The 72089-nt window shown below is 44.9% G+C and overlaps 1 protein-coding gene across 1 annotated transcript; it reads left to right on the top strand.

Annotated features, from left to right (window-relative positions):
- The first annotated feature begins 14481 nt into the window (after positions 1-14481).
- PCP4 (Purkinje cell protein 4) lies at positions 14482-70301 on the top strand. The gene is made up of 3 exons (XM_060009792.1): positions 14482-14592; positions 41007-41058; positions 69894-70301. Exons 1-3 carry the CDS (start codon positions 14584-14586, stop codon positions 70019-70021), a joined length of 189 nt encoding a protein of 62 aa, XP_059865775.1. The 5' UTR covers positions 14482-14583; the 3' UTR covers positions 70022-70301.
- The last annotated feature ends 1788 nt before the right edge of the window (positions 70302-72089 follow it).

Below are 72089 nucleotides of genomic sequence, written 5' to 3'. Positions count from 1 at the left end.
CCTGTGTCCTCACGAGGTCATCCCTCTGTGTGTGTCTGTGTCCTAATCTCCTCTTCTCATAAGGACTCCAGCCATATTAGATTAGGGTCCATCCATATGACTTCATTTCACCTTGATTACATCACTAAAAGCCCCATCTGCAAGTACAGTCACATGGGTGTTAGGACTTCAATGTACGAATTGGGGTTTGGGGCGGGGAATGGGGGCCACAATTCAGCCTGTAATGCCGGACAAGTGGCATGGCTCTGCAGAATCACTGATTTGAAAATTTGAGTACAGTTGTTGGAGAGTGAACTGGAGGAGTTCACCTGTGTAGGAAGGAAAGACAGGGAGAATAATTAAGGACGCAACAAAGCACGATTCTGAATGCTGTCACAGCTGCCGAGATGGGACAGCCCTCCCAGCAGGCCCCAACGTTGGCCTTCTGAGAAGGGGCTCTTTGAATACAAACACCCACTGACCTTTCCATCAAAGAGCACACTGCAGGGTGTGGCACGCTGGCTCTGGGAGCTGTCCAGGAGGTCCATCCCGGGGACCGACTTGGACATTTAATTGGGCTAAAAGGGACCGCAGGTGGTAAGATGACCTTTTCATCTATAAGCAGGGAGTGATTTAAAAATCTTTTTTATTTTAAAGATTTTTTTTGATGTGGACCACTTTTAAAGTCTTTATTGAATTTGTTACAATATTGCTTCTGTTTTATGTTTTGGTGTTTTGGCCATGAGGCATGTGGGATCTTAGCTCCCCGACTAGGGATCGAACCCTCAGCCCCTGCACTGGGAAGTGAAGTCTTAACCACCGGACCGTCAGGGAAGTCCCTAAACTGGGATTGATTTAAACCTTGAGAACAGTAGCAGCTTCAGGTAAGACTGTTGCACTTGAAATTAGAAGAAGAGACAAGAGAGAGGGTCCATAGAATCGTGGCAGAGGGGTTTGACCCGTATGTGTCCGTCTCCCATCTAATCCCCCTTTCTCTTCTGCTGGTGGAGCCTTTTGTAAATAAAGAGTGACCTTACCAAGGGTCAAGGTGGGGTGGAAGGTTGGGTAAGTAAACTCAAGTTGTTTTAGCTAAGACAGAGAGCTATGGGGTGGGTGGGAGAGAAGAGAAAGCTCAAAGATAACAAACTTGCAATGCCTTCCAGAAATAATAAAATATACACATATATCATCCAGAGTGGCCAGTTAAGGGTGACCTCTAGAGCAGGGGTCCCGAACCCCCGGGCTGCGGACCAGTACCAGTCCACGGCCTGTTAGGAACCGGGCCGCACAGCAGGAAGTGAGCAGCGAGTGAGCGAAGCTTCAGTGCCTCTCCCCACCGCTCGCATTACCGCCTGAACCATCCCTGCCCCGCGCTCCTCTCCCACCCCGCCACCAGTCCTTAGAAAAATTGTCTTCCACTAAACTGGCCCCTGGTACCAAAAGGGTTGGGGACCGTTGCTCTAGAGCACAGAAGGTGGGGAACCCACATGTTGGGCAGGGGCGAAGTAGCAGGGGCAGGACGGCAGCTGTGCGATATTTACTAAAACCTTGGAAGGCCATTACCGAATATTTCTATTAATCTATGTTTTTCTTTAAAAAAGCAGTAAAACACAGTCATGGAGGTTTACCACAAGTCAATCTCTTGCCAGCAATTAATTAATTAATTTACAGTAGGTCCTTGTTGGTTATTTATTTTAAATATAGCAGTGTGTACATGTCAAGCCCAAACTCCCTAATTATCCCTACCCACCTCACCTTCCACCATTCTCCCCTGGTAACCATAAGTTCATTCTCTAAGTCTGTGAGTCTGTTTCTGTTTTGTAAAAAAGTTCATTTGTATCATTCTTTTAGATTCTGCACATGTGATATCATATGATATTTTTCTTTCTCTGTCTGACTTACTTCACTTAGTATGATAATCTCCAGGTCCTCCCATGTTGCTGCATATGGTATTATTTCATTCTTTGTAATGGCCAGCAATTTTTTGAAATGTTTTAAAAAGTTGTCTTAATAGCATAGAGATTTTTGAAATATCCTCTTTTCTCCTTTTCAAAAGAGAAAATTCTTACACATTAGCTTTGGAAAGTGAATCTAATTTTATAGAAAAAAAAAGAGTTTTCTTTATATAGCAACATTCACACTCAGTGACCAATAGGATACTTATTTGTTGGAAAGTAGTGTTGGGAGCTGACGCCATGCTGGGCGGGGTCAGTGGAAGAGTGTACTGGGTGGGATGGTGTCATTCTCTTTCAAGAGACTTAAAATCAAGGAGAGACTAGATTTGTGTAAACAGCAAACACATGAATGAAGCATTGTGATAAAGAAATGTTTCTAGGAACGGTTTGTAGAATTAGGTTGCATTTGCACTTTTGTAGATACAACCAGGGTAGCCTCCCAGCTCTGGACCATGTGACATCCAGAGGTTGGCAGAGGGCTGGGATCTGGAGGAGGGATAAGAATTCAAGGCAGCAGGAAACAAGGTGGGGGATCAAAGACAGGAGCCCGCTGGGTCTGCCCATTAGGGTGGGGATGCTGAGACTTGGGGGTGGGGACCTATATTCCCCAAGGGACCAGTGTTGACTTCTGGTTGGGGAGCAGTAAAGGCAGAAGGGATGGGGAAAACCAGCCACTGATGCTGAGCTGACGAATCCTCCATCACGGGAGGATGGCCACATTCTCTGCCCTGAAGGCTTTCATGTTCAGGGATTAGGACGGCACTGCGGTTGCACATGGAGTTCACAAAAAGCCACAAAAGATGAAGTGGTAGAGAAGCAAAGGTGGAGAAATGAAAGAGGAGGTGGATATTTTTAAAACTCCCACATCTCCTGCCATTGTACGCAAGTGATGCATTGGGTCTGAAAGTCTGAGGAAAAGCCTTAGGTCATCAATATATAGTATCCCTCTAAGTAAGCCCAAAGGAAGATTTGAAAGACCGCCTGGTCCAAATTTGCACCTTCAGGCAGGATCATGCTTCCAAGAAGATGAAAATAATCTATCCATATTGTATAGTTTTTCATAAATTATAGAACCACATGTCTGTAGTTTAATTCAGCAGGGCTGAAGGATTCCCCCAGGTCTAATATAGGAAGCTGTAGATCTAATCCTCCTGAAGTTCCTTCAAAATTTATTTCCCAGCTCAATATATTTAGTGTATATATTTTTGCTTATGTTGGCAGATGTGAGGTTTTAATACTTCTATATTACCAGTGAAGGAAATGAGACACTGAGGAATGCAGAGGCGTGGCCAAGGTCATAGGGAAAATGATTGCTCCTGTCAAGGATTAAAGTTCTAAGCTTCTGGTTCCTGGCTTCATCTATCATGTAATATGGTGTTTGGCTGATCTGATGAGGGTCATAGGATAGGGTTGTGTTGAAGCTGTTTAAATAAGACTGGTCCATGTAAGAGTCAGCAATGTCTGTGCACATCCTAACAGGAGGTAAGGGGAGTGGGGGTAGGTGGCAAGACGGAGCCTGGGAAGTTTGGAAGGAGTGAGTAAGTGATGTGTGTGTGTGTGTGTGTGTGTGTGTGTGTGTGTGTGTGTGTGTGTCCTATCACTGCTTCAAGCAGTGATCCTCAAACATGACTGCGTATCAGAACGACATGGCAAGGTTTATTGTTTATTACCCTTGTCCTTGGGGAGTCCAAGAGGAGGACCTTTGCCATCCGTGGTCTCATGGCTGGTTGGGGCACCAGTGCCCCAAGTGCATGGATGGGGCTGGCTGAGATTTGTGGTCCAAGAGCCCACCTGGGCACGTGAGAGAGGAGCACTCTGTGGCAGGGTGCCCGTGGAACTGGCCGCGAGCATCGTGGAGACGTGTGGGGTGCACACGCAGATGCGTCCTGTGTCACCCGTGGGCACTGATTTCCCACGGGCAGCTTGCTTCGCCCTCTGTGGCCACACTCGGCATTGCCTTGTGTTTTCTTTTTTTTTTTTTTAACATCTTTATTGGAGTTTAACTGCTTTACAATGGTGTGTTAGTTTCTGCTTTGTAACAAAGTGAATCAGTTACACATAAACATATGTTCCCATATCTCTTCCCTCTTGCGTCACCCTCCCTCCCACCCTCCCTATTCCACCCCTCTAGGTGGTCACAAAGCACCAGGCTGATCTCCCTGTGCTATGCAGCTGCTTCCCACTAGCTATCTATTTTAGGTTTGGTAGTGTATATATGTCCATGCCACTCTCTCACTTTGTCCCAGCTTAAGCTTCCCCCTCCTCGTATCCTCAAGTCCATTCTCTAGTAGGTCTGTGCCTTTATTCTCGTCTTGATCTTAGGTTCTTCATGATCCATTTAAAAAAATTTTTTTTTAAGATTCCATATATATGGGTTAGCATACAGTATTTGTTTTCCTCTTTCTGACTTACTTCACTCTGTATGACAGACCCTAGGTCCATCCATCTCACTACAAATAACTCAATTTCACTTCTTTTATGGCTCAGTAATATTCCATTGTATATATGTGCCACATCTTCTTTATCCATTCATCTGTTAATGGACAATTTGGTTGCTTCCATGTCCTGGCTATTGTAAGTACAGCTGCAATGAAAAATTTTGTACATGAATCTTTTTGAATTATGGTTATCTCAGGGTATATGCCCAGTAGTGGGATTGCTGGGTCGTATGGTAGTTCTATTTGTAGCTTTTTAAAGAACCTCCATACTGTTCTCCATAGTGACTGTATCAATTTACATTCCCACCAACAGTGCAAGAGGGTTCCCTTTTCTCCATACCCTCTCCAGCATTTATTGTTTGTAGATTGTTTGATGATGCCCATTCTGACCGGTGTGAGATGATATCTCATTGTAGTTTTGACTTGCATTTCTCTAATGATTAATGATGTTTAGCATTCTTTCATGTGTTTGTTGGCAATCTGTATATCTTCTTTGGAGAAATGTCTATTGAGGTCTTCTGCCCATTTTTGGATTGGGTTGTTTGTTTTTTAGTTATTGAGCTGCATGAGCAGCTTGTAAATCTTGGAGATTAATCCTTTGTCAGTTGCTTCATTTGCAAATATTTTCTCCCATTCTGAGGGTTGTCTTTTCATCTTGTTTATAGTTTCCTTTGCCGTGCAAAAGCTTTGAAGTTTCATTAGGTGCCATTTGTTTATTTTTGTTTTTATTTCCATTTCTCTAGGAGGTGGGTCAAAAAGGATCTTGCTGTGATTTATGTCTTAGAGTGTTCTGCTTATGTTTACTTCTAAGAGTTTGATAGTGTCTGGCCTTACATTTAGGTCTTTAATCCATTTTCAGTTTATTTTTATGTATGGTGTTAGGGAGTGTTCTAATTTCATTCTTTTACATGTAGCTGTCTAGTTTTCCCAGCACCACTTATTGAAGAGGCTGTTTGTTCCCCACTGTATATTCTTGCCTCCTTTATCAAAGATAAGGTGACCATATGTGCGTGGGTTTATCTCTGGGCTTTTTATCCTGTTCCATTGGTCTATATTTCTGTTTTTGTCAGAACCATACTGTCTTGATTACTGTAGCTTTGTAGTATAGTCTGAAGTCAGGGAGCCTAATTCCTCCAGCTCCATTTTTCTTGCTCAAGATTGATTTGGTTATTTGGGGTCCTTTGTGTTTCCATACAGATTGTGAAATTTTTGGTCTAGTTCTGTGAAAAATGCCAGTGGTAGTTTGATAGAGATTGCATTGAATCTGTAGATTGCTTTGGGTAGTATAGTCATTTTCACAATGTTGATTCTTCCAATCCAAGAACATGGTAGATCTCTCCATCTATTTGTATCATCTTTAATTTCTTTCATCAGTGTCTTATAATTTTCTGCATACAGGCCTTTTGTCTCCTTAGGTAGGTTTATTCCTAGATATTTTATTCTTTTTGTTGCAATGGTAAATGGGAGTGTTTTCTTAATGGGAGTGTTTTCACTTTCAGATTTTTCATCATTAGTGTATAGGAATGCAAGAGGTTTCTATGCATTAATTTTGTATCCTGCTACTTTACCAAAGTCATTGATTAGCTCTAGTAGCTTTCTGGTAGCATCTTTAGGATTCTCTATGTAGAGTAGCATGTCATCTGCAAACAGTGAGAGATTTACTTCTTCTTTTCCGATTTGGATTCCTTTTATTTCCTTTTCTTCTCTAATTGCTGTGGTTAATACTTCCAAAACTATGTTGAATAATCGTGCTGACAGTGGGCAACCTTGTCTTGTTCCTGATCTTAGTGGAAGTGTTTTCAGTTTTTCACCATTGAGAATGATGTTGCCTGTGGGTTTGTCATTTATGGCCTTTATTATGTTGAGGAAAGTTCCCTCTATGCCTACTTTCTGGAGAGCTTTTATCATAAATGGATGTTGAATTTTGTCAAAAGCTTTCTCTGCATCTATTGAGATCATATGGTTTTTCTCCTTCAATTTGTTAATATGGTGTGTCACATTGATTGATTTACGTATACTGAAGAATCCTTGCATCCCTGGGATAAACCCCACTTGATCATGGTGTATGATCCTTTTAATGTGCTGTTGGAGTCTGTTTGCTAGTATTTTGTTGAAGATTTTTGTATTTATGTTCATCAGTGATATTGGCCTGTAGTTTTCTTTCTTTGTGACATCCTTGTCTGGTTGTGGTATCAGGGTGATGGTGGTCTCGTAAATGACTTTGGGAGTGTTCCTCCCTCTGCTCTAGTTTGGAAGAGTTTGAGAAGCATAGGTGTTAGCTCTTCTCTAAATGTTTGATAGAATTCGCCTGTGAAGCCATCTGGTCCTGGGTTTTTGTTTGTTGGAAGATTTTTAATCACACTTTCAATTTCGGTGCTGGTGATTGGTCTGTTCATATTTTCTATTTCTTCCTGGTTCAGTCTTAGAGAGTTGTGCTTTTCTAAGAATTTGTCCATTTCTTCCGGGTTGTCCATTTTATTGGCATATAGTTGCTTGTAGTAATCTCTCATGATCCTTTGTATTTCTGCAGTGTCAGTTGTTACTTCTCCATTTCTAATTCTATTGATTTGAGTCTTCTCCTTTTTTTTCTTGATGAGTCTGGCTAATCAATTTTGTTTCTCTTCTCAAAGTACCAACTTTTAGTTTTATTGATCTTTGCTATTGTTTCCTTCATTTCTTTTTCATTTATTTCTGACCTGATCTTTGTGATTTCTTTCCTTCTGCTAACTTTGGGGTTTTTTGGCTCTTGTTTCCCTAATTGCTTTAGGTGTAATGTTAGGTTGTTTACTTGAGATGTTTCTTGTTTCTTAAAGTAGGATTGTATTGCTATAAACTTCCTCCTTAGAACTGCTTTTGCTGCATCCTATAGGTTTTGGGTCATTGTGTTTTCATTGTCATTTTTTCTAGGTATATTTTGATTTCCTCTTTGATTTCTTCAGTGATCTCTTGGGTATTAAGTAGTGTATTGTTTAGCCTCCATGTGTTTGTAATTTTACAGATCTTTTCCTGTAATTGATATCTAGTCTCATAGCGTTGTGGTTGGAAAAGTTACTTGATACAATTTCAATTTTCTTAAATTTACCAAGGCTTGATTTGTGACTCAAGATATGATCTATCCTGGAGAATGTTCCATGAGCACTTGAGAAGAATGTGTATTCTGTTGTTTTTGGATGGAATGTCCTATAAATATCAATTAAGTCCATCTTGTTTAATGTATCATTTAAAGCTTATGTTTCCTTATTTATTTTCATTTTGGATGTCTGTCCATTGGTGAAAGTGGTGTGTTAAAGTCCCCTACTATAAGGGTGTTACTGTCGATTTCCCCTTTTATGGCTGTTAGTATTTGCCTTATGTATTGAGGTGCTCCTATGTTGGGTGCATAAATATGTACAATAGTTATATCTTCTTCTTGGATTGATCCCTTGATCATTATGTATTGTCTTTCTTTGTCTCTTGTAATAGACTTTGTTTTAAAGTCTATTTATTCTGATATGAGAATTGCTACTCCAGCTTTCTTTTGATTTCTACTTTCATGGAATATCTTTTTCCATTCCCTCACTTTCAGTCTATATGTGTCCCTAGGTCTGAAGTGGGTCTCTTTTAGACAGCATATATATGGGTGTTGTTTTTGTATCCATTCAGCCAGTCTGTCTTTTGGTTGGAGGATTTAATCCACTTACATTTAAGGTAATTATCGATATGTATGTTCTTATTCCCATTTTGTTAATTGTTTTGGGTTTGTTATTGTAGGTCTTTTCCTTCTCTGTGTTTCCTGCCTAGAGAAGTTCCTGTAGCATTTGTCGTAAAGCTGGTTTGGTGGTGCTGAATTCTCTTAGCTTTTGCTTGTCTGTAAAGATTTTAATTTCTCCATCAATTCCGAATGAGATCCTTGCTGGGTAGAGTAATCTTGGTAGTAGGTTTTTCCCTTTCATCACTTTAAATATGTCTTGCCACTCCCTTCTGACTTGCAGAGTTTCTGCTGAAAGATCAGCTGTTAACCTTATGGGGATTCCCTTGTGTGTTATTTGTTGTTTTTCCCTTGCTGCTTTTAATATTTATCCTTTGTATTTAATTTTTGATAGTTTGATGAATATGTGTCTTGGCTTGTTTTCCTTGGATTTATCCTGTATGGGACTCTGTGTACTTCCTGGACTTGATTAACTATTTCCTTTCCCATATTAGGGAAGTTTTCAACTCTAATCTCTTCAAATATTTTCTCAGTCCCTTTATTTTTCTCTTCTTCTTCTGGGAAACCTATAATTCGAATGTTGGTACGTTAAATGTTGTCCCAGAATTCTCTGAGACTGTGCTCAATCCTTTTCATTCTTTTTTCTTTATTCTGCTCTGCAGTAGTTATTACCACTATTTTATCTTCCATGTCACTTATCCGTTCTTCTGCCTCAGTTATTCTGCTATTGATTCCTTCTAGGGAATTTTTATTTTCATTCATTGTGTTGTTCATCACTGTTTGTTTGCTCTTTAGTTCTTCTAGGTCCTTGTTAAACGTTTCTTGTGTTTTCTCCATTCTATTTCCAAGATTTTGGATCATCTTTACTATCCTTTTCTGAATTCTTTTTCAGGTAGACTGCCTATTTCCTCTTCATTTGGTAGGTCTGGTGGGTTTTTGCGTTGCTCCTTCATCTGCTGTGTGTGTCTCTGTCTTCTCATTTTGCTTAACTTACTGTGTTTGGGGTCTCCTTTTCTCAGGCTGCAGGTTCGTAGTTCCTGTTGTTTTTGGTGTCTGTCCCCAGTGGCTAAGGTTGGTTGAGTGTGTTGTGTAGGCTTCCTGGTGGAGGGGACTAGTGCCTGTGTTCTGGTGGATGAGGCTGTATCTTGTCTGTCTGGTGGACAGGTCCATGTCTGGTGGTGTGTTTTGGGGTGTCTGTGGCCTTATTATGATTTTAGGCAGCCTCTCTGCTAATGGGTGGGGTTGTGTCCTGTCTTGCTAGTTGTTTGGCATAGGGTGTCCTGCACTGTAGCTTGTTGGTCGTTGAGTGGAGCTGGGTCTTGGTGTTGAGATGGAGATCTCTGGGAAATATTTGCTGTTTGATATTACTTGGAGCTGGGAGGTCTCTTGTGGGCCTGTGTTCTTAACTTGGCTCTCCCACCTCAGAGGCACACCCATGATGCCTGACTGGAGCACCCAGAACCTGTCATCCACATGGCTCAGAATAAAAGGGAGGAAAAAAAAGAAGGAACGAAAGAAGAAGACAACATAAAATAAAATAAAATAAAGTAAAATAAAATAAAGTTATTAAAATAAAAAGTATTAAAAAATATTTTTTTAAATAGTAAAAAAAAAAAAAAAAAAAAAACAAGAGAGCCACCAAACCAAAAAACAAATCCATCAATAACAAGATAACAAGCACTAAAAACTATACTAAAAAAACAAACAAACATCAAAAAAACTGGACGGACAGAACACTAGGACAAATGGTAGAAGCAAAGCTATACAGACAAAATCACACACAGAAGCATACACATACAAACTCACAAAAAGGGGAAAAGGGGAAAAAATTATATATCGTTGCTCCCAAAGTCCACCTCCTCAATTTGGGACGATTCGTTGTCTATTCAGGTATTCCACAGATGCAGGTACATCAAGTTGATTGTGGAGATTTAATTCGCTGCTCCTGAGGCTGCTGGGAGAGATTTCCCTTCTCTGTTCGCACAGCTCCCGGCGTTCAGCTTTGGATTTGGCCCCGCCTCTGCATGTAGGTCGCCTGAGGGTGTCTGTTCACGCCCAGACGGGATGGGGTTAAAGGAGCAGCTGATTCAGGGGCTCTGACTCACTCAGGCCGGGGGTAGGGAGGGGTCCCGAGTGCGCGGCGAGCCTGCGGCTGCAGAGGCCGGCATGATGTTGCACCAGCCTGAGGCACACCGTGTGTTCTCTTGGGGAAATTGTCCCTGGATCCCGGGACCTTGGCAGTGGCGGGCTGCACAGGCTCCGGTAGGGGAGGTGTGGATAGTGAGCTGTGCTCGCACACAGGCTTCTTGGTGGCGGCGGCAGCAGCCTTAGCATCTCGTGCCCGTCTCTGGGGTCCACGCTGATAGCCACAGCTCGTGCCCATGTCTGGAGCTCATTTAGGCGGTGCTCTGAATCCCCTCTCCTCGCGCACCCCGAAACAATGGTCTCTTGCCTCTTCAGCAGGTCCAGACTTTTCCCCGGACTCCCTCCCAGCCAGCCGTGGCGTACTAGCCCCCTTCAGGCTGTGTTCACACAGCAACCCCAGTCCTCTCCCTGGGATCCAACCGAAGCCCGAGCCTCAGCTCCCAGCCCCCGCCCGCCCCGCGGGTGAGCAGACAAGCCTCTTGGGCTGGTGAGTGCCGGTCAGCACCGATCCTCTGTGCGGGAATCTCTCTGCTTTGCCCTCCGCACCCCTGTGGCTGCGCTCTCCTCCGCGGTTCCAAAGCTCCCCGCCTCTGCCACCCACAGTCTCCGCCCGCGAAGGGGCTCCTAGTGTGTGGAAACCTTTCATCCTTCACAGCTCCCTCCCACTGGTGCAGATCCCATCCCTATTCTTTCGTCTCTGTTTTTTCTTTTTTCTTTTGCCCTACCCAGGTACGTGGGGAGTTTCTTGCCTTTTGGGAGGTCTGAGGTCTTCTGCCAGCGTTCAGTAGGTGTTCTGTAGGAGTTGTTCCACGTGTAGATATATTTCTGGTGTATCTGTGGGGAGGAAGGTGATCTCCATATCTTACTCTTCGGCCATCTTGAAGCTGTCTCTGCCTTGTGTTTTCTAAAACAGACACAACCTCACAACTTATTAACAAGAGATAACTGCTTTACTAAAGATGCCCTGGGGAATGAATAGTGTTAAACTGTGGGGGACATGGCAAACACTGATGAAATCCCCTTTAAGGTCCTTCTAGCCTTTCCCCAAAGGTCCTCTCCAAGTGCTTGCTAGGTTTTCTATATGTTTGCTTGAGTCACCATAACAAAGCACTGCAGGATGGGAGGCTTAACCAATAGAAAGTTACTTTCTCTCAGTCCTGGGGGCTGGAAATCCAGTATCAAGGTGTTGGCAGGGTTGGTTTCTCCTGAGGCCTTTCTCCTTGTCTTGTAGGCCATCTTCTCTCTGTGTCTCCACATCTTCCCTCTGTAATGGGACTGTGTCCAAATTTCCTCTTCTTATAAGACACCAGTCCTATTGGACTTGGGACTACCCATATGACCTCATTTTACCTTAATTACCTCTTTTAAGACCCTATCTCCAAATACAGTCACATTTGGAGTTATGATGGGTTCGAACCTTGATACATGAATTTTGTGGGGGACACAATTCAGCCTATATCATCATCCATCCATAACCTTTATACCCCCCCTCCCAGTTTGTCCCAATCAATTGCACGCTCTACTCAGTAAAGCCACAGCCCACACTCTGTACACCACCAATCCTGGCCCCTCCCCTTGGGAACCCCCGCTAAAGTATACTTACTGATCCCTAAATCTGAAGCTGTTGCAATTCTGTACGTGTGTCTGTGGGAGGAGAAAATCCGTGTCTGCACCAGAGCCAGGGCAGCAGAGCACAGGCTGGTCCTTGGTGCCCCTCCTCTTGTGCCCTCTGCCCTAGCACAGCCTGCAAAACCATGGGATGCCGCCAAGGTTGCCGCTGGGAGAGCTCCCCCGCTCCCTCCAGCCACCGGGTGCTCAGAATTCCCAGCCACACAGGCTCCCCTTCGGAGGGTGTGGTTCTGCTTCTCAAGGGCAGGATGGAGCCCTGCTCTCCCTCCTCTGGTCTGTGGTGCATTTGCGGGTAGCACTGCAGTCCCATTTCTCCACCTTGACCTTCCGCTTCCCAACTCCACTTTCTAATCCGCTGGGGAGTCCTAAAAGCATCCCACCTGGGCCCTCCCACGTGTGAAATTGGGAACAGGGGGCGGGAGGAAGGAGGGTGAGAATTTAAGGAGCACGCTGTCAGGATGTGCCAGCAGGCAGATGCTTTGATAGCTTGCAAATGATTTGTGTGGTTAGGATATGTGCATGTATGCATAATTTATATATTAAGTCCATTTCTGTTGCTCTGTGAAATAGGATTTATTATAATGAATGCACCAATCTTCCCATTGAAAGGGGCCTTTCTACAGACACAATTCCTACCTAAAGCGGCTATAAATTAAGAAGATGGGTTCCCACAAGCCATAGGGGACTCGTGTTTCTTGCTGCTTCGTGGTCCTGCTCACGTGTGCTCACAGGGCACAGATGAGGGCTCGGACCCAGCGCTTCTGCCTCAGCCTCCTCGGGCAGCCTGTGCTCACAGGTTTTGAAGTTTCCATCCGGTGCTCGTGCTGTTGATTGTATTTACCTGTTCTGGTTCCATCTTGAAATGTACATTCTGGTTCGAACACTCCCCAAAGAACCACATTCAAGCCTCTTCTTTGATGGCGTCCAGAGGGGTTCTGTTCTCTCCTTTCACTGTGCTTTTATTCTTTGGTATGAAGCTCATCAACCCCCTCCTGGGAACTGGGGAGCTGCCAGCAGGGCCAGGACCAGGCTGGCACAATTCCGGCACCCAGGGCACACAATTTAAGGAGGCGCTGATTCTCGGGTTTGAGCAAGTGCAGCGTCAGTATGTGCATGGACCTGAGAGTGAGTGCCTCCTTAAATCTTGCACCTGCCCTGCGGTCACCACTTCTTACTTTCTCCTCCAAACTCAGGAAGTAGCTTCTGTGGATCCAACAGGTCGGGTTTCAAACAGTAGGTCACCCAAATATTCCCAGGTCCCACCAGGGCATCTGCGTCCCAGGGTGGCTGCGAGGCAGAGATGGTGGGACTCCACCCCGGAGCAGTCACCGTGGGCCATTCCCAGGCAGTAAGGACAATCAGGAAAATACAGGGAATGGGGAGAGAATTAAGATTTGCCATGATTGTTGGGGTACAGAACTGGGGGTGCCCACTGGCAACAGAAAGCCTGGACAAGGAGGGCATGGAGGTGGCCTGAAAACCCCCTGGGGCGTGAAGTGAGGGAGGAAGGAGCCTTGGAGGAGGAAGTTGAAGGGAGATGCTGCTGAGGTGATGGAGGTGATGGAAGCCAATGCAGGAGAGTCAGAGATAGGGCTGTGACTAGCATTGATTCCAAGAGCAGCTGCTGATTGAATGTCTGTGTTCTGGGTGAAAGGTGAGGCCCGTGGGGCATCTGAGGATCATATAGCTGTACCCAGGTCCTCATTTATTTATCTATATGAGCTATTCCATAGTAACCACTTGGGTATGTTTGTATTTCCGGTAGGTCCTCGGCACGTGAGAAGTTACTGTTATCCTTCGGAGGATCTGCCATGAGAAGGCATCGTTGTTACCACTCTGAGGCTCCTGTGCTTGAATCTGGCCCAGCTGAAGCCGGCAAGTTTCAGGAAGGACCAAGGAGACAGGCAGTCACACGCCTCTCAGTTCTGTGCATCAGCCACATTCTCATCTGTGACGTCTGCCTTGTGAAAATCAAGGGCCCACTCGGATGCTTCTCAGGGTCTTAGGAGTCCAGACCTGGGCAAAAGGATCTTCACAGCCAGGTTGGACGGGCAGATTCCAGGGTCAAAGCCATTTTCCTCCTGGCTCTTGTGAGGCTATGACACCCAATAGGCAAAGCTGGGGGAGCTGCTCTCCTCTGAGGTCCCAGCGTGACTCTCCAGGTCCATGACCCCACTAGGGGATGAGTTTCTGGGGTGCAAGCAGGCTGGCAGGTTTCGGGCTGGAGGAGGAGTGGGGCATGTTCAACTCTGAAGGCTGAGACTGTGCTACGAGGATGAGGAAATGGCAGCTCCTGAGAAAACCAGGAGGGGTGTGGAACGGCCGGCACCGGCATTTTCAGAACTGGTCTTCCTTTGAAAAAAAAATCCCTTCTGTTCACCGACATTGAAAGTGCATTTTCCACATGTCTAAATCCTGTACCCCTTGAAATTATGTTCAATGGCAAACCTGTGATGATTCGTGTGCCTCTGACTTTGACTATTTTGTCATCTGTGGTTTCCTTCCCTCCCTGGCAGGACTTGGAGATGTGACCGAGCCCGCCTTCTTCCTTTGCTCCACTAGGTGGCCCTGGGAGCCCTCAGATATCTGCCAGGCGTTCAGACAGGTGAATGAATCTCATTGGTTCACGGGAGGCATGATGCCACTGGGCAGCCCTTTTTAAGAGAAAAGCCAGGACCGGGGAGCTGCGACCCCTGAGCAGTGCTCTCCGTGTGGCTGGTAGAGATATCGGAGCTGCTGTTACAGCATCATGAGTGAGGTGAGTGGGGCTTTGACTCCTGGAGGGAAACCTGGGGGTGAGAAGGGGCTCAGTTAGGCTCAGAAAATGTAGAACACTTCGACCCTGGACCCATTTGCTTGGGAGACTGACTCTGTTCATATGTGGGTTTGCATGGCAAGTGCAGACATTGGTTAAGTTTGCAACTTTTAAAAATTCACCTTAGGTAGAGAAAGGGATTCATTGTTTTGCTTGTGATTTAATTGTGACTTTGGAAAGTGCTTTGGGGTCTAGACCTCAGGAGAGAAAGCTGAGTGTTTTTAGTCCCTTGCGAAGATTTGCACTCTTGCAGCGTGTGTGTCTTCACGTGTTTTCCTTGGTGGGTACCTGTCAGAATGTGAGCAGGCAGGCCAGCTGGCGAAAGTCAGCCTCAGAAGAGAAGTGAGGGAAGGATTGCATTGCACGGCCATGTGGAAGCATTGCCTGTACAAACTACATCTGCAGTTAATCAGAGTAAAACCAGTAGAGAAATGCAAATTGTATGAACCACAAAAAATCTGCGCGTATGGGCGTGTGGGTCTAAGACGGGAGAAACTCTGGCTCCAATCTTCAATTGAAAGTCACTGCTCTGTATCTGTGTTTATCCAGAAGAGTTTGTTGGGGCAAACTGACAGCTCATTGTATTTTTTAAAAGATCCTATTCTCTGTCTTTCTTTTCAAAAAGGCAGTTTTGGGGTTGTACACCAACACCTTCTAATTCCACTTGGTAGCTGAGATAAATCCACTTTCATATCGTTTTGGCCGGCACTTAAATCATTATTTTAAAAAATCTTTTATTTTGCCTTTTTTTTTTTTGACAGATGGGTGATCCTCTTTTTTTTTGAAATCTACAGTAAAATTAACAACTTCAGAAATAAAATGCCTCTTCCCTGCTTTCATCTCTCTGATGGGTGACTTTTGATATAAACATGACATGAAGACGGAGCAGGCAAAGCGTTATAAAATTTAGGAACAGGGTTTGGGTTGGAGCCAAGGAATCGGGCAAGAAAGAGTGCGAGCGTGGATGGAGGATGGGGAGGCAGAAACCTTCCAGCAGCAGCAAACCTTCCACCACAGCAGCTCCTGTTTGCCCAGTGTCCCCAGTACCAAGCATCCAGTAACCTTATTTGAACTTCCCCACAAGCCTGTGAAGTAGGTGCTATTATGATTCCCAATTGATGGATGAGGAAACTGAGGTTCAGAGAAGTTCAAGGTCAGCTGGCTCAAAGCCACCAGCTAGTGAAGGGCAGATCCAGGACGTGGGTGGGTCTTGATGTCCAAATTGCGTATGGAATTTTCTGATCCGTAGGAACAATGCATGCCAGAGAAAGCGAAAGAGGTGGAGAGTGGGGAGCTGAGGCCAGGAAGCTGGGGCTCTGAAACAGAGACAGGGCAATGAGAGCCAGGCCTTCTTTTCCTGAACGCTCAGGTGAGGGGCTTTCTGTAGACTGGACAGAGATTTCAGTATATTCTCTGTTTGCATCGGCTCACCATACTTGCAAGTAGAAGGGATGGCTGTGTGGGGTAGGTTTTTTTATACAACTTAATAGTTTCAGATAGAAGAAGGGCTTAGAAGCCTGTGTAGCCCAGGGGCCTCCCCCTCTTCGATCAAGTTAGCTAAAGGGGACTCTTCGGGAGTGGGGATCCCCCCGTTGGCTCTCCCCTCTGGCTGTCACCCATCTTCAGCAGAGGCTCCTTGTCCCATGCCACACTCATGAGCTTTCGAGAATGCCTCAGCTTGGCAGTGTCACTTAACTGTGGGTCCCCAGGGAGACAGCAAACCTCCCAGAGCTCACCCATCATGAGGATCACAACCTCGTTTCTGCTGAACATGTAATTAGGGCAGCTCTGCAGCCGCAGCCCCGCCCCCCAGCATTCCGTCAGAGGCCTTTGCGGGCTCTTCCAAGAACTCTGCCCTCTTCCTTAAATGTTGATAAAATCCCACAACATGAACATCTCACACCTTTGCCCCCCTTTGCTTCCCTTCCAGCTCCCTCCGCCTTTCTCCCTCCTGCACCCATCCCCCCCCCCCCCACGTCACGTGCAGCCCCCGTGACCAGGTCTGCAGCTCATCTCCAAGTTTCTGGGAGCGTGCCCCTCGGAGGGCGGGAATTTGTCCCTTGACTCAAACTTAAATCTGCTTAAAACATTTAATAAAGTTGAACAGAAGCTCCTTTTCCGGGTAGAGGACGGGATCTCTCCCCCCTTCCCCCTAAGCTTTTCTTTAGTTGGATGACTTCCATGTGGCTTCTAATTTTAATAATTCTCAGGCGGGGATGGATTTCAGATGATCATTTACTTACCCCAGAGGGCCAAAGCAATGGATTTTGTCAGACTTTCCCCTGACCTCAGGATTTATTTGGGTCTGATGGGCACAGAGTTGCTGCTCCAGCTGTCAGGGTATAGTGCCCGCTGCAGAAATTCCCTAGCTCACAGCTGGGCTGGGAGGAGAGGTCCCGAAAGGGCCACAGGCTCCCTGGGGTGAGCTCTCTCTTTGAGTTCTTGCAGCCTTTGGTGGGGGGACTGAGCCTGGAGCTGGTTTTAAACTGGGTGACTTTACGACCACACATCTTTTTCCCCTTTGACAACGCTTTTTAGGGGTAAGTGGCATGTGATTGAAAAGAGCAGCTCAAGTATAGCAAGGAAAGTAAAGTCCAAATCTAGGGTAACGTGAGAGAGTGGAGGTGGTTTGCAGGGGTGTCTAATTGGCATTTCAGTATTAAAGTGTGTCAGATGCGCCTGGAACAATCTATGAAATGAGCTGGAAGACAATTTAGCCGGGATCAGGATACAGGCTTCGGTACGTTCACTGGATCAAAAATCCTAAACACCAAGATTGAAGTTTACAAAATGTGTTCTCACCTCTTCCCTGCCCAAGAAAGAGAAAGGCTCCTTTTTTTTAGTGACCTAATAATACCATTTGAAAAAAAGTTCCACCAACAATGACAATCAGTTCCATCTTCTCATTCAGGTGTCTGTTTTTAAGTTGCTTTTTAAAAGAACTTATTTAGGAGAGCCAGGAGCAAGATATTAATGCATAAAGGCACACATTTGGAGAGTTGATTTAAAAAATGACACACACCATCGCCCTGTTTGTGAGAGGATGGGGGAGTTCCCGGTTGCATAATGCATCCGTTGACAGCTGTGAATTAGACTTGAGACTCCTTTGGGAAAGTGTTCTCCTGACGCTTCCCTGTTGCTGTCCACAGTCTCTTTTCTTGCATCGGCTTGGATGGGATGTTGCAATTTGGTGCCAGATTTCTGGGCCTTTCTCGCATCCAGGCATTGGCCACGACAAAAGGACCACACCTGTCAAGGCATGGTTTGAACACACCGAGGAATTTTGTGGGTCAAATCTTTAGACCCACATGTGTATCCTTAGCACAGAATCAGAAGCAAGAAGAAAGCAGTGAACAGTGTTGCTCTGGACAGAGATTGCAAGGGAAAGCTATGCCCACTTATATTGGGGGGCGGGGGATGGAAAAGTCTTGATTTTTTTCCCGGAAGTAGCCATTGGTTTAAAAATCACATATGACACTGGTTTAGGGCTCATCTACTCAGCTCTCAGGGTAACCCTTTGGTGAGAGAAATAGTAAGATGAAACAGGCCTAAAATGAAAATTAGTATAGTTGTGTGCTTCCTATGATGTAATAGTGAACTGAAACAGATGCTGACGGGTGAGTAATAGGTTTGCAAGGAACAGTATAATTTCGACCAGTTAAGCACGGATTCTGAGGGTAACTGTGCACAGTGTAGATTTTGCAACTGGCCCCAAAGGCTTAGCAAGAGAAGGTCAAATGAAAATGCAATTCCTTATGTAATTTTAACCTCATTTGGGGATATGCCTGAGAGGAGATATAGGAAGATCCAGCAAAATCCATATGGTTTTGCTGGATCACACATCGATAGATGCTCTCTCTACTCTAATTGGGAACAATAGGTCTAGAAAGACACCAATTGCAACTTGGGTTCGAGTTTCAACATTTCCTAAGTGGGAAGAGGCCACAGTGAAGCAAGAAAATGTGTTTGCTGGGCTGGTGATGGTAATGGATTATTATAAGATTGATTTCCCCCATCCTGCATTTCATTAACGAATGCTGTGGGATTAAGTCTCACCGTTTTTCTCTTTTGAATTCTAAGACTGACAGAATGCAAGATGTATTTTTTTTAGAGAGAAAAATTGAATAAATGACTCACAATTGATTTTGTTAGGGGTTTAGTAGAATAGTGTGATCAAGATGAAGGGGAAACATGAGCTTTTGTAATGGGAAGTGCCTTGAATTTATGATGAACACATTCTCTGCATTATTTTTTAAAATTCTAATTTCCGCTCTCAGTGCTTTATCAGAGGTGTTGTCATAGGTGGAAAGAATTCACAATTTGTTTGGGGTCTTTCTGTTCTTGGTCCACGGGGCACACTGAACTATTTGAACACCTGAATGATATCATGAACCCAAGCCTGGGGCTTTCCATTAATTTAGAATGACTTTCCAGAAAGGGCTTCATAGTGGGGGAAAAGAAAGATTTTATGGGATGCATATGCACAGGTATATATTATATTTGATTGATATTTTTATGAAACACTGCAGTAAAGATCATGCTGTTAAAGTACCACAGACTGAGTGACTTATAAACAATAGAAATTTATCGCTCACGGTTCTGGAGGCTGGCCGTCTGAGACCAGGGTGTCAGCATCCTTGGGTGAAGGATCTCTTCCGGGTTGCAGACTTCCCACTGTATCCTCACCTGGTGGAAGGGGTGAAGGAGCCTTCTGGGGTCTCTTTTATAAAGGCACTAATCCCATCCATGAGGGCTCCACCCTCATGACTTAATCACCTCCCAAAGACCCCACCTCCTAATGCCATCACCTTTGGGTGTTAGGATTTCAGCATGTGAATTTTGGGGGACACAAACATCCAGACCATAGCAAGTATTATGGGTTACATTTTATTTATTAGAATTATCCTACCTAGACTTTGAACTTCCTGAGTCATCCACAGACCTGGCTCCTGGTGTGGCACTTTGTAATGTTCAGTAGATTAATCTACGGGATGAATCAGTAGATTTCAGGTTGTGGATTTATCAGTGACCAACAGACCAGCACCCTCTTCTCTAAATGTTGAGATTTGTGGTCCAGGTGAGTTTGGAGAGAAAAAAATTCTCTCTTTTGTTGTTTATGGGTTTGAAACCTGTGTTTGCCATTTAAATCCTTTTAAATTGGAAATGGGTGCATTGTTATACATGCAAAATAAATACCTTCCCGGCAGGCAAAGAAAATGAGAAAAACTTAGAAGAATCTCAATAGAAAGAACTCTTGACATTTGGGAAAATGTCAAGGAAAATAGGGAGCTGAGGGAGGGATGGAGAATTCTAATATCCTTCAGTTTGGGGTTATTCTACATTGAGATTATTTTGATTCAGACAAGTTCTGTGAAATTCAAACAAAAAGGGGTGGTAATCTGAGGGGCAGAGCCCGTGACTACCTTGAAAAATGGCTGATGTATTGAAATGGAAAACCAATTTGACTGGGATTAGAGGCGAATAAGAAATAGTCCAAACGGATCTTTAGTACGTTAGCTCCATATGCCCAATCGTTCAGCCAAACTGTGAATCTGGAGTATTGTTGCAGGCGCAATATATCTAGCATACAGGAGGCAAGTTGCATATTTAAATATTTTAATTAATACTTAAAAATGAAGCACCAATGTTAGTACTAATTAAAACAAATATTTTAATTATAGGTGCATATTTAAATATTTCAAATTAATTTATATTTGAAATAGGAATACAGGACAATTCATATACTAAAAGACATCAATTCATATTTGTCCTCCTGGGAAGTAGGACATTGAATTGTGCATCCAGGCTGCTGTGCAGTCTCGTGGGGTCTGTCTCCACTCTTTTATTGTCCCCAGGCACAAACTACTTACCGTTCTTCCAGTCTTTGGAATGAACTGAGGTATAAATAAGGAATGGGGAAACATTTTCCATTCGATTTGGTACAGGTGCCCTTTGGGTACAGATAGGAGAATGTTCTATAGCTCATTGCTTTGTGTCATAGGCCAAGCAAGCTTGCCACATCTGGCAACGGCCCAAACCCATAAATCCAACATCCATTTCTGGGCTGTTTTACATGAACCATTCAGTATAAGTTACATATTCCAGGCATCAATCTGCTTGAATATTGTTTGTGCTTTGCAAATAGCCCTAAATTTATGCTTCAGAATCTCACTAAATGACTTCTTGTTCCATATCTGAAAGGGAAACGCTTGGCCATATTTATAACATTGCCAGTGGAAAAATCAAGCACCCACTAAATGCCATTATTTTATATTTTACTCTTAATCTGCCACTTTTTAAATAAAAGGAAGACAAATTAGAATCATAAAGCAAGAAGGTAATCATCCACACATTGAAAATGCTCCTGCAGGACATCTAAAGGGAAGAAGCCCCAAAGTGTGAACTGCCCCACTCAAAGAGGGCAATTTTCATATCATGATGGAGCTATAAGGAAGAACAGGGAGTCCTTTGCTCTGGGAGGTTTCAGCCTCCAGTTTGAGGACACTGGTGGATTTCCTAAGACTGAAATATCTCAAGTCATCCATATTGCAGTCCTTCACCAAATGGTCTGGAATGTCTTTTGAATGTTAGGTTTCAAATACTTGCTTATGGAGATTTGATAACTGAGTTTCTTTCTGGATTGACGTGAGATTACACTTTGCTGGCTATTATAATCCAAAACTGTTGTGGAGTGGCACGGTGAAAGAAATGGTCATCTGTCCCCATAACACTGCACCCGTATCGTGGCCAAGGTTCTAACAAAGTGACTAGTTATTTTAATTTTATACGATGCATGAGAAGAGGACCCCAGAGACTGACAATACTCATTAACATTGGTCTTAACCAAACAAGAGAGTAAAAATATAGCAAGGAAATACGTTCTTTCTTTTTCCCAAGATCTTTTTGAAATTTTTTTTTTTAGCCAATACACTTTTCTGTCAGTCATATGGTTAAATTCCAATATTTAAAAACTAATTACACTTGTTTTAAAGATTAAGATTCCTTTTTTTTTTTCGGTACGCGGGCCTCTCACTGTTGTGGCCTCTCCCGTTGCGGAGCACAGTCTCCGGACGCGCAGGCTCAGCGGCCATGGCTCACGGGCCCAGCTGCTCTGCGGCACGTGGGATCTTCCCGGACCGGGGCACGAACCCATGTCCCCTGCATCGGCAGGCGGACTCTCAACCACTGTGCCGCCAGGGAAGCTCTAAGATTCTTACATAAATAATTTCCTTATTAAGTATTATCCACTGTTTCCTTAGGGGTTGTTAGAAAAATATCACTTTATTTTCTTGAGCCTGGCAAAATGGATAATTGTACCTAGGCTTTTCTTTTCCACATTTCTGCATGCTTGTTTGATGTGCAGAAGAATCCCTGAGGCCGTGAAGTGGTCAAATTCTGAGCCTGAGAGCATCCACTGTGATGGTCTCCTCATTTGGGAGGGTTGAGAGGTCATCAGTAGACACAGGTGTTGACACAAACCTGCCCACGTTCAAGGTGGCAGAGTGTGTTGAACCCTCTATAAAGATCCTCTCTCTTCATGAGTCTCAAAGAGCTGTAGATGGAGATGCAACAAGCACAACTTCAAACTATTATACCATGGGAACACATCCCTGAAACAATTCAAGGTGGTTTGAAATGATTCTGGTCTCTCCCTAGTGAAACCATCGCTATCCTGCCCCTTGCTTTCTTTGACTTTTTCACCATTAGCTGTGGTAATTCTAATAATAAACATCCACAAGTACTTAAAAACTAGCATTCAAAGCTTATCAGCTTTTGGGGAACCATTTCCTCAGTCGTCCTGCAGATCCGTGACAGAGCAATGGAATGGTGTACACAGTGACCGTGGGTATCAATTCTCAAGAAGAGTGTACGCTCTCAGGGAAACAATTGGGGCATGCGTGCACAATAATTTTTTATTAACTTATTTTAAAATTATTTATTCATGCTAATGTGCTCATCTCTTAAGTGCAGTTATGAAACATACCAAAAATAAGCATTGAAAAGAATGACAGAATGATGAAATAAGCTATACTTTAGATATCTTGCTAATTGTGATGGCTTTATTAATCTTAGTCAAAATTTCAAGGCACCGTATATACTTGTGAGAGATAATTGTTGATGGAAAACGTGGAAATCTATAGTTCAAATAGTCTTGGTAACTGCACTTCTTTTTTTTTTAAAAAAATTATTTATTTATTTTATTTTGTTTATTTTTGGCTGTGTTGGGTCTTTGTTGCTGTGCGCGGTCTTTCTCTAGTTGCGACGAGCATGGGCTACTCTTCATTGTGGTGCACGGACTTCTCATTGCTGTGGCTTCTCGTTGTGGAGCACGTGCTCTAGTAGATGTGGCACATGGGCTCATTAGTTGTGGCTCATGGGCTCTAGAGCACAGGCTCAGTAGTTGTGGCACACAGGCTTAGTTGCTCTGCGGCATGTGGGATCTTCCTGGACCAGGGCTCAAACCCTTGTCTCCTGCATTGGCAGGCGGATTCTTAACCACTGCGCCACCAGGGAAGCCCTGCGCTTCTTTTTGAGCTGAATTTGTTGAGTGTGATTTTTAAGCCTGTATTGGCACTTGTGAAGATATTCTAATAGGAGAAGTGTTAGGTAGCATTTCCATTGTTTCCCTGTTGCTTTTGCTGGAAGTATTAATATCTGTGAAAATTTTATGCAGGAATTTTTTTATTCCTGTAAAAAACAGAAAATTTACCATCTTTCTCATTTTTAAGTGTGTAATTCAATCGTATGGTTTATTTACTTCGTTGTGAAACAGATCTCCAGAATTTTTCATCTTGTAAAACTGAAATTCTACCCATTAAACAACTCCCTGTTCTCCTTCCTCTATCCTCTGTTAACCACCTTTCTATTTTCTGTCTCTATGAATTTGACTACTTTAAGTACCTCATATAAGTGGAATTATACAATATTTGTCTTTTTTTTTTTTGTAACGGGCTTGTATTACTTAGCTTCACGTCCTCAAGGTTCATCCATGTTGTAGCATGTGACTATGCAGGAATTTTTTAAAGCCACTTACCTACTGTGGTGCGATTAGGTTGGTTAAATGTAGGTGTATAAATATAAATCCTCTTACCGGAGCACAAGGAACTGCAGTGCAGCATGTGGTGATATTCCAAGAGCAACTTAAGAGTGAGGGAGTCATAGAAATCAAAGTCATGGTTACCAAAGGGGAAAGTGGTGGGAGGAGGATTAATGGATACATACCACTATATATAAAAGAGATAAGCAACAAGGTCCAACTGTATAGCACAGGGAACTATATTCAGTATCTTGTAAAAACCTATAATGGAAAAGAATCTGAAATAGTATATATATATATATATTATATATAATATGTATATATAAAACTGAATCATTTTGCTGTACACCTGAAACTAACACAACATTGTAAATCACTATACTTCAATTAAAAAAAAAAGGGAAAAAAAGAGGGAGGGTGTTCTGGACAATCCTCAGTCGTAGGATTTCCACTGTTTCCCACCCACCAAATGATGATGTCGATATCAATCCAGATAATAGCTACTGGTAACATCTAATTTCTTTCTTACTGATCTTAGATCCTAAATTGATATACATAGACTTTCTGAAATTCTCTTCACCACGCATAGTTGTAAGAGTTGAGCACCTTGCAGCCCCTGAGGTGCCATCCATTCTGCAGTCTGTGTCAGTGGTGCCCTCTGGAGTTGTGCAGTGCACAACCTGTGCAGCTGAACGTGGTGGCCCTGCACCTTCCTGGGGCGCAGCTGGCCTGCTTAAAGACCATTGACCCAGAGAAAGAAGGTTGTTTCTACCGTCCTGCTTAGAATTAAAGGAGGCCCTATTGTCATTTCATTCCAGGTAGTCATTTAAAATAGGGAACTGAGTGCCCCAAGGCTAATCCTGTTCAAAATCACAGAGATTCTTGAGCAAAAGTCAGGCTAGGTTTCACTTACACATTTCCTATCCTATTAAATTTCTCATTTTCTGACATATCCTGGATACAGCCCAATTTCTTTTATACCTGTCCCAATTCCATTTAGGACTTGGACATGAAACATATTAAAACTAATATTGTCCTGGATTATTTTTTTCCGAGTAAAAAAAGAACAACCACAGAAATCTTGACAAAGTTATTCTTTCCTTCACCAGGGCTTCCACTTTGTTTCTAGAGGTTTACGTATCCAAGCCGACCCCCTCACCCTCCCACCCCAATCACACATGAAGTTGGTAAATGTCAGTATTGCTACTCTTGTACAATATCTCGTAAAGATCTCTGTTCACAAAGTTTCCTTCTGCATCGTCCAGCAGAGTTTCCTTGACTTTGAGTTTACACCAGTGGCCTTCATTCCTTGCCTTACCCTCCTTGGCTCTGTTTGAAAGTGCAAGACCATTCTAAACCCCCAAAATCAAACTCTTAGAAAATGTTTGCTCAGGCAACAGAGTCCTTTTCTATGGCAAAACCATTGCACGTACAGGCAGACCTTGGAGATATTTTGGGTTCAGTTCCAGACCAATGGAACTGAAATAAAGTGAATATCTCAATAAAGGGACTCACGCAAATGTTTTTGTTTCCCAGTGCATACGAAATTTACATTTACACTGCACTGTAGTCTATTATTAAGTGTGCAGTAGCATTATGTCTAAGAAAAAGTACCTACCTTAATTAAAAATGCTGTATTGCTGAAAAGATGCTATCATCTGAGCCTTCAGCGAGTCATACTCATTTTGCACAGTCACATCAAAGATGACTGATCAGAGATCACCATAACAAATATAATAATGAAAAAGTTTGAAACATTGTGAGAATTACCAAAATGTGACAGAGACACAAAGTGAGTAAATGCTTTTGGAAAAATGGCGCCAATAGACTTGCTTGACACACTGTTGCCACAAACCTTCAATTTGTAAAAAATGCAATATTTGCAAAGTGCAGTAAAACGAGATATGCCTGTTATTGGTATTTACTTACCCTCTCAAATTTGTTTGCCTTCTAGATTATGAACATTTAAAAGACAGAGACTGTGTCTTTGACACTCTTTCATCTCCCCAGCACATACCATTCAACCCACATTGATGGAGAATCCATTATATGTTGGACATTGTGCTGGGTGAATGGACCCCTCCCCTCAAAGAGCTTATAGGCTACTGGGGGAGACAGAGTTCACATAAAATTAACTGGACGACAGGGTCCATACAGGGTACGGGGCTACTCATTGTATAGACCAAGTGCCAGGGAAGCATTGGTTAACATCATTGTGCAGACCTGGAAAGGGGAAGAAGGATGTGACCTGCAAAACCTTCCCAAAGAGTCAATGCTTACAAAAGTAGGGGCTCAGTACATGTTGGCTGAAGAATAACCACCATAACTAATGGTTAATCTTAAAAGTCATATATGTTAGAACCTCATGCGAATTTAGCAATCTTCAGGTCCAATGAATGGATACACATCTATTAGGATACTATTCAGTTATCCCTTGGTATCCTAGGGGGATTGGTTGGTTCCAGGACCACCCTGCCCACGGATGGATACCAATCCAAAGATGCTCAAGTCCCTTATATAAGATGGCATCATATTTGCATATAACCTACACACATCCTCCCATATACTTTAAATCATCTCCAGATTACTTATAATGCCTAATACAATGTAAATTATCTCAATAGTTGTAAATACAATGTAAGTGCTAAGTAAATAGTTGCTAGCATGCAGCAAATTCAAGTTTTGCTTTTTGGAACTTTCTGGAATTTTTAAAAAATATTTTAAATCTGCGGTTGGTTGAATCTCAGATTCAGAACTGTCGGATACGGAGGGCTGACAGTAGTTGATTTCTAACTCCTGCTTAGTGATGTAAATTGCTTTAAACATGCTGGACATTTTCTTCATCCTTATTAATGAATAGTTGGGTTCTACTGACTTGTCATATCTTTCTTTAAAAGTGTTAAGTGAAAATAAATCTGTTCAGTACTTTGGAAGCAGATTACATGAGGACAGTCAATACGATTTTTGGAATTGTGCATATTGTGTTATTTTAAAAGTTCCATATTCTGATTGTGAGAAATGCCTAAGTGAATTTAGATATGCCTGTAATCTATCTTCTGTGAGGGTATTAACGTTTGTCCATGGCAGAATATCATTGCACGCTTTGTATCTCAGAGCCCCGGGGGGCTTCTTACTTATTATTATTATTTTCTTGTCTTTGGAGTTCGTTCAGGGCGTGGGCTCATCCCTGTATTTATAGCTCAGTTCTCACATATGCATAAGTCCTGTTCAAAATACCGAGATAATACAGTGTCACATCACAAATATTATTTCTGGCAATGTTCTCTACCTCCAAAATGTGGGCCATTTTACTTCCTCTTGATGTCTTCTTAAAATAGATGTAGCCATTTGTCAATCTGTACTTCCACCAAATACCTCTTGCAAGTTCACTGTTATTTTTTCATCTAGATTTTGTCTTTCCCAACTTCAGAGCAGATTCAGTTCATTTGCGGGGCACTGTTTTGTGAATTTCCACATCACCCTTTTTATGCTGAGTTCTTGCTGAGAGCCAGATTTGACTGAAATGCATGCAAGAGCTTCCCCACGGTTGAATTTTGGATGAGGATTTGGAATTCTCACCTGACACAAATATATATGCCGTGTGATATAACTGTAGGGTCACAAGCAGGGGCCTCAGGGGACCTTGCTCTGCTCCTGTGTCCCTTCAGTATTACAACAAGGAAGCAGGACAGGGGCTGAGGAGTAGAGCAGATTCCCATCAGAAACGAGGCCACTTAAAAACAAGCCACAGCTCTGTCATCTTTTGCTCCAGTCCACCTCTACCATAAACCTCTTTCCAGGTGACAGGAGCTCAGAGCTGGGCAGTCTAAGTGAGCCTGTCACTGGGTGGTGGGGAGAAGACCAGTGACATGATTTGGGGGGACAGTGAAAAATAGAAATGTGGTGCTCCATGTTGAACATGATGAAGAATTTCGAGAACGTGATGCCAAGTGTGGGCCCTTTAAGTGAGAGACCCTGTAGGGGACTGCAAGTGTCACAGGGCCACAGGACTGGCCCCGTGAGGTGGGGGAAGGGAGGTGTGGAAATGGGGGCTGCCGATTGCCTTTTAGTGAAAAAAACAAAACTAAAAATAGAACTACCATATGACCCAGCAACCCACTACTGGGCATATACCCTGAGAAAACCATAATTCGAAAAGAGTCATGTACCAAAATGTTCATTGCAGCTCTATTTACAATAGCCAGGACATGGAAGCAACCTAAGTGTCCATCGACAGATGAATGGATAAAGAAGATGTGGCACATATATACAATGGAATATTACTCAGCCATAAAAGGAAATGCAACTGAGTCATTTGCAGTGAGGTGGATGGGCCTAGAGTCTGTCAAATAGAGTGAAGTTAAGTCAGAAAGAGAAAAACAAATACCGTATGCTAACACATATATATGGAATCTAAGAAAAAAAAAAGTTCTGAAGAACCTAGGGGCAGGACAGGAATAAAGACACAGACGTAGAGAATGGACTCGAGGACATGGGGAGGGGGAAGCTGGGATGAAGTGAGAGAGTGGCATGGACTTACAAATACTACCAAATGTAAAATAGATAGCTAGTGGGAAGCACCCGCATAGCACAGGGAGATCAGCTCAGTGCTTTGTGACCACCTAGAGGGGTGGGATAGGGAGGGTGGGAGGGAGACGCAGGAAGGAGGATATACGGGGATATATGTATATGCATAGCTGATTCACTTTGTTACAAAGCAGAAACTAACACACCATTGTAAAGCAATTATACTCCAATAAAGATGTTAAAAAAAAACAAAACAGAGAGACAGAGTGCTGCAACGTAATTCCATTATCTCTTGGCCATGCTTGGAGCTTTTTATATATGGTTTTCCCCTCTCCAAGGGGAGGCTTCCGGAATGGCCCACGCCTGACCATGGAAGCAAGGTGACTTGAGGGTCTTAGCTACAAATCAGATGCAGCTTTCATGCCAGCTTGGAGGAAGCCCACCCAGGGACATGCTTGAACAAGGAATCGATGATGCTGTCTGACCCCGCGGGACTGTCATGAGGTTGGAGCCATAAAACGGATTCAAAAACACTTGGAAAGCATATATTTTTTAAAGACCATATAAATGGTAAGCTATAACCTCAATGTGAAAAATTCCCCTGAGTCGGATTCCAAACGTCTTTACTGAGTGAGGTTGCTGGCTCTGAGGGGAACGTTTCGTCCTGAGACTTTTCCTGCACTTAAGCCTTCCGTCCTCACCCTTTTCTCCTTGTGTGTGTGATGTCAGGGGACACAGAGGGCAGGTGTGTTATGCTTGTCCAATTAAGGGAACATTTTTGGGCTTGGGAAGTACAAAGCTCTAACCATAGTAAGAACCAGGTGGGCGGGTATGAGACAGGTTGGTGGCGTGAGCTCCCTTCATTTTTAACAGCCCCGTCCCTGGAAGGCAACCTTCAACTAAATTACAGCTGGGTTTTGTTTTCCAGCAAATTAAATTGTTCTGGATTTCGGAGGGATTTGAAAATAAAATTTGGAGCAATATTGCTTGTGAAGAAGGCAGAGACGTTAGACTGAGCTGGTCAGTGCTTCTGGGTGGGTGGGGCCTGTGTATGTTTTGTTTTAAGTGGAGAGAGTGCTAGAATCTTCACCTCCCCAGGGGGCAGCTGATTCAATGGCCCATGTAGCTTTTTCTTTTGTTCATTTTATTTATTTTTTTTTGAAGCATATTTGATTTACAGTGTTGTGTTAGTTTCAGGTGTACAGCAAAGTGAGTCATTTATACAGACATATATATATATATATATATATTCTTTTTCAGATTCTTTTCCCTTATAGGTTATTACAAAATATAGAGTTCCCTGTGCTCTACGGAAGGTCCTTGTTGTTTATCTGTTTTATATATAGTATAGCTTTTCTGCTGTCTTCTAATTTCTAATTCACTTCTTGAGCTGTGACAGCTGATTTAGGACAAAGCCTTCCCCTCTCTTCCAAAAGTATAAAACCTCAGACTTCTACCATGTTCTGAAGCTATTTTTGTTTTACTTGAGTGGGGAAAAAATCCCTGGCTGCTTCTTTATTACCGAAAAAGAAAGACACTAGCTTCTGAAGCCTGGGACAGCCCCCTTTCGGAGAAGCCCATGGAGTAGCGAAAGGGGCTGAGTCAACGTCTGCGCTCCGTCACAACAAGTCAACGTACAGGGACCGAGCTTTGGCTTTTTCTTAGGAGGAGTGTCCAGGCAAGAGTTTATGAAGCTAGTTAAACGTGTGAAAATAAATCGGGACACCCAGACAGAGTGAATTACGGAGAGAGAGCTGTCTGCAGGGTCCTGGAGCCCTGTTCTAGCATCTTACAGATCCTTGGGGCTTCCAAAGATGGCCCAGGCAGGTTGAGTTGACTGTGGCTGTATATGGACCCCCACGTCCTTTTATTCAAGCTCAGACTTGGGGAGAGTCTGCCGATTGCGTGAGAGGCACACACGATGTAAGGGGGTCACTAGGTCCTTCCAGAGTCCTTCCACCTTCCTTCTCTGGTCATCGTCTACCCTCCTCCTGCATCTTCTCTTTCTAGAAAGAAAATAAATCAGTGATTTATACCAAACACACAAATGCATCCACAGCAGAAACAGAGGCCCAGGGAACTTCAAGTGAAAGTAACAACAACTAACAGGCAGAGGCTGCATAGTTTATGAAAAAAAATGAACATGCAGACCAATAGTCTGTCTTTGGATTCTCATCATAGCCATGTGAAATACGTGCTTAATTTAATCGTATTTATTTTAATTCTCCACGAAGAAGAAACTGAGCAGGTCAAGAAGCAGCTGAATGAAATCACTTGTTCAGGGTCCTTCAGCCACATTTGAGAGCTGGGTTTCCTCTTTCCTCAAACTGCTGAGCCCCGTATGCCTCCGTTCCCTTAACTTACTGCAAGTTGAATACGATGGAAAAGAAGGAGGCATTTGTTTTCCAAGTCTCTTTTACCATTACTTGGCAGTCTGACTTTTTTCCAGGGACCACATCTAGGTAATGTGACTATTTTTATCTCATTGAATTCTCACAACCTGATGAGGTCGGTGTATTGTTACGCCCATTTTATAGAAGCAGAAACTGAGGCTCAGAGAAGTTAAGTGTTGTGAGCAGGGTCACACAGCTGCTAAGTGACAGGGCTGGAGAGCCTGGACAGCCTGATTCCAGGGCTCTCTTTCTTTTCTTTTTTTTAAAGTCAGGTTTATTAAGGTATATTTTATATGTAGTAAAATTACCCTTTTTAAAGTTGTACAGTGGATGAGTTTTGACATGTTTACAGTCTTACACTTGCGATATAGACTATCAGACTATATAGACTATCAGACTCCCAGAAGTTCTTTTGTTTCCCTTTGGAGTCAGTCCCCTGGCTCTACTCTTAGCCCCAGAACCCAGGTTCTTCAGTATCACACCTTAAATAAAAGTAAGCCCAACTGGTTATGCAAGGTGTTTACAGTGTCTAGAGAATAGCACGATCACATAGTTGAAAATAATTTAAATCGTATATTGCAACAATTTCCAAATGGTGCTTTACAGTTGAGAGCTGATGTATTAGAAATGTAAAAAAAAATGACCAGGGAGGGGTGACAATCGGGTCCTTGTCAATCACTCCAGGGTCTCACAGAGCAGACAGGGTATGCTGTGAAGTAGGGGGTGCTCAGCTTCTGCACAGCAGCCTCAGCGCAGTCTCCGTTTGGGTGTCTGTCCTGGTCCTTAAACTGACGCTCAGCATCGCTACCTGATCCCACTCGTGGGGCCTGGCTCTGGCCAGGCTCCTGTGACCACGCAGAAACCAGCGAGGAGCTTCCAGCCAGCAGGGCCCCTCTGCCGTCGCTCTGCCCTGCATCACTGTCTGCACCCGTGTGGCTGCAGACAAGGACGTCCGTGATGCAGCTGGGAAAGCCCTGGCTCTGGGCTGATTCTGGGTCATGCCGTGTGGTTTAAAGAGAACACTTACCTTCTTTCGAGCCCGAGACAGCATCCTGCCTCCGTGCACTTCGGGGTTCAGGAGGGAATTCAGCCCCCTCCCACAGAATGGCACACCCATGGAGAGCAGGCACCCAAAGTGATGTGGAAGGAGGACGCCCCTGTGCTCTCTGGGACCAGGGTCCAGGGCATGCGGGGCAAGGCCAGTGCAGAGCTTTCTTCTATGTGCATCTGGAGTTCAGCCCAAGTGGAGGACTCTGTTCTCTGATGTGCTGCTTATTTGCATTATTCGTTTGCCAGGACTGCTGTAACAAATCCCACAGACCAGCTGCCTTAAACCGTAGAAGTATATTCTCTCTTGGTCCTGGAGGCCACGAGTCCGAGCTCAAGGTATCAGCAGGGTTGGTTTTTGCTGAGGGCTGTGAAGGAGAATCTGCTCTGGGTTTCTGTCCTTGGCTTGTAGATGACATCTTCTCCCTTTGTCTCATCATACTGTCCTCCCTCTATGCATGTCTGTGTCCAAATTTCCCCTTTTTATAAGGACACCAGCCTATTGGATTAAGGCCTGTCTTAATGACCTCACTTTAACTTGATCACCTCTGTAAGGACCCGATCTCCCAATCAAGCCACTTTCTGAGGTTCTGGGGGTTAGGGCTCCAATTCTGGGGACACACAATTCAACAAATAACACTGCAAATGTGGTGGTGCCTTCCACCCAATTTCAAAGACCATTTGGAACCTTCCATGCCTTTCATTTTCAAGGAGAATTGACAGCAACACATGTCATCGTGACTCTTTGTTGAGCTAAGTTGAATAAATGAAGCAAAGTGATTTTATTGGCATATTTGAGGTACGTGGATTTGAAAAGTTAGAGGTATTTACTGCAAATGAATTTAATAGGACATGAACTCATCCCACGATGAACTCATAGAACTCATCATCGCATCTATGAAATTAGAGGATCCCATACAGAAGCCGTTACATAGCAACTATTCTTTAAATTGCAACCTTTACCTGTTGTGAAATTGTATGTGTGGTATATGACATTTTTATAAAACGGAGGCTATATTTATGTATGTCCACACAGAAAAAAATGGGAAGCAAATACTCTGGAATATTTCAAGGAAGATTACCTAGATTAACTCTGAATAGTTGGATTATAAGTAGTTTTTTGCTTTCCTCCTTGTGTGTTTATTTTCCAAAATTTTCTTTTCTTGGAAAAGAAGATGGGCACAGAGGAGATTTTTAAGGGTAGAAAATACTAATTTAAAATATATGGCTATAGGATAAAGTATAAAGCAAATTTCAATAAGGCAAACCACCAATCCCTAAAAATGAGGGATCTTTTTACCATAAAGGTCAGGATGAAAATGCTAGAAGCTGAATACAGTATTTAAGGCGGAATTATTTGTCTTTCAGAGGTGAAAGCAGGGGGCGGAAGAATTAGGAGGAATAATGAAGGTTAATGCGTTTGTCATGCAAGATCCTGTCATTTTCTTTTTAACCAACCTTTTGACTTTCTTTGAAACCCTGCAGCTGAAGTTCTCTTCTGAAATTGGTTTCTACACCTTTAGGGATTAAATTAGTGGATTTTTTGAATACTCAGTTTTTGGAATGTTACCAGGAGAAATATAGATGATTTTAAAATACTGGTGGCCAGAAATTAAATCAATTCTGTCCTTATCACAAAATGCTGGCAGAAAAGACTCTTCTGCTCTTCAGACAGATGCAGGGCCCTTGATTTGGAAGGGGCCTTTCATGGTGTGCCTTTGGAGTCACTGAGAAGCCACTGGTTTAATGACTGTGGTGGCTCTGAGCACCGTCAGCTACCTGCTGGCTGACCCAGCTGTTTATCTTATTTCACTGCACGATCGCTGTGATTTCCCATCTCTGTCCATTTAAAATCTGATATTTCATCTAAGACACTCACGATCTTTCGTCAATAAAACATTATATGTAATGCCGTAGAAACACGCCTTAATATAATACCATAGGAACATGCCTTTTTTGTTTCTTTATAAACACAGTGATCAAAAAACACCTCAGAAGGGTGGGCTGAGATCTTTGGGGCTGGTTCTGCATCTTGTCGTCTCTCCTGTGAAGGATATTGACCCTGGTAAGAATATGCAGTATCTGAGCCGTCACGGTCCCTGTGTCCCTTCTACGCCAGACATGCAGAGAGGTGTTTTTCCTCTTATTTATGACCCATCTGAGGCTCTGCTTGTCACGATGCTGCTATTTCAGGGGCTCCAGGATCCCTGAACCCATTAGCAGTCTGAATATCAGGATGCAACAGCACAAAAGGAAAACAGTGCCACACAGAAAAATAACTTCAGAGGAAATGCATCATCGGGGGATAGACGGTGTGAAGTAGCACTTGCTAAACAAGAGCTTCCAAGCCACCCTGAGGATGGGATGGACTTTTCTTTCCCTCTTTTGCCAAATCTCTGCAACTCCTTGGTAGACAGAGTCCAGCAGAGGCCAGATGTTGGGGACAGAGGGGAAAAGGTTAAAAGATGCCTTGAAACATGTATTTTCCTTTCCCTTGATACAGAGATGCCATCCACTTGATATTGCCCAATAAATAGTGCCTCTACTGGAAAACTCCTTCACTGATGGACAGATGGGGAGAGCACACTTGCTGCATGTCAGGTCCCTACCTGTGACAGCAGAAGCCAGAGGTTAGCATCTTTCCTTCTCAGGAGGGAACAGAGACTCGATAAGGGATTTCCCCAGCCATGCCCAGCTGGTGGGGTCGCTGGGACTCATGGTCCTCCACAAGATGTGGAACCCCCCTTGCCCTCACCCACCCCAGTGTGAGTTGGGGACCCTTTTCCGTGCCCCTGATCTTGGTCATCTTTGGTCAAGCTCTCACCCACCATATGAGATGGTTGGTTTAGTCTCTGTCCCTCTAGGTTGTGAGCCAAGCAAAGTCAGAGGACGTTCCCTTCTCCTGGGGACCCTCAGGGCCCGGCCCAGTGCCTGCCTCATAGAAGGAAAAGTAAATTGTTAGTCCAGGAGCGCGTCACCCCCGGGTTGCTTCCGGGCCTCTGTCTGACGCTAAATCCGTGACCTTCACTGCCCATGGTTTTGTGCATTGGTGAATGTACCTAATTTTGATAATCTGCTTTTGAAAAGAATCTTTCATTTCTTAGCCTGGGAGACACCAGAGTCCTCTAACTGGGGAATTTTCCTAATGCAGCCCCAGTGACAGGCTGACCCCAGGACTCTGAGAAGCCCATTCACTTCCCTCCCCTGATGGCTGGATAACAGGACTGAGAAGAAATGCCTCTGTGAGCCAAAGGCTTCTGTGGGTCCCTCTGTCCTTTGTCCCCTGTGGACCTGGCTCCATGAGGGTTGTCGTCTTTTCTCCAGTGTTGTCAAAGCAAATGCATGCCTAGGGAGAGCTCGTTCCAGAATTTTGTGCCACAATGGGCGAGTTGCTTGGGAAGATGGAGGAAGAAGGGGTGGAGACTTGGGGGGACCCTGGGGACCCTGGGGATGAACGGGGACCCTTACTGCTTCAGAAGGCACTTCGTTCCCCAACTCTAAGGGGCCTTTGGAACTGGTCACCCTCTAGTCACATTGCACCAAATTAAGCACCCAGCCAAGTTCTAGAGTGAAGACAGGTTTATCCACTTAATAGGTATAGATTCAGAAAATATTCTTGGACTGTCCGTTGTGCCCCAAATTTCACCTGCTGGAATTCATTTCATATTTCATTCTTTCCAACCTTCTAGAATGAAAAATAAATATCTTTTCATGGGAACTTGTGTCTTATCCTAAAGATGAAAACAATATATACTGGCTGAATGATTTCCCAAGTAGACATAATCTGTCCAGGGTTCTGAGTTTGCATTAATGAGGAAGCAGGTTTTTGTGATTCCGTGTCCTGTGCGACATATGACTGGCATACCCAGTTTTATGGGTATCAATGGCAAAGTATGAAAGATGAGACCCTCCATGGCAGTATTCTAGAAATCGTATAATAAAAACCCACAGGGCTTCCCTGGTGGCGCAGCGGTTGAGAGTCCGCCTGCCGATGCAGGGGACGCGGGTTCATGCCCCGGTCTGGGAAGATCCCACATGCCGCAGAGCGGCTGGGCCCGTGAGCCATGGCCGCTGAGCCTGCGCGTCCGGAGCCTGTGCTCCGCAACGGGAGAGGCCACAACAGTGAGAGGCCCGCGTACCGCAAAAAAACCCCCAAAAAACAAAACCCACAGAATGACAGCACAGATTCATGACTCACAGTCACAGCCCGTGAGAAAGCTGCGGATGAAAAGTTTCTAACGTCGTATTAGAACAATTTTCTAAATCCTTGAAATGACTTGACTTCTTGAATCTTTTACTTGCTTTGGGGAAACATGTGGCCAGTCCATGGTAGCGCTGCACAGGAGCCTGAGGGAATTTCAGTGGTACGAGCTACCCGTCTTTGTGTACAATGTTGCTATTTTCTTTATGACTCTTTGCAGTACTTTTGACTTTCTAAAATATTGCATTAAGATATTATTTGCCTTTTTTCAGCTTTATTGAAGTATAATGGACAAATGAAATTGTAACATACTGAAAGTGTACAACCGGATAATTTGACATATATGTATGTTATGAAAGGATTCCCACCATCGAGTTAATTTCCACATCCATCACCTCACATATTTACCTTTCTGTTTTTTCTTGGTGAGAGCTCTTAAGTTTCACACTCTTGGCAAATTTCAATTTTATAACAGAGTGCTATCAACGACAGTCAGCATGGTATGCATTGGACACTCAGACCTTCCTCATAACTCGGTTTGTACCGTTTTACCCGCGTCTCCTGTTTCCCCCGCCCAGCCCCTGGCAGCCACCATCCTTCTCTCAGCTCCTATGACCCCCAACCCCAGATTGCACATATAAGTGACCCCAGACAGCGTTTGTCCTGATTAATGGGTTTCTCGGGGCCCTCTTAAATTCTGTGCCCAAGGCGAATGCCTCTCTCTCCTAACCCACTGGTGATTACTCCAAGAACTCAGGTTTTGTGATGGATTTCACAAGGAAGAGTAGAGGACTGAGAGGTGACAGCATATGGAGGCTTGGGATGGACACGCAGCAGGCTTGTGTTTGAGACTGTCTGTGATGGGCAGGACGCCAGCATGCTTCCTATTCAAGCCGGCATCGTTGAGACAAGTATTCCTGATGTGTGCACGGCCTCTACGTGTAGCACCAAAGGGGTCAGACACACTGTAATGTCCACTCTGAGCTCAAAGTATAGGAGGAAATAGATCTGAAGCCGCCTACGTGCCAGAAAATAGGCATGGCCTCTTCCACTAGCGAAGCATCTAATATGAAAGGACCGTCCGTGACTTTGCAACTTGGTGGAAAAGAGCCACCCAGCCAAATTGATATGTGAGTGAGGCACCTCTCTCGTGTCACTTGAGGCCCCTGTGGGTGGCCGGCTGGCGTGGGCTCCGCAGACTTCAGGCAGGTCTGAAGTGACAACGTGTCACCTCCTGCCCACACCGTGCGTCCCCACCTCCTTCCCCAGGGTGTCCTCCTTTTTCCCGAGCAGATGCCAGGTTGGAGACGCGGCCCAGACTAGAAGCATCAGGAATTAAGTTCTGTGGCGCATGTCTTGGGTCAGTGCAAGATGGGAGCTGGTGGATCCCGGGACACAGTTCAAGCATTGCCGGAGGGCGCAGGCTCGGGGTCTGGGTGCGCCTGGCGGCGCCAGAGGGATGACGAGTCCTCGCGTGGGCTGTCTGGGCCCCACTCCCCCACTCCCGCCTCATTGCTGGCACCTCCCTCCCCAGCTGAGCTGTAGCACTAACGGCTCTTGCCTCAGGCTCTGCTCTCTGAGAAACCAAACTGACCAAACTAAGACATGTTCCTTGTTATTTTCCTGTAGCCTTTGGTGCAAGGGGGCTGTCAGGAAAAATGACTTCAAAAGTCATACTTGTCATGATTTAAAAGCATGATTTAAAATCATACTTTTTTTTTTTTTTTTTTCGGTACGCGGGCCTCTCACTGTTGTGGCCTCTCCTGTTGCAGAGCACAGGCTCCGGACGCGCAGGCTCAGCGGCCATGGCTCACGGGCCCAGCCGCTCCGCGGCATGTGGGATCTTCCCGGACCGGGGCACGAACCCGTGTCCCTTGCATCGGCAGGCGGACTCTCAACCACTGCGCCACCAGGGAAGCCCTGGGCTCCTTTTAATTGGGGTTTTTATTAGACTCTGTAATGCTATCCTTGTATTAGTTAACATCACCGAGGAAGGAAACCTCCCTCCCGAGACCCGTGGGAGTTGCCAGGTGAGGGTTTAAGGGCTGAGGACCCAGAGAAGACCTCTCCCGGCCGTTGTTCTGCCTTAATCCCTCACATCACCTCACAACCGCTCTGCAGACACCCTAGCATCATGCAAGCCTCCAGCTTGTGCTGCAGAAGAAGGCGACTCTGATGCTGTGTGTCATGTTAACTTCTTGGGCCGTGTCCTTAGATGGGGACCTAGCATTTCCTGATGGTGAAATGGGCGCGAGATAGAAGGAGGGGGTTTTAATGGTGATGCATTTTCTCTTAAGTTATTTTTCTCTGTGGTGCTGTCTTCTTTCCCTCCATGTGGAAATCTCCCCACCTGCTGGGGTGGGGCCTCAGGAGGATATTGGGGGAGGCACAGGCTCAGTGGTTCCCAGGGCAACTCTGGAGCCAGTGCTTCTGGGTTGGAGCTCAGGCTTTGCCACCTCCCTGCTGTGTGACCTTGAGCAAGTCCTCTGTGCCGGGGGATACGATGCGTAGGGTGATGCTGATGAGGACAGCGGTGCTACCTACCTGGTTAGGGATGCCGTCAGAATTCACTGATGCCCAGGACCACTTGGGGCATGTCTGACTTTAGCACCTCGGCATCCAGCCTGACTCAGACCCTCTCCAGGTACAGATTCAAGGGAATTTCAGCCACCTCACCTGGTGATAAAAAAAAATCACGTGATCACGTGTGTCGACTGCTGTAGACCCCAGGAACGGGAAAGCTATTGGATGTTCCCCCACTGCTCTCAGCCTTGCCTTAAAAATGTCTCCAGGTCTCAAAGAATTCTGAAATGAGGTGCTTTCAAAGACTACTTTTTTTTTGTCAGGATCATTTTCTGATCCGAGACACCATCTCCTTATGACATCTATCAGCTTCATTTTACCTTCATCATATACGACCTGACCCAAAACCCCTATCTTAGAAATCCTTAAAAATGAACCCCTCTTCTCCCCTGTGCACACTTCATCTTGGTGTTCTTTAGGTTTCTAAAAGGTGATCTTTTATGGAACGACGTATTCACAACATTTGAAAAATGTCAGTGTTTAAGGTATTTAAAGACAGTGGAGCTGGGTGTGCACCTATTTTGTACTTCTATGCCATTGAATTTGACTTTATTCAACTCTAAAACCCTGTCCTTTTATTCCGTGGAATTCACTTTGTTTTCTGAGTCGTCTATGAATTATGTGAGGAAGGCTGGAGGGGTTAAACCCTGGAGCGGTTCAGCCCCCAGGGGTGGCTGCTGTGCCTCTAGCTTGATCTTTCACGATGGTGATCAGATTTCCATAGAGCAGCGAACTTACCAGCTTGTGTTTAAAAAGAGGAGACAGAATAAGTACAGGCAAGAAGAAAGTGGCACTTTTACTTGCAAATCGACTGTATTTAAGAAAGGTGTAATTTGGTTTAAATCAAGATGATGTGTATTACAGGTTGAGATTTTAGATAATGATGCCATGACGTGGGGAGCTCAATAGAGTTTATTGACGATCAGTTGATGCTTGGCCAGATGCAGCCTTCTTCCTCCGCGGGAACATGGGCTGGTCTGGATTCTGAAAATTCAAGAACTTTCAAGTGAGATATGAAGAAAGAACCCACACTTATCTAGCCTTTCCTTCCACTTCCTGCTAGAGAAAGGTGGTTTTTCTTCGCAGGACGAGGCAGAGCACCCCCGTGACCCCGTGAACTCCCCCGTGGGTGGGAGTTTGAGCTTCTTGTTGACTGAGATGGGGTGTGTGTGTGGCGCGCGCGCGCGCGTGTGTGTGTGCACACGCGTGCGCGGCATGTGTGTGGTGGGGTTGGAAATAAACGGGAGGCTTGGCTTTGCCTCTCTCTCGAGTTATCAAATGTACCAGGTAATAAGCGTACACAGGGGTGGTTAATTTTGTTCACATAAGTCTATATCATTCATTCACCCTGTTTATTTACACTAATCAGAACTTGAAAGCAAGATTTTCCCAGATGATCCGGCTTTTGTTAATCAAGTGTTGGCCAAGGACCTGGGAATTTCTCATGACAACCCTGAGCAGTATTGGGAACTGATGATTTTTTTTTTAATATTGTTTTTAGGCTGAAGTCTTGGACCCAAATATAAATTTTAAGGGCACACTTATCCCTGGTGGAAGTCATCTATATTGATTTTCTCCTTGGTCAGCGCCTTGCCTCTCTTTCCATGATCCCATCAGATAGTTACATAACGATGACAATTCCTGAAACACACTGACCTTGGCAAGGAAGTCCAGTCTCCAGTGGTAACTTCCATCCAATTAGCTACATGACCTTGGACAAATCAGGCTCCCTGCCTGGCCTCATTTTCTTCACCTGAAATTTAGAGACTTTACAATCACTTTATTTTTTTTCAACTCGAAGCATATTTTCTGATAATGACCAGAAAATTGGATTAATGAAATACTTCTCTCTCTAAGGACTAGAACAATTCCAAACATCATGTTAATTAAAGACAGTCGCTGGGTAAGCCTCAAGGAAACATGCTTATACGTTTGCATATACAATACAGTGCACATAGCTCCCCAGACCGCATATCCAGAGAATCATGCCCAAAGGTTCAAGACTAACCATAATATATTCATACTTTTGGTCGACCTGGTAAAATGAAAACACACAGCTGTTATCAACTGCTATAAACACGGACAGAAAAATAACTCAACAATAGGAGAAACTCTATTGACATAAGATTTTTTAGTTGATTCCAATTTATTTGAAGATGAGGCATTGAACATAGTGATTGGAACAAAACTATAGCAGTGTAATCATTGACAAAAGGGACAGCTCTGATCTCGCGGCTGGCACAAACTCTTGGCTGTTTCCCTCATATTTTTGATGCTGTTCTGATCCAATAACAGTCTCCTCTCTGGTTTCCTTGTGACTAGTGACTAGTGACTGCATGCATAGAGCAGTGGATCTGGTCCGGTGGGGTGGTGGTCTGTGACGTTCCGGTACATCCTTTCATGGGCTGATCTTTCCCAGGTCTCACGAGCATCATGCTTTAACCATCTGAGCTAAAGTAACATAGAACTTGATATAATGCAAGAGGTATTTGAAGCAATAAGAGAGACGAAAATAATCCTGAAAGTGTCTGATAACAATTTCTTTCTTTTTTTTTTATAATGCCTTTAGCGACAAGGAGCTGGGGCAACCAATGGAAAAGACAAGACATCTGGTGAAAATGGTAAGACCCCATGAATAGTCCAACTACTTACTTTTTTCCCGTCTGTAGCCTTGGGCATATGGCAGGTGCGGATCATAACTTCCATCCTGATCGGCTACTATGTACGTCTGCACTTTGGTTTGGAGTGGATTTTAGCAACTCAAAGTAAGCACCGTGGTCTGGTTTTACAAAGAAAACTGAGCTAAATGCAGTGATGAGAACACTTTCCCTCCCAAAGGAGGACTCCCATTTTGGGCAACATGGTTACAATGCAAATATCGTTCTCTGTTTTCTTCATTAGGGTTGGTGAGAATCGTCCGAGTTGGTGTGAGGATAAAATGAGATCACATGAGAGAAGCGCTTTGAAAACTGTGAAGGGCTCAACTTCACAGGAAAGGAGGGTTAAAACTCGCTTCTCTCTCCCTCGTACACAGAGCGCGGTGCTGGACCGGGGGAGGTCCTGGCTCAGTGTCACCCCAGGGATTCACCAGCAGATAACAATAACTAGCAGAGACCAGAGTACTTGCCTCCTTGATTCCAGTCTCCACCTCAGCCTTAAATTGTAGGAATGATCATTAAATTTTATGGATGGGGAAACAGACTGGGAGGGAGCAGAAGAGCTGGGATATGGCCAGGAATGGGAAGAGTGTGGACTTGGAAAGAGACAGAGCTGGGAGGAAGCCCAGCTCCCCAGCTTTAGCGGTTGTGATAGAGGGTGACTGGTCATAATGAAAAGTCGCCAAGTAAGTGCCGAGGGTTAGTTATGGTTCTGGTGGGGTTAGGTTCTGGGTGTTCCTACTTTTTCTTAGTTACAAAATGAACACACTTTTTATGGAAAACTACTCCTGCTTCCTGCTGGATGGAATTTAGGCTGGTGTCCGTCCAATTGTGGATAATGCCAATCTCAAAAACCAGCTGTAAAAATTCCTTAGAGCCCTGAAAACAACTTAGGGTCCTCAGTCATGAGTCTGAGTGCGGCCTGAACAAGACTAAGGTACTAGACTCTTCCTCTGTGGTTCGCTCATCTGGGGCCTTGCTGACTCAGCTGCCTGTTTGGCACCGTCGTACTGGACAGGGTCTGTGTGGTGGTGACCGCTGGGATGAAATGGTCATTATATTAATAAGCAGAGGGATTGGTGCCCAAGAATGTCCTGATCAGACCTGGGGGATTGAGGAGGGTGGGGGAGGAAATAAATTCTTTCATAAGCCTTTCACGATGCCCACGGCGTTTCTCATCTTCTCTGTGTGGGCTGTGGTGGGGGTGGGTTATTAACAAGGAGGTCAGGAAGCAGAGAGGAGCAAAATGAGAGCTGCTCAAACAGAGAAGGAAGGACGGCCACACGGGTGCTTCCCGGTTTGCTGGGTTCACAGATTCATATCTGTCTCATCATTGGAGTTCACAGCCATGGAATCTGCCAACCTTGGAATCATTGAATTTAGAGTCAAAAGGCTTCTCAGAGATGCCCTTGTGCAGCAGTTCTCAAACATTTTCCTCTCACAACTTCTTTCCATTCTTAAAAATTCTTAAAGACCCCTAAGAGCTTCCATTTTTGTTGGCTATATCTATTGATGGTTCCCACATTAGACATTAAAATGGAGAACTTGTTAAAGGGTTTACTTATTCATTCATTAAAAATAAAGTGACAAACCTATGACATGTTAACATAAATAACATTTAAAAAATAAAAAGTGATGATATTTTCCAAGACAGAAAAAAAAAATGTAGTGGAAGAGTTTTGTATTTTTGCAAATCGCTTTCATGTCTGGCTTCATGGAAGATGCCTGCTTCTCCATGCAATCTGTTGTAATATCACGTGTTGTGTAGCCTCTAGAAAATTCTATGGGAATTTTCTATGTGCACCTATGAGCAGATGAAAATTTAAAAAGCTACTAATACCTTAGTACCATTAAAAAATAATTTTGATTTCGTGGGTTCCCTCAAAGGAAGGAAGTGCCCCCAGGGTACCTCACCCACACTTTGAGAACTGCTGCTCTAGGTAACTCCCAGGTCATACAGGAGTTATGGAGTCTGAGATCAAGCAGAGAGGCGACCAAGGCAAGACTAGGTCCTTTGTGCTTGATACATCAGCAGCGCTGTTTTCCCCTGGCATCCACGGGTCCTTCAAAGCAAGTCTACATGCTCTGCTTTGCACCAGAGGGAATTACCAGCTGTTATAGAAGACACTACTTTCTGCTATTCTACGGCATGAAATTTCCTTCAGATAAAAATTGATCCACTCTAGTGAAAATTGCGTGTGCCTTTTCTGGAGGTATAAAAGTTAATAGAAAGAAAAATATTCAAGGTGCTACGGATAAAACTTTTCTTTATGTAATTCTAGATATTAGAGGATATTCATTTTTGAATAGAAAAAGTTAGAGATTATTTGATAGCTATAAAATAAAGGTGCTGTATACATTCAAATTGCTATTAACATGTTCTGTCTTAATTTCAGATAAAACTGCTCATGTGTGATATACGTACATGGTATTTTATTATAATATTAAGTTTGTGCTTTTGCCTCTAAAGATGGACAAAGACAAAAGTCAGTAACAACCCAACGAAGATTGGGGTAAAGATTTCTAGAAATGGTCTAAAATATGTTTTCCTAAAAATCTAAGTTGTGTAATTCCTTATTCTTAAATTCATAATATGAGACGATCATCTCGGAATTTCTGTTTTAACCTAATATTACATTCCATTGAAATTCAGATGATTTTACTCTGTCATCACGGGTATCTAGAGAGATCTTTTATCTAATGTATATTTCCTATTAATACAAATGAAGCTGCCTACACATGCGGAAGGAACAGGGACCCATGAGAGCAGAAATATAAGGCGTAGACTATCAAAATGTTATAAGGTGGGGATAGTAGTCAATTCATTGCAAAACGAACATCCCTCAATTTTGTTAGTTGACTACAAGCCAAAGTGTTCTTATTTCAAATATTATGAATTTATTTGAGATCTGCAACACAAAGCAATGAAGGCTATGGTAGTGAATTATGGATGACTTGAAATTCTAAATTGGATCAGAGAAGACACAAGTCAGCTACAATAAAACCCCAGTGGGATCTAAAGTCTTGGGCTCTGCTGACATTTTATTATATTGAGTATTATCTCAAAAGAGCCATTGGCTGGGGATCTGGATTCTCTTAAGATTTATTTTTGTGTCGCTGTTGTTGTTGCCGTGGTATTTGACATATATCCACCCCGTACTATCCAGAACAACCCTGAAATTGTCCTTATTCTCCAGGACACCAACTTCTGGATACACAACCCAGCAAATCCGGATGTTCCTCATCTCACATGCAGCGTGAAGACATTTTTTTTTTCAGAAATATTAGGGTTGTATTATGTTTTAATTTAAAAAATAAATTCATTAGGATCTTGTTGGTTCAGGGATTTTCATTCCTATATGAACAAAGTACCCTTATGATTTGAGTAGTTTAGGCTAAGGACTTAATTTGTTTCTGGATATAATGCCCTACTTGAGTGAAACAACAGTTCAGACCTCCGGTTACAGTTCATCTGCTACATTAAATTCAAACATGTTTATAAATACAGACACTACCATCTGAATCTAGATTATTCACCAGTCGTCACCAGTTTGGACACAATCAAAAGATTTTTTTGTAAGACAATAATTTCACTGGGTCTCTTGATTTATATCTTGATAGTCATCTTTCAGAGAGACTCTAAGAGTTAAATTCCTTTATTGACCTACAAAAATAGGAAAATACTGGAAGTAGAGTGGTTGCTGGGAGACTTCCAATCCGAAGGAAAGATTATAAGTAATAAACTTCTGGTGGAGCTTACTTTCAGAGCTTGGAGGCTTACCGAAGCTAAATTGAATTTCTAAAACTGGAATGGATTTCTTTTGACTTAGTGAACTGTGATATATTTGTTTCCAAAAGTCTGTCTTTGGAGGTGAGAGGCATGTGGACATATCTGAGTTTGATAAGAGAATCCCCCCGCCACCCAATCCAGGCTGTAGGTAAATGCCCAGAAGGAAGGTATCGTTCTGAAATACCATGGGGCTCACTGCCATTGTAGTTTCTTTGAGATGTGAGTAGCCGAGCAAAAACTCAGCACAACTTGAATAGGTGCTTCTTCCTTGGAAAAGAGGTCATGGCTTGAGAAATTTCTAGTAGGTGTGGGATTATGCTAGGAGCACCTAAGGTTTGGTTTGCTTTGATATGATTATACAATTACTAACAATGAATAAGATCAAATGTTGTTGTACTGGGTACTCTCCTCTCCTTTCTTTGAATAAAACTAAAAATCATACACATTTAAGTTTATCTCACCTTTGGATTTGAGGGAACACACACACACACACACACACACACAGAGTAATTTTGTTTTTCTGCTATCAAGTAGGTAGAGAGAGATTGATTCAGAAGGACCTGCATTCATAGGCAGAGAGATACACTAACACTTATCTGAGCCTGACTTTTCAAATAAGAAATAAAATTCAAATAGTTATTCCCAAAGCACTTTACACACTGTCCACCCCCTTTCCCCCTTGGCTCCAGAGCACGCAGCAGATGCCCCATTTTTTTCCCTGTGGTATTCTTGATGACCTTTCTATGCCTATGCATCGACTTGGGCAGATTGTCTGGGGGTTCATTTAGTCTATCACCTCCCCTTGGTCTGTGGAAGTGTGTGGGGCAAGGTCTTGTGTGCAAGGATGGAAGATCAGCTTGGAGTAGAAAGGGACTGCTTTGAGGCCGGGAACAGAAGGGGACTTACTGTGTGTTTACTACCACACCCAAGAGAGAAGTTCAGTTCTGGCAGGAGGTGCTGCCGGGCTGGTCTGGTTCCCTGGGCCCAGGGAGGTTAGGATGGAAGGCAAGGGGGGAAATGCAATTTCCAGAAAGGCCATGGAGGGATCATCTCCTGTAACTGCCTGCGGTGGACACATGGCTCGGTTCTGCTTCTAATACCAGATGGGATAAATCAGAGTCTGAGACTGGATGGAGAGAATTTGGATGTGTGTCGGTTCTGCAGGCTGCTCAGGGTTCTGGAAGCCGGGGCGGGGGGCTGTGAAGCTCTCCTCCACCCTGAGGATGTAATATGCCAATTCTGCATGAATCTCAGTACGAGTTATGTGGAAACTTACCGCGCTGAGCCTCTAAGCCCCTTCAAACAGGGAAAATGATAACCTTGAATGTTGAGCTGCCACAGGTCTCAGAAATGTGCAGGTTAAGCTTTCAGAGACTGCATCTGGCTGTGGGAAAAGCACCCCCCTAAAGTAATCGATCACTAGGGTGTGCAACGATTCCCAGGCCAAGAAGCTCTAAACCGGTTTCCTGTTAGAGCGCTAAAACCTGCATGAGGTCTCGAATTCACCTGGAATGATGTATTGTGTGTGCTGCCCTGAATCCCGAGTCACACAGAGCTTTCGAGGTGAAAAATCAAACGGTTCTGGTCTCTGTCGGGGGTCGCTTGGCCCTTTCTCCCCTTCTTTTTCTGCATTTGAAGTAACCAGAAAAAAAAAATTCGAAACAAGAATGGATGAAATACGAACACGGCTTCCAAATACTATTAGCAGGACGTGCCCTTTGTGCTATTGGCTCTGAACTCTCTAAAGAATCTCTGTTCCGGAAGGAAGATATGGATACACATGTTTGCTTCTGATATTGATCCAGATGAGGAAGGAATGAAACTGGAATTGCTTATGAAGCCTGGCTTTTAATCAGGGTATCCACACACACCTGGTCAATGGGTAATATCGTTCAACAAGTGAATCGATTCTTTGTGAAGGTTATTTTAGGGATTAGTGCTGACAGGGAATTTATTACTGCCAATCTTAGTTACAGGGGTGATTTTCCCCCTTCAGGCTGAGCGTTATAATAACGTCAACGTGCTAGTAACGTGCTTGGACAAACACGATGCTTCTAATTCAGTGTCTTTGGAGTAAACATGCTTGAAGCATCGTTAATAGACATGGAGCCTTTTACCTGCTCTTGGTTATAATTCTCTACGTCTTTAGGCGCTTGCATAGTTTAAAATGCTCTCACACACAACCGATTCCGTGGCCGACTTGGGAGGTGGGTAGGGGAGGTGATGTCAGGCCAAGTTTCTTGAGAAGTCAGGTGATAGGTCCCAAGGTCACATAAATCATCTGGACCGCCATCTAAACACACCAGCCTGTCCCCAAGTTCGCTCTCTCCTGAGTTCTCCTTGACGGGGAGTCTTGGGTGTAAACTGGCCACTGGGGTGGGCTGTGGTCTGAACCCATAGAACTGAAGGAAGTTAACAGACTTACACCTTGGCCAGGCTGGAAACCGTAGTCTCATCAGCACCATCTTTTCATCAGTTTACTTAACTGTTCTCTGGCAAAGAGGTGTGATCACAGGCTAATTACAGGGACAGCCCTGCTGATTTTCAAAACTAAAAAACTGAAGCGATATTCTAATTTGTAGGCTTATCCTTATTTCCTCTTCCCTTCCCTCCTCTCTTCCTGTCTTTTAGAGATTATATGTTACAGCTTTAGACTAACTGAAGATAGAATTTTGTATCATATGGAGAAGGCCCATATGCTTTAGCGAAAATAATGAAGTTATAAATTATGCTGAAAGAATTGCTACTCAAGATCTTTTTAAGCCTATGAAGTAGCTTGTACCAGGAAAATGATGATCCGTCTATCCTTTGCCCCAATCAGGAGATAGGAATATTTCCTATTCTGCTTATCAGTTATTTGTATGGACGTAATGCGTCTCAAGTGCTTGAATAGGTTTTGCTCTTTTAAGTAGGTGATACATTCATAATTTTATTTATAGAATTAATTTGCACAGCAAACAGCTTTTCAGAAGAGAGAAACAACTAGAATTTCAGCCTGAGCTACATTTCAGCCTGAGCTAAGATGGTTGAAATTTGTAGGGTTCCTATCAGTGGGTGTATCTGTGATTACAAAGGCATGTAGAAATCCTTTTGAGCAACAGAATGAGCTGAATTGTCTTCAGAGACTGGACCTCCTCTTAGGCTGGACCTGCTGTCTTATCTGAGTTGTGCAGGAAAAGGAAATCTCCGTGTCTCTGTGATCATCTCCTGGCATCCTTAGAGCACCCTCAGAACTCACTCAGACCCAAGGGCAGAAGTCTCCCTGGGTCTCACCAGAAAGTTCTCTGCCAGCGATTCTAGAACGTCATTGTGGGGTGAGCCCCAGGGGACTGTTGTGTGTTTCTGTAAAATCCACGCAACACGACTGATTGGTTTTGTCCAACATTCTTAATCAGTAACGAGTTGGAGTTTCCAATCAATCCTAATTAATTGCCATGATTTGGCCCTGAATTCAGACGATTCAGTCAAGAAATGGTGCTATTTCACTCCAAGTACAATTTTTTATTCTTTCCTAAGTGAGCCCCTCGTGCTCAGGAAGTGACCACTTTTCACTAACTTTGGCAAGCTGAGGACAGACTGGCTCTGAGTCCTCTTTTAAAAAACTTTTAAATTGAAGGATAACTACTCTACAATATTATATAAGTTACAGGTGTGCAATAGCAATGGACATTTTTAAAGGTTATACTCCATTTATAGTTATTAGAAAAAGTTGGCTGTATTCCCCGTGTTGGACAGTATACCCTTGTAGCTTTTTTTACACCTAGTAGTTTGAACCTCTTACTCCCCTATCCCTATATTACCCCTCCCCCCTTCCTCTCCCCACTGGTTACCACTAGTTTGTTCTCTATATCTGTGACTTCTTTTCTGTTACATTCGCTAGTTTGTTGTATTTTTTAGATTCCATGTATAAGTGGTATCATAGAGTATTTATTTGTCTTTCTCTGTCTGACTCATTTCACTCAGCATAACACCCTCCAAGTCCATCCCTGTTGCTGCAAATGGCAAAATTTCATTCTTTTTTATGGATGAATAGTATTCTACTGTGTGTGTGTGTGTGTGTGTGTGTGTGTGTGTGTGTGTGTCTCACATCTTCTTTATCTGGAATCCTCTTTTTAAGAGTGACTTCAAAATGTGATAGTGGGTTTAGCTGGCCCTGCGCTAAAAGCTAGTCTAGCAGACCAGCAGCATCACTGTGGCTTTGCCTCACAGAGGGCAGGTGCCTCCCACTTTGGGGGGAGGCAGGAGAACAAAGGCCGTGGATCACCACAGTGGAGGTTGTCTCGAGGTTGGCACGGTGTCACCCAGCCACAGGCTCTAGAAGACAAACCTCTATAAGCTCATCCTCAGCTGTTCTCTGATTGCTGCCTCTTTACATCTTTGGCTCTCTGCAAAGGACAGGGCTGGCTGTATCAGTTGTAGGGTCCAGGGAATATTGAAAGCATGGGCTCCTTCTTAAAAATTATTAAGCAGATCATTCAGTCCAGCCCTGGCTATTCTGAGTGAGGGTCCCTGCGCACGTTGCCTGCCGTGCAGCCGGCCCGAGGGGTGCCACAGACAAACTCCTTTGTAAAAACAATTCAATATGTATCATTCATTTCACAATATGTTTTTTCCCAGCACATTCTAAATTGCTACCCTGGTTTAAGCACAGCAGATAGATAATGGGAACTTTTTAGTATGAGAACTGATTTGCATCTAATTAATTCTCCAAGTCAGGGGTGCAAAACTTCCCTTCTCTTTATATGTTTCCTTACCTTTTAATGGCCTTGGCGAATATTCCTGGATCACTTTGTATATTGGTTGTGACTCTGTAGGATTTCTGGTTTGGGTTCTGGCTTTGAAGAGGATTAGAGATGGCTACAGGGTCTTCGGCTGCTGGAGAGGGAGTTCTAAATCCCCTCCTCCTGCTTTGGGGCAGCTGGGACTCCTCAGACCAATAGCACACAGCAGAGGGGAGGCCTGTGAGTGTCCGGGCTGGGACCTTAGGAAACTGGCAGCTTCTGCTTTTTCTCTCTGGGAACGTTTGCTGTGGGAGAAGCCAGTTGCCACTTAAGAAGTCCTGCTACCTTAAACCATGATGCTGTGAGGAAGCCCAGCTAGCTCGTGGGGCAGCCATTTGGAGAGATGCCCACCCAGCCAGTGACTGTGCCAGCTCTCCCCACCCGGCTGACAGATGTGTGGGTGAAGGTCCTCGGGTGACCCCAGCCCCAGGGCCTTCTGGCTGCAACCGTGTGGGCGTCTCCGTCCAAGAGGAGCTCAGCTGAGCTTGCCAACCTACAGAACTGGGGGCAAAGAATACTCAGATCTTGTGCCTAAGCTGCTAATTTGGAGTGATTCATTCCCCGGGAATAGTTAACTGGGACACACGTAACCCACTCATCTTTGCTAACCCATCGGTTGCTTCTCCTTCACTCACTCTGCCCTCCTTCAAGTATATCCTGGATCATTTTCTTTGCCGGTTAGTATAGCATCCCTTCAGAATGCAGACCTTTGGGTCCTTAATAACCAGAAAAGCGATGCTGCAAAACACTCTGGACTCTAGCTTGGTTTTGCTCCTTCATTCATTCATCCATTTATTCAGGAAATATTTGCTAAGCACCTAATATACGTTGGAGATGGTACTCAGAGCTGGGGATGCGATACTTTAGAAAAGCAATGCCGGGAGAGTGAGGTCGGATGTCCTTAGTAACGAATGTATCAGTCATGGTCCCGGGAGGAACCAGAGGGCACCTTCCATGTGAGTAATTCGAGGAGAGTTAACTACCAAGGGACCATTTGCAGAGGTGCGTGCAGGGTTCAGGGAAGCCCACAAAGAACAGCGTAACACCTCAGACTAGAAACCGCAGGGCCTGCAGGGAGGCAACAGAATCCAGAGAGGGCGCTGTGTGCAGAAGCAGCCTGACAGGGGCTGTGGTCTTCTGAAGGACATAGCTAAGGCTCGGGCAATTTTGCAAACTTCTAGGGTTGCCAGATTCAGCAAATAAAAATACAGAATGCCCAGTTAAATTTCAATGTCAGATAAGCAAAAAAAAAAAAAAAAAGTATAAGTATATCCCATGGAATATTTGGAGCATACTTATGCTAAACTTGTTTTTTGTTGTTTATCTGAAATTCAAATTGAACTGAACAGTCTGTATTGTATCTGACAACCCTAGCAGGGAAGGAGGCAAGGGAATAGATACCCAGATCTCGTTCTGTCTGTCTTCTGATTGCCTCTAGGACCACCCTTGGGATGAATCCAACCAAAGCCACAGCACAATGGTTAGGGAAAGGGTGGAGAGTGAATCAGGAGGGGCGAGAGGTGAGAACTGCCTTGCATCTTACCCCTGCACTTCTCCGACTGGGCTGTGGGCCAGGTCACCCGTGCCCTTCTCAGTCTTCCCTAATTAAAAATGTAGCCTGTTATACTGTAAGTGATTGCAGCTTTACAAAGACAGAGTAGGAGTGATTTTTGTACCCAAATTCTGGATTGGTTTCAGGACAAAAATAAAAGGAAAGAAAAGAAAAGCAGTCCATCAATATCATCCTTTTATTTTAACTGCGGTGTTGTTGGTTGGCTTAATAATTCTAAAAGAAGGAAAACTGTCAGACCTTTTGGGAACGATGACATATTTGACATTCTTAGAGCAATTAGGCTGTCCCTGTAAAGGTTAATGTGTGTTCACACAGTCAGTTTTAGCCTCCCAGCTCAACTCAGGTGTCATTCAAGGGTCAAGGGAGGTGGCCAGAGATGGGGGGTGCTTACCGGGAATGCAGCCAGGACGGGGGTGAGGCTGGACGCATCTCAGTCCAGTCTCAAGAGAAACCTTATGGAGAGGCCAACCAGAAAAGGGGGTGGGGGGCAGAGCAGGCCTGGATCCCCCCTGAAGTCAGGGTTATTGGGACAGTAGGGAGAGGACAGCAGCTTACAGCCTCCTGGGGTTTGGGGCCACCAGGGCCCAAATAGGGATGGGGCATGTCCAGGCCCCCTCCAGTGAACTGGGGCTGGAAGCCACACCAGTTTCCAGAAAAACTGCTTTCAGTGTGCATGTGGGATCTACTGTGTCAGTGGGTAACTCAGCCAGCCGCCCTGGCCACCAGAAAGGTGGGAGAAGGGGGGCTGCCAGGACTCCAGGTGTCCCCCGGGAGACCTGGACAAACTTCCGTCTGGCCTGGGGCAGGAGTATTGATCTGGGATGGACGGCACCGTGCTCTCCCAGCCAGCGCTGCCGATTAGAGATGCTAACCTTTGCCTTCCCTGTCCTGGGGAGGCATCAAAGAGCAGATTTGCTTTCATTTTGGTCCCTCTTGGATTCCTGGGTCCCAGAACTTTGAATTAAACTTCAAACTTGTGACTGTGAGATCAGCTGCTTAAAAGAATATGAGAAATGACCATCTCTTTCTTTTAATTAAGTACAAACCAGAACCCAAATCTTCATCCCTCCCCTTCCCCACACAACCAGGGAGATTGTTCTTTCGGGCACAATGGTGAAGATATTTCCCAAAGAAATGAGGATTTGAGCCCCTTTAATATAAGCCAGACTTTGAAACTTCAAGAGGGAAGAAGCAAGACTGTGGGATCATTGAATTTAAAAGATAATTATTTATAGACTTCACTTTTTCCAGCATTAAGGTGAAGGAATATTTATTATTATTATTTACAGAAATTGCCACTTATGAGTGAGAAGGCCAATTACTTGCATATTACTAGATTTAATTTAATAAGACATTAAAAAGTTATATTTTTCTTGAAGATTACCCCCTTTCTCTCAAAAAGCGAACTAAAGAATAGATGCTTCTTATCAACCCTCTGGGATGCTTTTGGGTTCTTGCTACAGCTGTCCTGTTCCAGCTGCCACTTTCCTTCTTCCTGTTGGGATCTAGAATTGAGTCGACCAATGATCAGCTGAAATATGTATTGATTCGACAGAGCCAGACCTGGGGGGCCGCAGGGGAAGGATGGGAAATGGGCAGATGACGAGGTGGCCTTCCTCACAGTATTTATGAGAACACTCCTTCCAGGAACTTACGATTATGCGAAATGGAAGCTCGCTCTATTTCTGTGCTTGGCAAGTGGCTTCTTCAGTCTTTCCAAAGCACATTCTTTTCTCTCTATCCTTCCCCCCATCCCAGACCCTGAAGATAATTGAAAAATTGAACTGTGCTCTGGCATTCATTTAGAAAGCAAAATCTCCTCGGATGTCAGAGGGATGCTTTCGTGGCTTTGGTGCTGATGCGAGGGAAGTCACTCTCCCTTTAGACTCGTCCAATCACAATCAGCTCACAGAGACAAGCATCCTACATGGCAGGGCCCATTTCCCACAGCACAGTGATCACTAATCGTGCTCATCACAGTGAGATGAGGCTTCTTGTCTCTGGCCTTCCTTAGGCTTCGGGGCTGCGGGGTTTCGGGGTTTCAGAATTTCAAGGCAAACATGAACCTCTTGGCAGTTTGAATTGATGTGCGCTCACCAAAATTCAATTTCTCACCAGCCCATAAAGACCTTGTTTTTATAGTGAGCTTTAAAGATGAGCTGGGTCATCAGACACAGCCCATGGCGATGCCTGTTGTAGATGACACTGCATTTTCTGGCTGCTCTAAATGTTCCTCCCAGGTAGTCACGCTCAGTAATTGTTTCCTAGGAATTTCAAAAGGAATAGAGAAATGTTTAGCATCAAATTTTTGCTGGGTCTATCCATGGAAGAGCTGACACCACATCTGCCTCCTCTGCAGGGCTTTTCCCCTTTCAGTCGATTGCTTTTAAGGTTCTTTACTTTTTAGCCATTCCCCTGATCGCAGAGCTTCTGAACCTGCTCGGCGGCGTGGTCTGGCCTGAACACCCCTTCTGTGTCTCAGTTTTCTCGTGAAGCGGGTGGGGGAAGGGTGAATCCCCAGAGTCTCTGGCCCCTCTGCCATTCTATGGTTTGGCCATTTGCTGGCGGCTCATTCACAGTGAAGCATTTCACTTTTTTGGTCCCCATGTCCTCTTTGTGGGACGATGTTCTCTTTGGACTCTTGTCTAATTTGGCTACATTCTGATTCTGTCTCTTTTCTGTACACATCGAGGGAATGTTGCCAGTGAGTCCAAAGAAGAAATGAGATGCTATTTCTTGGTGGAAGTAGTAGAGGGGAAAGAAAGTACAGTGGACAGAATCTGAATCAGATTGTCACTGGCTGTGGACATGTGATAACTAACGTTAACTATTTCAACAAAATGGGTTAAAATGGAAAAATACGGCCTTTTGTCTGGACAAACTGCATTTCCGAACGTGGCTTATTTCCGTGGATGTTTCTGTGGTGTTCATTCAGGTTGACAACGAGGCTGCCCGGCTGGGGACCGGCCTCCAGGCGAGGACAGGTGTAGACAACAAGAGTCCATGCATGAAAGGGACACAAAGAGGTGGGTGGCCTCCTAGGGCGAAAATGGGCACACCTGTGCACATAAAGAGGCTGCTGTCAGTGCTCCCTTGACCCCTGAAATTAAATTGTTACTGTGATTTTGCAGCCAGAAGGTATTGCAATTTTCTTTTGAAACTTTATAACCATTTCCCTTGTGGGCCAAGCAATGCCACCATTTGCCCTGCATCATTGGAATGGTATGTGAGGTTGTCAGCGGTGTACCCTCCCCAGCCCCATGGCAATTGAATATTGAATTGCAGCTACTTCTGGAAAATGTCTCACTTGCATTTTCTATCAATCCAGCCCATTGACATCTTACATGACAACAAGGCGTGCAGGAATGGCACTATAATTTTGAAATCATGAGCTAGATTAGTGTAGGGAAGGCTAGCGTAGGGAAGGCTAGCGTAGGGTCTTTGAAGACATTGTGAGCGAGCTGCAGATAAGATGTTCAGTCTTTCAGTCTTTTTCTGTTCACACACCTCAAAGGTGAACAAAACAAAACACAAATCTTGCCAATTCCGTATCTGGGCTGGAAGCAGCCTCTAGGTTGCCCTGGCCATTCACAGCTGACAGAATAGAAGTCCCTGCTGTGTACATTTTCAGTTCAGCTTAAAATGACTTTAGTGAAAGGACAGATGCTATGGCTCTGGAAGCACATTGTTCTCGAGCAGACGGTTAGACTTTTTCTCCCCCCAGCATTAGACTGTTAGACTTTTTCTCCCCCTAGCATTCTATCTAAATTGGTTTCTCTCATCAGTTTCTTGTCATCAGCCTCTACTTAATGCTCCCTTGAGCTGCTGCCACCAAAAATGGATATTTTTTCACTGCTTCCATTTTTAATCTAGACAGGAATGCTTCTACTACCTCCGTTGATAATTAGAATGCTTCAAGGAACAATATTTTCATGCTGGTCTTTTGAAAAATTATGTGTTATTAAAAATTTATTTCAAAATTAAATCCTCTTTTGATTATGTTGCCTGACACTGGAAATCGTTTTCTTTTTGGAATTCTTGTAAGAAAAATATTCTGCTTTATTTTTGGTCTGTAAGGACTTCTGGATGGCGGGGGAGGGGCCAGATGGTCTCCGTACAAAGTTCAAGGCCTTGCTTTCCTGTCACAGGGTCACATAAAGCCCTGGTTAAGCAGGGCTCGTGGGACCGAGCACAGCCCACGACTGGATTCTTCCCAGGTGTTCTTCACCTGAACCAATAGAGGACTCTGGGGCTTTAGCACATTTCCACTTACCTGGGAAAGCACGTCTTATTCATTTCTTCTTGGGATTACTCGTCAGAACGTTATTATTAAACAATGCTTAAAACTAAAACCCAAACTCTACTGTGAGCTCTTCCTCCCGCATCTGAGACGCTCTGTGGGATTGAGCTACCTCGCCCAGAAACCGCATCACTTTATGCTTCCTTGGGTGTTTGATCTTATTCTCTTTTTACATATATGTGAACCCATCTTCCCGGTAAGTAGAATAACGAAGCCCAAAGCTTAAAATGACTCACGTCTAAAAAGCTCTTTCCAACAAATCAGCAAGCACTTGGTCATGGGCTCTTAAGATAGTGTCACTTTAAGAAAGCAAACAGAAGTGATGTGTTTTTGCCTGAAACCTACAAAATGGGGTGCGGAAGGAAGACTGACACTGTGGGATCAAGAGACCAGAATGTGTTGAGTCTACACGCACGGGCCGGCAGTTCCTGGAGCTGAATGTGCATCTCTGTTGACGTGTAAAGACGCATTTGTGCACAGAGGCTCGCACCGCGATGCAGAGCCCGTCCCTGTCTCAGGACGTTTGTGAAGCACAAGGTGCATCACCAGATGGGGAAATCAATGCCGATGGCAGCCTCGGGTTTAAGCTGTTGAGCTGTAATGGGGATTGATCGGTCTGGCTGCAGCTGGACCTGGTAGGTACCGAGCTCTGGCCATGCTTCCCAGACCTGCTTTCAAAGCTTTGCTTCCGAAGTCAAATTCTATATACACAGCGGACACATCTGCCCAATAGTCTTGTGCGTCTAAGAAATCTTGTAATCCCTGAAAATCTGCCAAGGAAAACACCTGTCCGCCTGGATTAAAGGCACAGGTTTGAAGAGCTGGAGCAGTATGTGTCAGGGGAGAGAGCGCACCGCCTTGCTCAGCGGCTGGCGGGGGTGGGGGGTGGGTCCAGGAAGGATGCAGAAGCACCTGTGATGCTGCTGGAGAAAGGCCTCTCTAATCTGTCAGTGCCTGCTGCAGAGAGCAAAGGGGAGGAAAAGAGAACCCCAGGTCCAGAGTCTGAAAACAGCTTTGGTCCCTCTCTGGCGTCCATGTGATGGTTTTCCAACCCACAATGCTGTTTGCTTTCCATGTCATTCACAAAGCTTGGCTAATTTCATGAGAACCCTAAGGCTTGTCTGGCCTTTGTCCTCATCAGCTTTTCTCCTCCGGCTCGGAGTTCTGGAATGCATTCCATCTGCCTTAGCACCTACCTTCCCCCCACCCTTTTTTTTTTTTTCACTTTTTATTTTATATTGGAGTATAGTTGATTAACAATGTTGTGTTAGTTTCAGGTGTACAGCAAAGTGATTCAGTTATACATACCCATGTATCTATTCCTTTTCAAATTCTTTTCTCATTTAGGTTATTACAGAATACTGAGCAGAGTTCCCTGTGCTCTAAAGTAGGTCCTTGTTGGTTATCTATTTTAAATATAGCAGTGTGTACGTCAATTCCAAACTCCTTTAACTATCCCTTCTCCACACCATTATCCCCTGATAACCATAAGTTCCTTCTCTAAGTCCATGAGTCTGTTTCTGTTTTGTGAATAAGTTCATTTGTATCAATTTTTCTTTTTTAGATTCTGCATATAAGTGATATCATACTATGTTTCTTTTTCTCTGTCTGACTTACTTCAGTCAGTATGACAACTTCTAGGTCCATCCATGTTGCTGCAGATGGCATTATTTCATTCTTTTTTATGGCTGAGTAATATTCCATTGTATATATGCACCACATCTTCTTTATCCATTCTTCTGTCGATGGACATTTAGGTTGCTTCCATGTCTTGACTACTGTTTACAGCACTGCAATGAACACTGGGGTGCATGTATCCTTTCGGACCATGTTTTTCTCTGGGTATGTGCCCAGGAGTGGGATTGCAGGGTCGTATGGTAGCTCTATTTTTAGTTTCTTAAGGAACCTCCATACTGTTTTCCATAGTGGCTGTACCAATTTACATTCCCATCAACAGTGCAAAAGGGTTCCCTTCTCTTCATACCCTCTCCAGCATTTATCGTTTGTGGATTTTTTGATGATAGCCATTCTGACTTGTGTGAGGTGATACCTACCTTCCCCCTTTAAATCAAATTCTCTAGAATGATGCAGTGAGGGGAGTTAGAAATTCAATGGGGTCAAGTGAGGTTTTTTAGTATTAATTAGGTGCATTATGCTGCTTTGAAGCTACTTGAACATGTCCCGTGATTATGATTGCATTTGACTTTTCTTTCTATTTCAAACTTGGGAACTTTAGAAAATTCTCTATATTGGTGAAATTTTCAGAGTTTAATCCTTTAAAGCTGGTATTTTGAAGTTTAGACGCTGAGGAAAAAGTGAGTCTGAGAAGGTTCCACCCTTCTGAAGTGGTAAAACCAGGTAACATAAATGAAAGGAAAACCCTCCAATTATTTCAAAGCTCTGAAAGGAAGAGAAAAAAATGGACCTGAGGCAGAATGGAAGGAGTGGGCCAAAACCTGGTTGGGGAAAATGCCTTCCTAGGAGCTCCACCTAGCTCATGTTCATTTCTTAAATTTTCAAGCACTTGAAAAGCTACATACTTTCAAAAGCTAGAAGGGGAAGGGTATGGCGAGAGAAGCTGATGCCCCATGAGCAGAAAAGGAGAGATGAAGCAGGGAAACCTGCGAGTGATGGTTGGCAAAGGTTACTGGATATGCAGGCAATATTTCTGTAAAAACCCCTGAGGTTTTTAAAGTATTAAGTGCTATAAAGAAATGGCCAGCCATATCAGAAATTGGACAGATGTATATATCAGAAGAACAAGCATGTAGTTAAGTGAAGACAATGAAGCCATACTATGCACAGGGATGTGTATTTGAACTTGTTATCAGCTTGAAACAAAACGCCTTTAAATGAACTATACCCTTATAAGGACATATGTGTAAGTAGATGAGGTTTATCTATAAGAACCTGAAACCCTAAGATAACAATGGCTTAAACAAAAACGGTTATTCCTCTCTCATACAAAAGGAATCTAGAGGTAAGTAGTCGAGGGCAGTCAGGATAATTTCAAGGAACATCAAGCATCTGTATTACTGTTTTGCTATCCTTAGCATAAGGCTTATGGTCCAAAATAGTTGCCCAAGCACCAGCCATTTCATCTGCATTCCAGCTAGTAGGGAGCAGATAGGAATAAGTAAAAAGGGCAAAGGGTTAGCTTTCTTTTAATGAGATTTCTTTCTTTCTACCCACATTGCATTGATCAGAACCTAAGTCACCCAACAGTAAGGAGGATAAAAAGCTTATTCTGGGTAACCATGTGCCCAGCACCAAATCAGGGGTTTTATAACTAAGAAAAAGGGGGTCAATAGAGGCAAGAAATCAACTCGGCCACAACACATTTCTACTAGTGGAGTTTCTTGAGCACTTACGTACCTGGCTGGCTTGCATGGAGGGCAGGTCTAAGGTGTTAGATGACTCATAAGTTCTCCACATTCCCCTTACCCCTAATCAGCTTGAAGTCTTCAGAGTGTGAAGGAGAGAAAACTGTGGCTTTTCTGAGAGGTCTGCTGTTAAGTGAGTTAGCTGCTGATTCCTGGGAAGGAATTTTCACCACGTACTGCGAAGAGGAAAGAAACATCTGACGTGTGATCCTCGTGTCCGACAGGTTCTTATTTACCTACTTTCATTCAAGTTATTCTCCAGCACATACTAAAGAATTTTCTATGTAAATAAAATGAAAGCCTGCTATCTGATGTCATCCCTTTCCTTACACAACTCCCCTCTCCTCCCACAGCCCCACATAAGCTAGGTGTGCCTGTAGGAAGGAGATGGTGGCACAGACAGCAGAATCCACTCTTGCTAGATTCAGCTGAAAGGGGTTTATTACAGGTTATTGGTGCCTTGCAGAATTTCTGAGAGGCAGAGAACCCAGCCCTGGCTGTGCACAGCCAGGAACAATGCATACGGAAACACTCAACCACACGGCAAGTTCTTCCAGCAGAAGTCCTTCTACTGCTGCTGCTGCCCAGCCCTTGGCACTGGGCACAGGATGCTTGATGTCTGCCGACTGCCCTGGCGAAACCCTGTGGATGCCTCTGCCTCTGTGTCTGCCAGATGGGGCCTCTTCCTATGTTTGGTTGCCTCTGCTGGGTTCACTTCTGCCTTCTCAGATCCTGCCACGCTGCACCTATTGGGCTGGCCCTTCGCCTGGGTGGCAGAATTCTGCTCCCAGGACACCTGTGGTGGAGGGAGAAGGTGGAAAGAGAGGGTACTGGGCAACCCAGCCTGTAGGCCCCCATCTATTACCACCAGGGGATAACCCTGAATTTGTCATTGCTCTTTACATATTACAAAGCAGCCAGTGCACACTCTCTTGTAAATGTCTTGAGACAGAAACAAGCCTTGATTCATTATCACGCCCATTTCAAACACAGGGGAGGATGTGAACCTCAGAAAGGCAAATCTGACCACACTCAGTCAGTTGGAACTTGAATTTGAGGCTTCTCTAGCGAAGCTGTTTCTTACCATACCTCATCGCCTTTATTTTTTTCCTAGAAAATGGAGACATTTTGGCTAGTGTCATGGGCTGAATTATATGTCCTAAAATTCATCTGTTGAAACCCTAACCCCTAGTGCTTCAGAATGTGACTGTATTTAGAAATATGGCCTTTAGAGAGGTAATGAAGGTAAAATGAGATCATTAGGGTGGGCCTTAATCCAAGATGCCTAGTGTCATTATAAGAAGAAATCAGGACACCGGTACACATAGAGGGAAGAGCGTGTGAAGACACAGTGAGAAGACGGCCGTCTACATGCCAGGGAGAGAGCCCTCAGAGGAGCCAAGCCTGCCCACACCTTGACCTTGGACTTCCAACCTCCAGGACTGGAGCCAATAAATGTCTGCTGTGTAAGCTGCACTGTCTGTGGTGGTTTGTTAAGGCAGCCCTAGCAGATTAATACAGCTAGGAAACCGATTTTGCCTTTCCAATAGAAAAACTTTTTTCAACGATATTTATATCGTTTTTTGGTTCTCTTCCTAGACTTAATGAGTTTGGGGAAATTTTTGGTCTCACCGGTGCTTATTCTTTTCCATTGATTCCCACAGATGTGCACTTATCTGATTACCTAAATGCCACAGCTGGGTAGTCATCTGAGCAAGGTGCATCCAGGTAGGGGCCAGAGAAATGGGATTATGGGAGAGAGAGGCTTCATATTACCAAAGCCTGATGTGAACAGTGGAGGCTGTGGGTTTCAGAATGCCTCTATTTTAGGACAAAAGAGAATTTCTCTCTCTTGGAAAAAGCTGTAAGTACCAAAAGGGCGCTAACTTGGTAAATGCAAAGTTAGGAGAAATGGCAAATGTGTTTTCATTTGATGCGAGAGAGAACATTGCAGTTGTGGAAAGCCACCCCCTTGCCTGCCGCCGCTAACGCCTGACCCTGCTCATTAGTCTCTGCCGCTTAGCACAGGACTGGAAAATTGCAATTCTCCGCACCAGCAGCCTCCATTCAATAAATCCTGAGCCAGCGGGCAGGAGCGAGAAATCGCCCAGAGCTCGGAGCCCGGAGCTGGCTTGCTGGGATTCCACGCTCCCACCCAGCAAGGGAGGCACTGTTTTAACTCAGGAACAACTGGCTGAGGATGCTGTGGCCTCTTCCTGTTCATTTCCAGCTTTTTAAAGAATGTGTTGTGTTTGTTTTTATTGGCGTTTCATGAAATGGCTCTCTGTGTCAACATCGTGATGAACTAGGTATACCAATTTATTTTTATTATTATTTTTTTCCCAGGAGGAATTGACCTTTTCCCTAACATTAGCTGCCTTGTTCTCTGGATGTATTTTGACCCAATTTGAGGCTTAAAGGATAAACATTCCAATTCTTACTTTTCTTATTTGTCCCTTTACTTTTCCTGCCTGGAGGGCTGGGTTTGGATCCTTATGAAGGAAGCCATGCTGGCTGTCCTTGGGCCACTTGGTGGTAGCCCTGGTCCGGAGAGTGTCAGTGGCCAGCTCTCAGAGTCCCCAGGAGCCCGAACACAATGTGTCAGTTAGCTTACATGTATCGAGGGCAACCCAACTGACCGATGTTAATTCTTTCCAAGTTAACATTATTCTTTGAAAGAAGGTAGGACATTCTAAGAAATTTGGCATTAAAATACCCCATTTGCAGGGCATACTAAGTTAAATGACTGTTATTTCTTGATGGCGTGCTAAAATTTAGGTCCTTTTATAGTACGCTCTGTGCTTTGCCTCCTAATCAAGGCAAACTCCTACTCAGGACAATTATATCCCAATTTACTGCTTATGTGCAAATTTCTGATCGACAGGATTAGGCCTTAGGAGGTAATATGTTTCTAGAAAATAAATCCTAAAATATGGAGGGTTATAAATGTGTAAACGAAAGCCTTTACCTGTGTGTGTGTGTGTGTGTGTGTGTGTGTGTGTGTGTGTGTGCACACGCGTGCACAAGCCCCTGTGTTCACGAATTACTGCCAGTATCTTTAGGCAATGACTTTGCCTCATTGTAAACAAATGTGAGAGTTCCTTTGATCAAGCATGGTGGTTAATATGATATATTTTGGAATGATGCTGAATTTCCAACTTTTAAAGTCATATCCTGAGCTGTTGCAGGATCCATGAGTAGCTCTGTTATACCTTGGATGACTACATGTCTGTTAATTTCTACAGAATTTATGCTAATTATTTGAAGTCTGCCACTTTGATGGTATCTGCATGGATGAAGAATACTTTTTCAACAAGTGAAGAATAATTTTTCAAAAAGTGTTTTCTCATTGGTGAAGGGCCCCTGCCCCCCGCTCCCAATCTGGGCAGGTGGGTGTGAGGTTCGCTTTGGGTTCGGGCCTCCTCCCTCCACTCTGTCCCCTTCCCAGAGACCTTACCTGGCCACCTTAAAGCATGCACAGTCGCTCTCCCACTCAACACCCTGCTTTATTTTTGAAGTTTCTGAAATTCTAATACTTATCCATGAATTTACCTTTTTATTTTCTCTTTTCTCAGGAGAGCAGGGTTTTGTGCTTGCGCTCTGTTTTCTCACAGCCCCTAGAACAGTGATGGGCCCGTACGAGGCCTTCCAGGTCATTTGCCGAACGACAGAATTTGGTATAAATTCTCCTGGACCACCTAGTAAACGGGCAGATTTTCCAAACTGGTAGATGGTACCATGTGTTTAGACTTGGACTATTTAAGATTTCTTTTTCCCCCTAAGCAACATTAACTGGTCCATACAGAAGGCTGTCATCTTGGCCTCTGTCTAAGGCCCTGAAAGGAACAACATCCTGGGGAATAAAAACAAGACCTGGATTCTGAATCAGCCCATGGCCAGCACTCACTGGGTGCTCTTGGGTGAGGCACCTTACGGTCTCTGAGCCTTTGTAAAATGGGGACGGTGGATATCCCCTGCTGCTCTCATAAACGTTTGCAGAAACCAGACAAGGCACAGAATGCAAAGTTACTTTAGAACCTAGAGAGCCCCAAAGTTAGATTAGGTCTGAATTGTGTCTCCCTCCAAATTCCTATGCTGAAGCCCTGACCCCCTGCCACCCCCCAACTGCCATTGTCCCTCAGAAGGTGACTGTGTTTGGATATAGTGCCTTTGAAGAGGTGATTCAGTTAAAATGAGGTCATCAGGGTGGGTCCTCATCCAATCTGACTGGTGTCCTTATAAGAAGAGGAAGAGACCCCAGACCATGTGAGAACATGGCAAGAAGGCAGCCGTCTACAAGCCAAGGAGGGAGGCCTCAGGAGAAACCACAGCATCTGACACCTTGGTCTCGGGCTTCCAGGCTCCAGAACTGTAAAAAAAAAAAAAAAAAAGTCTGCTGTTTAAGGCACCCAGTCTGTGGCATTTCATAATGGCAGCCCTGCTGGTTAATACAGCTGCTCAGTACGAAATTCTGATGGGCTGTAGGGATGATCTGTGTTTATCAGTTCACACTCTTGTGTTTATCACGCAAAGAGGATTGTAGTCTATCAAACCGTTCTCCCATTGGATGGATTTTCATGACAGCATCATAGACTTGTCATATGCATTTGGGATTGTCTTTACCCGGTAGCAGTTCCTTCCTTTTATATTTATGATTCTCGATTTTCCATTTGCCATCAAATGATCTGTAAAAGAAAAGCCACTTACGTCTAGGAAGGAAGATCCGTTTAATGCTCAGGGAAGACTGGTTCTTAACATAGCGACATCTTTAAGAAGGGCTACCTCAACGTTTCTCTTATGATATAAAATGAAAACCAGCAGGGCCATTCCCTGTCTCAGTTTCTGCAAGGAAAAGGCAATATCTCAGGAAAACGGTGTAAGGAATACCTAGAGCCGTGCAAAGTATAGATCTGAATAGGACTGGATGTTTTCCTGGTAGGGAGGTCATGGCAGCGCTGAATCCTGAGACATCCCAAGCCCCAGGGAGCACCATTTCTTCATCAGGCTGGGGCCATCGGCAGTGCTCTGTGTTGTGCCTGGGTTGTTTGATGAAGTGTCTTCCCAGGGAGGAAAGTCTAATTGCTTGGGACGCTTTTGCAGCTGTGCCTTTTGTTCTCAGAGAGGAGATAGATGGGGACACGGAGAGATGGATAACGGGTAGGTAGACGGATACTGTGGTGGAAACAGTCAGCTGTCCCGCCTGATAGGTTTTTTTTTTTGTGGTCCGCGGGCCTCTCACTGTTGTGGCCTCTCCCGTCACAGAGCACAGGCTCCGGACGCACAGGCTCAGTGGCCACAGCTCACAGGCCCAGCCGCTCCGTGGCATGTGGGATCTTCCCGGACCGGGGCACGAACCCGTGTCCCCTGCATCGGCAGGCGGACTCCCAACCACTGTGCCACCAGGGAAGCCCCCGCCTGATAGGTTTTAATCCTCACCTCCTCAGACTGCCTCATGTCTCTGAGACCAGATGCTCCAGGCAATGGGCCTGAAGGTCTGTGGGGGGCCCTGGTCCACGGACCATGGCGGTTGGGGTCCTACTCACACCTCCTGAGCTCTACTGTCAGGAAGTGGGTTTTCCTCTCATTCTCCAGGGGAGTTGGCAATTGCTATCTTTTTGTATCACACCAGTGGATTGGAATAAATAATCTCTTGACCATTCTCCTGGTAAGCTTTAGAACTCCTTCGTGGAGGGACATACAGAATGATCAAATTCCAGGACCCCAGACAGATACAGGTGATAAGGACTGCTCAGTCCCCGGCAGTTTACAAGGCGCTCAGGCTCAAAAGCCACCGCCAGGAACCGAGCGGGATGTATTTTGTCCACGTCAGGCATCGGGACCCTGAATAATAATGTCAGGTGCAGCCCACCCAGTGCAGATGTGAGTGGCAGCAGAGGACAAGCCGGGTGGCTGCAGGGAGATCTGGAAGTGAAGACGGCTCAGGTCCCCTTCACAGCTCACCGAGGTCTACTGTCCCTTCTGATGGAGAAGCTGTGCAGAGCCCGGTGCCCTCAGGGCCTCCCAGCGGCAGGGACTGGCACCGCCCTTCTGCGCTCTCCCAGGTGTCTATTCACGGGACCTGGGAGTCCTCTTTAGGTGGAGGAGTCTCTGTGCTTTGTGCTGCTGAGCAGGGACCGTCCCAACAAACACAAGCCCAGCAAATGCCACAGGCCACCTGAGGGGCCTGATGCCTTGACGCCCCTGCCGGGCTGTGTTTGGAGGTTGCATGGCCGGCCCTGCTGGACAGCATCCCTTCCCCTTCGCGTTGGGGCCCAAGCACCCGTAAGTCTCACCACTGAGCAGATGCAGGGCCCTGGCCGGGCTGGAGAACCACGTGACTGTCCACAGCCGTCTCTGACGTAGCAAGACCTGCCCGTCACAACTGGGCCTGCATGCAATTTACACCATGGCCTGGATTTGCACATGACACTGGTGACTAGGTGCAGCAGGCTTTTAAAAAGGTTTTTTAAAAATTCTTTTTGTCGTGCTGTGCGGCTTGTGGGATCTCAGCTCCCAGACCAGGGACTGACCCTGGGCCACGGCAGTGGAAGCCCAGAATCCTAACCACTAGGCCACCAGGGAACTCCCAGAGCAGGCTTTTAAAAAATATTTTTACTTCTCCATTTTTGAGATGAGCAAACTGAGACTCAGAGAAGCTAAGAACCTTCCTGAGAGCCACAGAGCAGGCAGAGACACCCCCAACCCACCTCGCCTTGACCCACAGCCCTGCTTCTGCCAGCGGCCTCATCCGGGCCGGGAGGGTCTGAGGGTTGGGACGGAGTCAGCTCCATCCGCCAGGGGGCTGGAGGGCTCTGTCTGCCTGACGTGAGGCCTGCCTTTTGTTTATTCTCTGACATGGTGCTGGTGGCAGGCACTGCTCTGGGCATAGAGGGGCTTAGCCCACCCGGGGCTCCCTGGCATGAGACTCCACCACCAGTGGGAGTATCGGAAGATGCCCACCTCTGCACGCCTGGGCACCCCTTCTCCCACCAGGGCCCTGACCATCCCCTAAAACCCTTTAGACAACGCTTCTTGACGTCATTCCAAGTGGCCACATTTTCCATCCGAGAGAGGAACCTCACCTCTTCCTCACCACGTCACCTGAGGTCAATGCCCCACGGAGGCTTTGCCGTGGCACCTCCCAGTCTCCTCCTCGAGAGGCCATGTGGTGGAAGAGGGGCTGAGGACCCCCTGCCACGTGGAAATGAAACGGTTCCCACCCAGGGTGAGTGACTTGGTGTAGTCCTCCAGGAAAGGCCTGCACTGGACAGCCGCCTGCCTTATTGATTAACGGACTCACTTGCAATCATTGGTCACTCATGGAACACCTACGATGTGCTGAGCCCTGGCTGAGCCACTGGAACAAGGCAGGTGATGTCCCTGCCCTTACAGAGCTCATGCTGTAGTGGGACAATGGACCACAAACTAGGGAGGGGAGCAGAAAGTAGAATAAGATAGTGATCGCCCCAAGGAGAGCCACATGCGGTGGGGGGAGGGGATGGGGTGGGCCCTGGAGGGAGCACACCCTCCTGGGGCCCTTCCTGTCCCCAGTGGGCATGGCTGAGGTCCTACCTTTGGGTCTCAGCTGCTGCTGGTGGTAGGCATCTCTCCTCTGCCCTGGAGTGACGGGGAAGGGAGGTTTTCGTATGGCCACCCTGCACCCTCCGTGGTCACCATCACCCAAGTCATGGGAGAAGAGCCTGGCAGGCAGCTTGATGACTGAGATTTCTGCAGGGCCAGGGGCTCTGGGCACTGGCAGTGGTCCCTCAGATGCTCTCCTCCATCATCCCTTCCCTCCTGCAGAGTCTGGGGTGCTCAGAGCTCTGCTTTTCTAGCTCCCAGGACCACATGGACCCATCTCCAGACCCTCACATCATTTGCATTGAACACTGTGCCACCGATTCTAATTAGCTGTCCCCTCTCCACCACAGTCTGGGTCCCCCTCCTGCTTTGCACGTCCCTGGACGGCTCAGCTGGAGTAACCATGGCAGACCTTCCCCAAGAAATGCTGACTCTACAAAGTAGAGAGAGTAACGATTCCTGAAATATTAGTGGTTTCTTTTTTAAACACTGGAATACTTTTCAAACGAGGGAGAAATCGATAAATCACTTTTGGCTGAAGATATTAGTTGAAGATATAATTGTGAAATTCATTTTTATGACCCGCCCTTACTGTCTCATTATACATTCCCTAAATATACATAATTTTCCGCATCTTCATTCATCATGTGTCAAAAAATAATATTGCTGTTTTCTTCCATTATTGTAAAAGGGAAAAGATAAACCAGGCTATTCAAAAGCTTCAGGCTGCAGCAACATTTTAAATCTGAAAAAGAAATCTCCCATCTTCTGTTGAGTCAGAGTTCATTCTCCCCCTTTGCAATCACGGTACAGTAGATGCAAGGGTTCCTCCGGGAGGACAGGGGCTTGGGTCTCCAAACCATCTTATGACAATCTTGGTACAGAAGCTGCTGCTTCTCCTCCCTGCTGTGGGCAGGTGAGCTGGAGCCATCACATTTCAGGTTCGCTAGATATTTGCACTTTAGTCCCGGGCTCATGTGATAACATTAGTGAAACATTTTTAAAGGATGAACTTGAGGTTCAGGAAACTCCTATCCCTCCTAATGGCCCTGTCCCTTAGAGAGTCTCTGAAGAAAGGGCCCTGCAGTGTGGAGTAAAATGTGGATGGCTACCCGATGCAGTAAGAGACAATCCCACTATTCTCCATATCATCTGGGTTCTCATGGGTTAAAAAAGATTGCCCCAAATAGTCCCTGGACATTGGTGCACTCAAAATCTCTGCATTTAGGGGCCTCGGCAGTCAATCTGGGATAGAGGAAAACAATTCTGCTGATTTAGGTCATGGACCGATCAGTCCGGCAAGGCTTACAAAGCCAGCATCCTCTCCTCCCAGATGGAGGCGGGATTGGAGGGCTCCGGGCAGAACCTGCTTAGTCTCTGGGAAAATTGAGAGGAACCTGCTCAAGGATCTACAAAGGAAATGTCACGCAACCAGATGCATCTCTCTCTCTCTCTCTCTCTCTCTCATCTATCTACTTATTCTATCATTCTATCTATCTATCTATCTATCTATCTATCTATCTGTCTATCTATCTATCTACCTGTCTATCATCTATCTTTTCTAACTACCTAGCTATCTAGCTAGCTATTTATGAGAGGGAGAGAGAGAGAGAGAGAGAGAGAGAGAGAGAGAGAGGGAGAGAGATTGTGTGAGAGAGAACAGGACAGAGTAAACAGGAGAGAAGGAACCTGTCTCGCATATATTCCCAGTGTCCTCTACCCTCTATGCTGGGGGCACTGCCTAAATACTTTCATCCAAGGGCACTAAGACAGGCATTGAAGAGATGGACCACATTTAGGTTAAGTGATGAACTCAGGCTGCCTGGTGACAAAGTCAAGTAATAGAGCCTTGTCCCTGCTCCCTGGCTGGGCTTCCTCTCCTACCTCAAAGGCCCCCGATTTTCCCATCCCCAAGCTAGACGTGCTCCTCACACTGTCCGGCCCCTCTGCTCCAGGTGTGAGCCCAGGGTGGCAGGGTTGCTCTCCGTCCAGGTGCCGAGGTGGGTTCTGCCCCCAGTTCTTCCTGGAATTAACCTCAGGACCTTGTTTGTTACTTCATCTGAAGCCAAGTAGCTGGATCTCAACTCTGCCTGCATCTTGGAATCACCTGAGAGGCTTTTTTAAAAAGTAGGGCTGTCTGGCCCTACCTGCAGGGACGCTGATTTATCTAACTTGGTCTTGTTCTCAGGAGCTTTTCTGCTGTGGCCATACAAAGAGGCAGCCCTGAGTCTGGGGTGGGTCCTTGTGTCTGTATTAAAAAATAATGCCTTTGGGACTTGCCTGGCGGTCCAGTGGTTAAGACTCTGTGCTTCCACTGCAGGGGTCATGGGTTTAATCCCTGGTCCAAAAAAAAAAAGCAAAATAAATAATGCCTTTAATGATTCTAATGATTAACTTTCACTAGACCGAAGGAATGATTAGAGGGTTTTATTTATCTGTTTGTTTTCAGCATTTAGCTGGAAAGGTCACATCACACAGGGACAATCAGCACAGGTGATCACTTCGCTTTGGCTTGTATCCTATTTTCAATGATCGTAACCGTGAATGAGTTCATTCCTCTGCCTTAGCAAAAAATGCAAAGCCTACCTTGTTGGAACAAAATGTAAGACTTGTGAAAGTCCAGCTTGATTGTGAAGGTCGAATGGTGTCATCCATCTGTGACAATGATAAAAAAAAAGCCCTAATTCAATAAGTAAATCTCATTGGTAATAGAAGGGTGTGTGCACAGAAACTCAGTGACTTTTTTAGCTCCAGTGGTTGTATCTCTGGGTCCATATCTGTAGCACTATTTAAATTGTATCTACATGAGAAACCAGAGGAAAGTAACATCATTGCTAAAATTTAAAAAGAAATTTTAATTGAAATATAGTTAATTTACAGTGTTGTGTGAGTTTCAAGTGTACAGCAAAGAGATTCAGTTAAACATATATATATATATATATATATATATATATATATATATATATTCTTTTTCAGATTCTTTTTCATTACAGGTTATTACAAGATATTGAGTATAGCTCCCTGTGTTATACAGTAGGTCCTTGTTGTTTATCTATTTTATACATAGTAGTGTGTATCTGTTAACCCTAATGTTAAATGGGGCCATAAGAACAGAAAATCATGCACAGAAGATATCTACGATGTTGCGACTGTGTCTTTGAGTTTCATCGTCCCTCCCTCACAGGCGTAGAGGCCAAGCAGCCAGAAGATGCTTCTTCTGAGCTCGGAGGAGGTTCAGGACGCACTCCACAGGCTTGTATTTTGCAAACTAGGTCTTGTGCTGGGGGTGGTGCCACATGGTGCCCCGGAGGCTTTGTTGATCCAGAGCTGCTGTCCGTCTTCCTGCTTGCAGCTCAGTGATTGCCTTATGTTTGTGTTTTTCTTGCTCCAGATGGGCAGAAGAAGGTTCAAGAGGAGTTCGACATCGACATGGATGCACCAGAGACAGAACGCGCAGCAGTGGCCATTCAGTCTCAGTTCAGAAAATTCCAGAAGAAAAAGGCTGGGTCCCAGTCCTAGCGGGAGAGCCCCTTCCTAGTCTGCCTGAAGTCACCACCTTCAACCACCCTGTCAAGAAATTAAAAGAACAACACCTTCGAGGGAAATCATCTGCACATGATACCCACGTGCACCGCAGTCCCGCAATGCATGTACAGAGACCCGTGATATTTATACCCTTGTAGGAAGGCATAGACTATGCAATTGTGAGCGGCTTAATATCTGTTTATCTCCAGTACCATTCCTCTCGCAACTGATTATTTTCCTTGATGTTGTAATAAAATGGAGTTGAGATGCATGATTCAAGTGTCTGCCTCCACTTCTCCCTTTATATTAACTTGGGAAATTACCGTTGCTAGAAGTAAGGCTAGATGTCTATTTTCTTCTCCTTCTAAGGGTTAGAGCCGAAACACGGTGGGTGCCCTCTGTGAGGAGCTTTCCTGCTGAGAACGGAAGATGCGTTCTCAGTTGTGCCTGTCTCATTTGGAGAGTTCTAACCTCTGACTGGCGATGGCGATGAATTTTCTTCTTATGATTGGATTAGAGCCCTGGATCCTGGGGTGCTAGAGAGTCAGAATGTTCCCTGGGGAATTAAGTCTCATCCAGGAGAACAAGAAGGGGGAGGGCGATGCATCTGTTTAGGGGCAGTCACCCAGGTTTACACAGCAGGCGCATTTTGCATTTCGGAGCTCCGCAGGGGATGCCCCCACTATTGAGGGCTGGTCTGCCGCTCACCAGCAGCTCTCCGTACCTGGGGTGCTCCAGAGCCAGGTGGCTCTCTGGTCTGCCCTCCCATCCCCTCCGCAGCTCCTGACACCCCTCAGGGAGTGAGTTGCCACCTGTTAGGATTATTTAGCACATCCTGCAATTTGGAGAAGCTGCAAGTTCTCTCCCATCCCAGCTCTTCCCCTGCAAACCTCGTAGGTGAATTGCTTCCCACACCCCAAAGGGTAGGCAGGGAGGAGAGGGCTGTCACATGCAGAGAACACTCCTTCGAGTCAAGAGCCAGGGGGCGGGGTGAGTGCCTACCTTGGGGCCCCAGGTGGCAGGAGGCACCCACCCCCGAGACTGGCTGTTGGTTGGAGCTGTGCCGCATGAGAACCTGATGTGGAAGCTGCATTTCGTCTTCATTCCTTTTTCTGGACAGTTCTCTGGGGCTGCTAGGGACAGGGCGAACTCGGGCTCCTCTGATGGGTTTCCAATTAGACAAGCACTAGTTAGGATCATTGGAGCACTGGCAAGCAGCCAGGGCTTCTTGGGATTCCTGATGACCTGTGGTCCCCGCTGAGAAGAGGACAGTGGGTTGAGGGAGCTCTCCATAGAAAGCTTCATTAGACAGCAGGGGTATGAATGTGACGTAGTCTTCTTTGGAGTTCCCTGGAGCACCAATGTAAAGAAAGTTGGGAACAAAACAAGTGCTTAAGGAATTCCGATGAATTCCCTCTACATCCCATCTCACAGCAACCCCATTGCTCCCTCATTCTCTCCAATATTTCACATAAAGGAAGTGGGATATCCCCTTGCTGTATGTGTCTGGACCTGATGGCCAGCACAGTTCAACAAATCTTGAAGCAAATCTGGTTTTATAGTGAGGATGCTCCCCCAAGAGGGGACTTTTCGTGCAAAGCAGGGAGTCCTAGGGAGGGGTTCTTCCCCAATATTCTAAGGGACAGGAAACTCTCCCTCCCTCCCTGACAAATCCCCATGAGAGCAAAAGGAGGGGAGTAGGGTGAGGGCTGTGACATTTGGAGAGACCCCTCAATGATTCTGATACACCTTCATTCCAATCACAGGACAAGGGTGTATCTGACTTCTTGTGAACCACAGGGATGAATTTAATTTTTTACTTCCCAGGTGGATTCATGAGAGTCTAAAACTCCAGCCAACAGCAATGGGGCGGGGGGGACTCCAAATGTACCTCCCTCTGCATTGAATTGGGTGTGTTGGGTCTATGGATTCGTGGAGCCAGAGGAAAGAGCAGTGGCTCATGACTCCCACCTTTGGAGGGCCTTTCTGCTCCCGTGGGCTGCAGTGTTCATTGCAGAGAAGAGGATGGAACTTTCCTCTCCAGGGTGCACCCGAGCTGGGC

Source organism: Delphinus delphis, chromosome 4 (genome assembly GCF_949987515.2).
Source record: "Delphinus delphis chromosome 4, mDelDel1.2, whole genome shotgun sequence".
In the NCBI taxonomy this organism is placed as follows: domain Eukaryota; kingdom Metazoa; phylum Chordata; class Mammalia; order Artiodactyla; family Delphinidae; genus Delphinus; species Delphinus delphis.
This window is presented reverse-complemented; position numbering and strand designations above follow the sequence as displayed.

What these genes read in the sequence shown, in the direction of transcription:
- PCP4 (XM_060009792.1), top strand. An exon ending in CAAGACATCTGGTGAAAATG is followed by an intron (nt 41,059 to 69,893) that starts GTAAGACCCCAT and finishes TTCTTGCTCCAG; the next exon opens with ATGGGCAGAAGAAGGTTCAA.